This window comes from Eschscholzia californica, unplaced genomic scaffold (genome assembly GCF_041429995.1).
Source record: "Eschscholzia californica isolate CP2 unplaced genomic scaffold, dmEscCali1.0.p SCAF_4, whole genome shotgun sequence".
Classification (NCBI taxonomy): Eukaryota; Viridiplantae; Streptophyta; class Magnoliopsida; order Ranunculales; family Papaveraceae; genus Eschscholzia; species Eschscholzia californica.
The window spans coordinates 22,798,618-22,870,706 of record NW_028238461.1 but is presented as its reverse complement, the minus strand read 5'-3'; the positions used below and the strand labels follow the sequence as shown (position 1 = coordinate 22,870,706).

Sequence of the window (72,089 nt, the reverse complement as noted above, 5' to 3'; positions counted from 1 at the left end):
TTAAAGCTCAAGTTGTCGGTGGCCCACCAATCGACGATCTATTAATTGTGTGATTTTCTACCGTCCACAACTAGGTCTTTAGTTTTGCTTGTACTTTTTGGTCTTTTGGTGTATGATCTTTTTCTCCCTTCATATCTCCTTGTCCTTTTCTTTTTCTCTGATGTCGACTTTTTCATTTTATCCTTAGAATTTTTTCAGTCAGGTTAAGTTTAGTTTCCCATTCTTAGTGTTATAGATTTTCAACCTCTTTGCTCTTTTATGGTTAGTTGTTTTATTGTCGTTTTCGTTACTGTTATCTTGGTTCTTTGTTTCTCTACTCTTGTTGGTTTATTTCTGTTTGTTTCTCTTCAGCTTTTAGTTTACTAGTCCTGTTTGGGTTCTTGGTGTTATCTGGGGCACTTCTTTAATTTGATGTCTTCCATAAATCCCATACCCAATGATATCTCCATTCTTGTTTAGATAGTCAGAGGGTGTGGCAACTTCATAAACAGGAAGCACCTTTGGACTCTTAGCAATGAGCACAAACCCGACATTATATTCCTATCTGAGACCAAATGTATTAATACCAATCTTCGAAAATTGCTCAACCTCCATGACAATTACAACCATTTCACGGTAGAGCCTTTAAACAAGGCTGGCGAGCTGGCAATTTTCCGGATTCAGGCTTGTTCACTTGAGAATTTGCATGCAGATACTAACATGATTCATGCTAAAGGAACTTAGCCTCATAATAATCACCAGTCCATGATTACGGGCTTCTATGGTTGCTCATAATACATCGTGGGTGCTTATAGGAAACCTGAACAGTATCCTACACCCCCACAGACAAAATGGGGGGAAGCGAAGCCCTCCCGACCCATTCGATGAAGATTCATAATGCTATTAATGAGTTGGGCCTTCACAATATAGGTTATAATGGGCCTCCTTACATCTGGTCTAACAAGCAATTCAGTGGTAATCTCATCCAAGAGTAACTTGACCGAGTATTGACTAACCATCAATGACTCATGGACATCTCGACTTCTCTTCTCACCCATCTGCGGGGTATTGGGTCAGATAACAAACCCATCCTTCTCACCACCAAAACTAAATCCAACCTTAGCCACAAGCCTTTCAAATTCATCAGAACTTGGATGTCCCATCCCGACTGTGGTCGTAACATCAAACCAACTGGCTCAACACTCCCACCCCTATACAAAGCAAACTCAACTCTTTAGCCATCGGATTCTCCAATGGAATAAATATGTCTTCGGGCACCTCAAGACGAAAATCAAACTTCTTACCAAAACCATTCAGGAGGTTAAAGATCATACCACTTATCATAAACTCTTCTCCTAATTAGAGGAGCTCTTTCATCAGCAAGAGAGTCTCTAAAAAGAGAAATCTCGAAATGTTTCCATCACTTTAGGTGATCGCAACACCAAATACTTCCATTCTAAAGCGATCATCCGAAATAGGTAAAACCAAATCAACTCCATCAAGATAGAAGATACCACTTGGTCTAATGACACAGTTGAAATTTCCAACATCTTCTTCTCTCATCTCATCAACATCTCGTTCTCTGAAGACACCACCATCTCGGAAGTTCTCCTTAATCTTTTTAACACCCAGATCAACCATTCCCAGAACATTATCCTCACTGCAAACCCCCTAATTAGGAGATCAAAACCGCAGTCTCTTCCCTTAAACCAGAAGCGGCGCCCGGTCCTGAAGGGTACCCCCTTTATTCTACCAATTTAACTGGGATACAGTCAAAGAAAATATCTTCAATATGATCAACAACTTCTTCCAGACCACCAAACTCCCTACCCTCTCTAATCATACCCACATTTGTCTGATCCCCATAACCAAAACTTCGCAAACCCCGACCGACTTCAGACCTATCAGTCTGCTCAACACCACTTACAAGATAATCACAAAAATTCTGGCTAACCGTCTAAAAAGGCTACTTCCAGACCTCATCTCCCCCTTTCAAGCAGCATACAACCCAGGCAGACAAATCACTGACAACATCATCATTAGCCACGAGCTGGTTCACTCTTTCAAGAAACTTCGGATCCAAAAGCTATTTCGGTCCTAAACTTGATATGTCCAAAGGTTTTGATTGCATCGAGTGGGAATTCCTTGAAAGTATCATGACCAGGATGGGCTTCTCTAACCATTGTCTACGACTTATTCACTCTTGCCTCACTTCCTCCTCGATGGCAGTTTTATCAATGGTCGCCCTGCCACTTTCAATGTTAGCAGAGGCATAAGACAAGGAGATCCTCTATCTCATTTCTTATTCACAATCTCCATGGAAGGTCTGAGTAGACTCCTTGAAAACAATGATCACCCAAACCATTTCGTGAGTTTCTCCATTTCAAACTCCAACATCATCATTAAACACCTTCTCTTCGCAGACGATTGCATCATCTTTTGCCAGAACAAACCAGAAAACATTTACTACCTTAAACAAATCCTTAAAACCTTTAGTGAGGCCTCTAGCCAAATGATTAACTATGCTAAATCCACTATCTTTTTCTCCAAAAAAATTCACCCTAAATTCAAGCGGATGATCATCCACAATCTTAAAGTTCAACAATCTTCTTCTTTTGACAAATATCTTGGTACCAACCTTTTCATTGGGGCTAACAAAAAACAAACTTTTTGCTCCCTCATATCCCAGATTCAGAATAGACTTTCCAAGTGGCATACTAATGTCCTATCCCAAGCTAGTCGTTCAGTGGTTATCTCCACAATTGCAGCGGCCGTTCTCCGATACCAAATGTAGTGTTTTGCCCTTCCCAAAGGAATAAATAACCACATCGAGACTCTTCAAAGGTCTTTATGGTGGGGAAAATCCAAAACCATCCATACCATTAACTGGTCCTCCATTTTCCTTCCTCGTAACTTGGGGGGAGTAGGTTTCCGCCTTCCTCATCTTGATAACCAAGCTTTTCTCGGCAAATTGGATTGGCGCATGATTAAGAACCCTCAGGCCCTTTGGGCGAAACTGCTTACAGCCAAATACGTCCCAAAAGAACCCAAACCCTTCTTTCCAAACTTAATCACTCATGGATTTGGAAATCCATTTGTAAACACTTCAACCAAGTTTTCGGCCTACTCTTTTGGGATGTCAATCAGGGCACGCATATTGATATCTGGCATGATTATTGGATCCCTGATCATCCCCCTCCTATTCCTAACATTAGGAATGTCAACCTCAATTGGGTGGCCCAACTCAAACATAGTAACACGTGGAACATAAATTTAATTAATCAGTGTTTTACTAATGATATTGCTAATGCCATTCTAAGTATTCACCTGCAGGAACATAAAGAGGATACGGTAAGATGGCCGCTAACGAAATCAGGTAACTACACTATAAGTTCGATGTACCATAATTCTAAGAATGACAGGATCATATACACACCAAAATGAGGGTGTGAACTAGAACTTTATCTTGAATATCAACACGACTCCTAAAATAAATCTCTTCCTATGGAAATGTTGCACGAACAGTCTACCCGTTAGAGACAAGATTGGGTAATTTATTGGTAATTATTATACGCGTCCGTATTGCAACCAGAACAAAACTATTAATCATATCTTACTACATTGTAATTATGCCAGACCGATTTGGTTTTACTTCTAAATACTAATAGATAATATCGCAAATGTCAAGGGTTGGATTGTCAACTAGAAGGATCTCGAGGATGATTTAATTAACCTTTGTGCTAAAATCTTATAATTTATTTTGAAGGTGAGATGTGAATAATGCTTCTCTTCAACAAAAAAAAAACACACTCTTTCCTCGTCACACCAGATTCTAAACTGCTATAATACCAAGTGTCAAAACAAACTTTATCAATAATAAGGTGAAATGAATTACATGAGTACATTGTATAAATTGATTTCGATACTTAATAAAGTATATATAGAATGTTGGATTTTCATTTCCTTTGAATATATTTTTTTTTAGAAATCGACTACGTTCTACGTTAGTCGTTACAAGGCATTGATACATCACGAAGATGTGATAAGCTCGATAACTGCCTAAGTTAAACTAAAAAAAAGGAAAAAGAGGCCTAAAGCCCAACAAGATGAAAGATTCCTAAAGCCCGGCAAATTTATTACATAATATATACCCCGTATTTATAATAACCCAAGTTCAGCATTCCTGGATTTACACTTCCACTAGATCGAACCTGGGACTCTTCGTTGCAGAAAAATGCACTAACCAACTGGGCTACCAGTTGTTGGCTCCTTTGAAAATTACTCCTACTACATTATTTCCGAACATGTAGAGTACATGCATTCCCTTTCAAAAAAAAAAAAAGATTACATGAGAAGGCCTTATTGGTACAAATAGTCCATTCATCTCCCAAAATGAATCAAAAGTCCAAAAACAAACTATAAACTCACATCAATCCAAAAACGGATCCCAATGCACTAAATCCTATCTCTAGGGATTTTGTTTTTCTTTCTTCCAACTTTACCCCTCTATACATATAATTCTGTACACATTTTTCTGAATTGTGGTACATTATTTAGATAGTGTGGTACATTATTCAGATAGTTTGTACATTTTTTGAAATGTATGTTCTAATTGTCTAATGATTTACAATATGTACATTTTTAAGAATGTGTAAGGAATGATAATACAATGTATTTTTTTTAAGCTTCTTTTATATTTTAACCATTATTGTCGCATTGTATTAGTTGTACCATACATTACATACAATGTATACTTCATTTGTATTTTATAATTCAACCATTACTCTAACATTGTCGAACTTGTACCTTACATTGCTCATCATGTTTTTCAAGCATTACTTATGATTCTCCATGCATTTTTCAGAATTATTGTACATTATTCACATAGTTTGTACAATTCACCAGATACAATTACACACTTAAAGATGCATTGTACAAACTACCAGATACAATATACCAACATTGAATAAAATGCATTGTACAAACTACCAGATACAATTATTGTACATCTAAGACTCATACAAAGTCAAGTTCGTAACCTAATTTTTCAGATGCTAAGAACCTATAATCATAGACTAAAATGGTTTACATATTTAAAAATGCATTGTACAAACTGTCAGATGCAATATACAAACTACCAGATGCATTAAACAAGCTACCGGATGCATTGCACAAACTACCAGATGTATAAAATCTGTTTACTGAGCGTATTTTGGCATTTTAGACAAAGGACTAAAAACCTATAGATCTTTAAGGGTGGATCTTGGACCGAATTTTTCCTAACTTTTGGACTTTCAACCCATGGCCCCTATTCAATATTGTATAGATAAGGAGAACTTCCAATATCCCAACAAGAAATTTCTTCATTTGATACTCAAAATTGTGTATTCATTTTTCCTAACTTGGAATCCCCAACCCCATCAAACCCTCAATAGATCCTCCAATCTCCATCTTCACATTCATCATCACTAACCACCAAATTGTTAGCTAACCCATCTCTCGCTCCCTCTCTCACTAGACTCGGGTTTCTCCAATTTCGTCTCAGAGAAGTGAGATCAAGTAAGTTTTGTTGGGTATTCATTATTTTCTTTTCTTTTATGCTTTCAGATATAGCTGATTTTGGGTTAGTCTTTGTTTTGTTGGATTTGGATTCATACCTCCAAATTTGGGAATTTTGAATGTTAAAATTGAAACTCACTCTCAACTTGTTTGGGACACCCCAAATGTTCGATTAAATGCCTAGTCTAAATAATTTATTTTTTGTTGAAGAAAAGTGAAATATTGTACTAGAGCTCGAATGGTAACTGCCGGTATCGAATATCAAATTTATCCAAAAAGTCGGCCTTGTTTATCATCAGTAGTGTCCATATTGGGCATTCGGTGTAATAATATTCGACAATTTTAAGCTGTAATTGGTATGTGATTAGGCGATCTAATGAGAATTAACACTAATTCTTGTTTGACGGTGGATTTGAGAACCAGTCTGGATGATGCATTTGGAGCATTAGAATGTTCTATAGATGGAGGAGACATCATGAGGTGTGAGGGTGATTCAGTTCTTGAACCATACGAGGGTATGAAATTTGAGTCTGAAGATGCAGCTAAAGCATTTTATGATGATTACGTAAGGTGGGTGGGATTTATAATGGGTGTCATGTCATGCCGTGGCTCGGGGGTTGATTGGAAAATTCTTTCTCGCGGACTTGGACGCAATAAAGAAGGATATTGTGTAAGTATTAGAGGGAAACATGGTGTAGTTAGGAAGCAGCACGCACGAAGGTTGTAAGGCGATGATTTTGTAAAGATAGACAAGTCTGGGAAATGGGTTGTTACGAGATCTCTTAAGGATCATAACCATCCGTAGAGGTTTCTGCCCGTGAATGTCGTCATACAATGGTGAGTTCTTTTCATTTACTAAAATAAATATTTTTTTCCAGTTTTTCATTGCCTTTAACCAGTCTTCCTTTATACATTGTTCGGGCTCACCAAATTTCAAATTGTCTGTACCATCAATTATAGATTTATACGAAACAATAAGGCCTTATTGTCCTAGAATGCACGTGAAGTCACCTAAATATGGACATCTACATGAGTTTTCGGTATCCAGCACCTTTAAATCCTGTTATCCAACACCAAATCACCAAGATGAGTTTAGGTCCGTACGACATGGACACAAGGTTTCGCTATCCAACACTCTGTACACCTGATGCAGCGCGTAGTAGGCAAAAGATTAAAGTATAGAGATCGCTCCTCTATGATTGATTAAATCAAACGAAATTTTATTTAATAAACTAAGCTCCCTTAAAAATGAACATAAAAGGCCTATTTATAGGCTACAAACCCTAAAATAATAGAAGTCTAAAATTACTAAAACTTTAAAATAACTAAATCTAGAAAACTGCTAAAAACTAGGAAACAACCAAAATTGAAAAACTGCTAAAAACTAGAAAATTTTCTCTAAGGCAACTTAAACTCCGAAACTACTAAACCTAAAATATATAAAATTTGGAAACTACTAAAAATAGAAAATCTTCCTCTAGGTCATCCAATCCCTGACTTGTCACAATCCCACTTCGTATAAAACCCTAATGCTATTTTCTTAGTTGCATCATCCTCCTCGGGTTTGACAGAGTTCAACCTCGAATTTGAATCGTCCTCGTCTGAATCATCTCCAGAATATGGTAATAAGTGTTTGACATTAAAAACAATTGAGGAGTGCACATGGCTTGGCAATTTCAGACGATAAGCATTTTGATTAATCTTCTCAAGTATCTCCAATGGTCTGATTTTCTTTGATGATAACATGTTATGTTCGCCCACTGGAAATCTATCTTTGGTTAAAACGATCCAAACATACTTGCCCTTCTCATACTCCACTTGTTCCTCTGGGCTCATCAGTGGCACGCATATATTTCTTCATCTTCTCTCACGAAGTTACTTTTGATTTCCCTGTTCTGGACCGCACCAACTTATGTTGCTGCCACCATGCAGTAGCCCTGTCACGAAGTCTAGTAGCCACAAGAGAATCCTGTCTATCCTGAGGTATCCCCTTAAACCTCTAAAATATCGTCACCGCAGTTAGAAAGTCGAGGAATTCTTCATGTTGACAACGTTCTCTGAATTCTGGGATATCAATCCTCAATCCCGCTTCCCATCTTCGAGAAACGTGATTGGTTTGATTCCTTCTTCCCTGAACATCCCCAGCAAAAGGATTAACAAAATCATCTTCAGTAGATTCATCATCCCTTATCGAATGACGATTTGGTGAAGTCGGTCCCCAACAACAAGGCATCTAACCGATGCGTCAATCTTTCCATCATTCGAGTCATCTATTGCCACCATTCGTCAACACTGTCTAATCCAATGTTGTTAAACTTGTAAGATTTAAGATTCAAATCGTAAGATCCAAATCGGATCTTTGCAAAATCGATTTGAATCGTTCATTAAATCGTTTTGATGATGAATCCTAAGATTTTTAATGTAAATCGTTTAGAAAATCGTGAATCGTGTGATTCAATTTGAATCCCACGATTTGTAATTGTTCTTCCAATTTGACAAAAACTGTATCGATGGATGAATAATTTAGGGATAGTTCTTCCAGAATAAGTAGAAGGAAAAAAGAGAAGATTACAAAACACAAATCAGCATTCACAGAGCTAATCTCTTAGGTCGCTAAGTTTATTCTTTGGTTCTTCCATTTCCTTCTTCTTCTAGTTTTTTTTCTGTTCATGGTTTGTATTTTGATTTCTGACGTTACACAAAGAAAGATCAAGGTCGTTATAGCATGTCTTTCAATATTCTAGAGTGAGAAAGATGAAACTTACAGCTGGATCCCAAGTTTATTTTTACTTTTATGCATAAAAAGAACGCTAGCCTCTAGTTAAAATATTTAAATGAAGTAACTTGTTTAATTTTATTATTGTGTTTAAACAAGAAAAAGTGACATTCATATTGTGAATAATTATCGCTATGTACATATATATTGTATGTAATTATGTATATTTTATTAGAAATAAAAAAATCTTACAATTTCCGATTTGAATCTACGATTCGATTTATTAAGTCAAAAAACGATGCGTGATACGATTTAACAACATTGGTCTAATCGTTGTTTCACAACTTGAATTAATGTTCTTTTATTAACAATATCCATAGGATTCTCCCTACCTACAACAGGTTGTCTTCTCGGTGACATTGTTAAAGATCGACGCAAGCTGTGATACCAACTGATGCATCGCGCAGTAGGCCAAAGATTAAAGTATAGATATCGCTCCTCTATGATTGATTAAGTCAAACGAAGTTTTATCCAATAAACTAAGCTCCCTTAACAATGAACATAAAAGGCCTATTTATAGGCTAGAAACTCTAAAATAATAGAAGTCTAAAATTACTAAAACTTTAAAATAATTAGAATCTATGAAACTGCTGAAAACTAGGAAAACAACCAAAATTAAGAAACTGCTAAAAACTAGAAAATCTTCCCTAAAACAACTAAAACTCTGAAACTAATAAACCTAGAATATATAGAATTCAGAAACTACTAAAAATAGAAAATCTTCCTCTAGGTCATCCAATCCCTGACTTGTCTTGGTCCCACTTCGCATAAAACCTTAATGCTATTTTGTTAGTTGCATCAACACTAGTATGAAGTATTGAACAAGGCAACCTACTAACCCGATATTTTTATTGACAATGAATACTATATAACAAATTAGCTAGGTATTTTGTCATCTCATAACTTGCAATTATAAATCTCATCCACCAAGTATCTATCGTTAAGTTTTCACCACCGGATGTACTTCCACTAGTTTAACAACTTCTCAAGATAACTTCCCACTTATTTGGTTAACCAACTTCTAAAAATAATTACACCTCTATTTTCTCCTTAAATCTCTCAATATTAGGTGTTTTCTGTGTGAGAGAAAGCTAGAGAAAGAATAGAGTCTCTATTTCGGGTTCAAATCTTCTTCTTCTCCATTTTCTTCATTTTGTCTCTACTCTATCTTTCTAAAACAGAAGTCAGTTTTTCTTTGATGTTCATAGCTATTTTATAGTACAAGGAAAGATTCTGTAATTTCTACTGGTCATGTTAATTTTGAAGCAATTTTATAGTGTGATATTTTTTAATGAATGTACATGCATGCGAGGCAAGTTTGGGAGAATTTGAGATGATGTCTTTGTTGCACGATGCTAGTGTGTGTTCATTTGTGTAACGTGATCAAGAAATAATGCCGTGCCAGAGGTACGGGCTATACCCTAGTTATACGCAGACGTGATCATATACAAGACTACATGTACAATGTGCAAACGCGAAATCTCATCAAATCACTGAACTGAATAAGATTATCCAACTAGATACCAAGTGTAGATGAATATATCAATTTCAGGATATTAGGATATGTAGAAACCAAAATGATATAGTCCAATCTCAACAAATAAACGAAAATTACTACATATACTTCCCACTGAATTTATTTAGGTTCTTTCATAAACTTGTGCTTTTCGTTGAATTAAATCCTCTTTTGAAAGGTAAACTTCTCAGAGTAAGGGTTACATCGCTTGTCCGAAAGAAAACCCGGTTGATCAGAGTTGGACGACTATGATGAACTTGGAGTCCATTAAAAACCATGATCTCTGTTTTCAGATATCCCTTCTTTTGGTCACTGAACTGTTTTAGTTTATAAACAAAGTATTCTTCCAACTTTATTGGAATCTATGGAATGTTGGTGTCAATTTATAATTATTGTCATACATTTATAATGGTTGTCGATACTAACGTTCTGCTCAAAAATAATATCATCATCATTTTCCATTCTTAGAATGATTTCATTTTCTATTTGTTTATGCTTCTAGGACAAGAAAATACAAGAACTAACAATAGAGCTTCGGCGCAAGAACCGCCTATGTGCAGCATATCGAGAACAGATACATGCAATTATCAAAGACATTGAGGAACACAATGAAAAATTATCAACAAAAGTTCAGATTATAGTTAACAATATGAGAGAAGTCGAATCAGAAGATCAAGAACCTTCATAACAGAATGAGCCCCAATCGTCAATAGTGTATATCTGAACTTTCTTCTTCAATGCGTCTAATCAATTCAAGTATGAAGCTCTTTCAACAAAAAAAAAAGTAGGTATGAAGTTTCGGGTTTTTTTTTTTGCTTTAGATGCTCCTAACGAAAAATATTATAAGATTGTGAAATGAAGCTTAACAAAATTTTCTTCAAATAGATACACCGAAGAGAACAATATAATACAATTATCTATTATCACCATGAAATCAAACCTCAACAGAGACATTATTAATTAAAAGAAGTGATTTCCTTTCAAGTGTTTCACTAAGATTTTCACATACAGATTACAGATAGTTTGAGTAGTGTAGATCTATATTAGGGGAAGAATGTATTTGGCAACTACACTAAGCCAAACAGACAAGTTACAGTTAAATGAAGTTACTTGTTCTCAATTATGTGTTCTACGAGGAGATTCTCCTTTTTATTTGGCAATTGGACCTGATCGTACCATATTATCCTTGCAAATAAGTTACAAATTCTCAAGAAGCCACAACCTCTACTATTTGGCACAACAGATTGGGTCATTCATCTGATTTCATTTTGCATTTACTTATGAGAGATAAGCTCACAACTTTCACTTTCAAGCCTCAAAAGGGTATTTGTCACTTTTCTCAATTAGCAAAGAGCAAAATGTCTACCATACTCAACCTCAGAGAGTTACACAGAAGCACTTAAAATGTGATGAAGAAAAGTATATCTCATTACAAATCTCTTAGAGGTATTTATAGGATTACAAAGGATAACATAATATATTCTAATAATCCCTAATATGTTGCTAATTCCTTGATATCATACAATTCTTATTTTATCTCAAATATTTGATCTTGATATCTTGATCTTTTGCCAACTATTATTATTCACAAGATTAAATCCAATATTCCATAATATATTATCATGCCAACACTCCCCCTCAAGGTGGAGCATAAACATCATGCATGCCCAGCTTGACAAGTGAGCTACTGAAGGCTTGACTTGAAACAGCTTTAGTTAGAATATCCGCCAATTGGTCTGAGGTTTTCACATATGGAACTTCGATGATTTTGTCTTCAAATTTTTCATATATGAAATTACGATCTATCTCCACATGTTTAGTACGGTCATGTTGAATAGGATTCTCTGCAATCTTAATAGCTGATTGATTGTCACAATGTAACTTCATAGGTTCCGTAGAAGGAAAACCTAACTCTTCCATAAGCCTTTTCAGCCACAATAGTTCTTGAATTCCTTTGACCATTGCTCGGTATTCAGCTTCCGCGCTGGATAACGAGACAACCTTTTGTTTTTTACTCTTCCAACAAACTAGATTACCACCAACGAATGTGAAGTATCCGCTAGTTGAACGTCGTTTATCTCCTTTTGCACCCCAATCAGAATCACAATAACCTGTAATTGTGGTATTATAGTTCTTGGAGAACATTATACCTTTTCCTGGTGTGGACTTTAAATATCGTAAGATCCTAATGACGGTGTTCATATGAGCCTCACTTGGATTATGCATAAATCGACTTACCACACTAACTGCGTATGCGATATCTGGTCGCGTATGTGATAAGTAAATTAAGCGACCAACAAGTCTTTGATATCTTCCTTTGTTAGTGGGAACTTGATCAGGAAGTTCCTCTAACCCATGATTTTGCTCAATCGGTGTATTGATGGGTTGACAACTTAACATACCAGCCTCCTTCAACAGATCGAGAATATATTTGCGTTGTGATAAAAAAATTCCTTGCTTGGATCTGATAACTTCAATACCCAAAAAATACTTTAATCCTCCAAGGTCTTTCATGTCGAATTCAAATGACAAACAAGTCTTCAACTTAGTCATTTCATCTATATCATCACCTGTAACAATCATATCATCTACATAGATGATAAGTGCAGTTAACTTACCATTTTGTCTCTTCAAAAATAAGGTGTGGTCTGCATTGCTTTGAGTATAATCATATTTCTTCATTGCTAGTCGGAATCTCCCAAACCATGCCCTGGGTGATTGTTTTAAACCATATAATGCTTTCTTCAACCTGCACACTGAATTTGTATTATCGGAAGTATTGTAACCAGGAGGTATATTCATATAAATTTCTTCTGATAAATCTCCATGTAAAAATGCATTTTTTACATCATATTGTTGTAATGGCCAATCAAGGTTAGCAGCAATAGACAATAAAACTCGAATGGTATTTAACTTTGCAACAGGCGCAAAAGTCTCTTGATAGTCAACACCATATGTTTGTGTGAAGCCACGAGCCACTAACCTTGCTTTGTACCGATCAATCGAACCATCTGGCTTATGTTTTATTGAAAATACTCATTTACATCCAACTGGTTTCTTGCCTTCTGGTAAAGTTATGATGTCCCAAGTTTTATTTCTTTCTAGAGCCTGTATCTCCTCAGCCATGGATTTTGCCCACTTAGGGTCATTTAACGCTTCTTCCGCTCTTGTAGGAATTATGACATTTGTCATTTTGTTAACAAACCCTTGAATACTATCAGGTAAATGTTTACTAGAAACATAATGAGCAATTGGATACCTGATGACTTTTGAGTTGTCAGGTGAATATCTCTCTGGTGGCTTTCCTCGGTTACTCCGAGAAGGTAATTGATACCTGTCATTATCACTAGGAAACACTGGAACATCATCATTAATCAAATTACTAATATTAATATTATCCTCAAAATTAGTATATACCTCAGGATCCACATCAGAAGAAGAATTATTGGTGGGTACTGTCGAAGAAGGGGGTTCTTCAATATTTCGTTGCATCACTTGATTAGGACTATGATCTATGTTAGGTCCTTCATCTACCATATCCTGTATTGAGAATGTCGGATCACTATTATCTGTTGAGGCTAAATCAGTTAACAAACATCCCAAATCATTATTGTCAGGTAGTAAACTTGTCCACCTTTTCTCTTCACTCATATTCTCCCCTTGAAGATTAGAGGAGGACGTTGGAGAAAAATACAAATCTGCCTCAGAAAAAGTGACATCCATAGTAATGTATAACTTCTTGGTAGGAGGGTGATAACATTTATACCCCTTTTTATGAGGAGAATACCCAATAAATACACACTTTAATGCACATGGATCAAGTTTATTACGTTGATGTTTAGGGATATGAATAAATACTATACATCCAAATATTTGAGGCTCTAGATTTAAATGTGATGGAATGCTACAATTGCTAGAAAGTTTTTCGAAAGGAGTCTTGAAGTCTAGGACACTGCTAGGTACACGATTGATAAGATAAACAGCGTAGGTAATAGCATCTCCCCAAGAAACAGGTTGCATATTGGCACCAATTAAGCATGCACGTGTGACTTCTAAAATATGGCGATTTTTCCTTTCTGCCACGCCGTTTTGTTGTGGGGTAAAGGAACATGTTGTTTCATGAATTATCCCATTATCTTGAAGATAAGACTTCAAGACTTGATTAATAAATTCACCACCATTATCGGACCTAAGAACTTTCATTGTAGTAGAGAACTGTGTTTGTATCATCTTATGAAATAAGCGGAAGCATTCTGAAACATCACTTTTATTCTTCATTAGATAAAGCCAAGTCATACGACTACAATCATCAATAAAAATCACAAACCAACAAAAACAGACAAAGTAGGAACAGGAGCAGGACCCCACACATTTGAATGAATCAAAGCAAATGGTTCTGTCGCCTTACTGGTGCTCAAAAGGATAATTAATACGATGACTTTTAGCTAATACGCAGATATCACAATGAAAATCAGAAAGTTTGCAATCTAAAAATAGGGTCGGAAATAAGTGTTTGATGTAACCAAAAGAAGCATGGCCAAGTCTTCGATGCCACATCCAAATTTTACTTTGTTTAACTGACGAAGAACCTTGATTCATTAAGACAATTCCTGGACATACATCATCAACATAATATAGCCCCCCTCTCTTAGTACCACGCCCAATAATCTCCTTGCTGTTGAGGTCCTGAAAAAGACAAAATTGAGGATACATTAACACTAGACAATTTAATTGTTCAGTTACTTGAGACACGGATAGAAGATTATTAGATAGTGAGGGAACATATAATGTATGCTCAAGAGATAATGAAGGTGTTAACACCACTGTCCCTGCACCGGTGACAGGGGATGATACTCCATTGGCGTTAGATACATGTGTTCGACGCGGTGTATTCGAACTTTGTAAAAGTGACCGGTCAAAGGTCATGTGATCGGTAGCTCCTGAATCAATGACCCATCCGGTGTCTTTGGTTGAGTCTGTGTTTATAAAAACATATCCAATATTACCTGTTGAATGACTTGATATATCAGAGTCACCAAGTTCAGTTGATACTGATGAAAAAACTTCAACATTTGATGGTAGATCACAGGTACTAGATGATACCAGAACTGCAGCTTTCCCATCTACCTTGTCACCTTCTTTTTTACTACGTCGTTCACGAGTTTTTTTTTCATTAAAACCATCCCACCAATCTGGGTAACCGTGTAACTTAAAACAATTTTCTACAGTATGCTTAGAATTTCCACAATGAGTACACCCTTTTTCACTTACATTTCGAGTTTTTAAGTGATTATTTCGATGTTGATTAATAGTAGTTTTAGCTGCCATGGCCATACTGGATTCTACATTATTATTTAACATGGTATTTCTTCGTTGTTCTTCACTACGAACCATAGCAAATGCAGATTCTGGATTTGGAAAAGGATTTGTGCGAAGAATATCACTTCGCACTCGATCATAGATATCATCAAGACCAGCCAAGAAAATATAAACACGTTCTTCTTCAATTTCTTTTTGACGAGTAAGTATAACATCAGGTTGCGTGAATGTGATTGGCTTGCGATGATCTAGTTCCTGCCATATTTTGCGTAAATCAGCAAAATATGTAGACACAGATTTACCGTCTTGTTTCATACGCATAGCCTGACAAGACAGATCATATATTACTGATCTATCTGCTCCTTCGTAATAAGTTTGAGATAAAGCATCCCAAATCTGTTTTGCAGTGGGAAGTCGAACAAATAATATCATTACATCGGGTTCCATGGCACCGACAAGCCAACCTTTCACTATAGCATTCTCTATACATCATTTCTCGTACAAAGCATCATCAATAGAGGGTTCTTCTATTTTTCCTGTTAGATATCCCAATTTTCCTCGACCTGCAACAAAAGTTTCAACAACTTGGGACCAAAGATAGTAATTTGTACCATTAAGTTTCACCCCGTAAGGAATGGTCACTGGTTCAGGTACAAGATTTGAGGTTCTAGATAAGTCACTCATATTTGATAAAAAAAACATAAAGAAACAAATTGCAGTACTCTACTAATCAATCAAAATAACAAGGAATAAATCGAAACTCTTTCGTTCTCTTTTGTTTTCAAAAAAGAAAAACAAAAAAACAATAATAATATTGAACCGCTCTGTATACCAACTTAAAATGTGATGAAGAAAAGTATATCTCATTACAAACCTCTTAGAGGTATTTATAGGATTACAAAGGATAACATAATATATTCTAATAATCCCTAATATGTTGCTAATTCCTTGATATCATACAATTCTTATTTTATCTCAAATATTTGATCTTGATATCTTGATCTTTTGCCAACTATAATTATTCACAAGATTAAATCCAATATTCCATAATATATTATCATGCCAACAGAAGCACCTCTTTATCTTATACACTCAGATATTTGTGGGTCATCTCCTATCAAAACAAAACATGGTGATAGGTATTATATACTCTTTCTTGATGATTATTGCAGACACTTATGGATTTATCCTTTAAAAGTAAGGTCAGATAGTTTGATTTGGTTTAAGAAATTTAAGGCTGCTTCTGAGAACCTATTCAGCACCACCATCAAATATTTTCAGATTATGGTGCTCCTGAGCTATCTAAAGGGGAGTTCAAAGAATTTTTAGATGATTGTGGCTTTTTTTCAGAAGCTCTTGTCCATATACACCTCAATATAATGGGAGAGGTGAAAGGAGAAATAAACAAATCACTGAAGTTGGTAATATATTTTTCTTTCCATCTCATTTACCAAAAGAATATTGGTTTGAAGCATACTCTACTAATGTTTTTCTTATAAATAGACTTCCCACAAAATTACTTACTGGAGACACAGACAGAACAAACTTAGTCTGAAGTCCACTCTGTATGCTTTCTTGGGGTATAACATTCATCACAAGGGTTACAAATGTCTTGATGTTGAAACAGAGAAGCTTTTTGTCTCTAGAAATGTTCTCTTTGATGAAGACATCTTTCCTTTCTCCACCAAAGAGACAGTTGTTGCTTCTACATCTGTTGTTTCTAAGCAGTTAACTCTCTCACATCATATTGAATTTGGCTGTATTCCAAATCAAAATGTATCTACTGTTGAAACCATAACATCAAGTGTATTACCAACACCTATAGCAGTTCTTCCTACTGTGTCTGTTCATCCTATGAGAACAAGATTAAGAGCTGGTATCACTAAACCTCAGAGGCTGCCTGATGAATATGCACTTTATAGGAGTTATCATCCTCTTCCAAGTGCTTTTCTCACTCTATTACAACAACTTCCTGAGCCAACAACTTATAAACAAGCAGCAACTGATCCAAATTGGTGTAATGCAATGCTGGAAGAATACCAAGCCTTGTTACAAAATAAAACATGGTCTCTAGTACCATCATCTTCATCAATGAACATTCTTGGCTGCAAATGGGTATTCAGGGTCAAGTACAAGGCAGATGGTTCAGTGGAGAGATACAAGGCAAGGATAGTTGCCAAAGGTTTTAATCAGAAAGATGGCCTAGACTATTCGGAGACTTTTAGTCCGGTTCTTAAAGCCGCTACCATCAGAATTATGCTTAACTTGGTTGTCTCTCATGGATGGGATCTTTTTCAGCTTAATGTTTCAAATGCTTTTCTTCACAGGATTTTGGAAGAAGAGGTATTTATGACTCAACCCCCTGATTTTATTGATACTTCTTATCCTTCATATGTGTGTAAGTTGCACAAGAGCCTTTATGGTTTAAAACAGTCTCCTAGAGCTTGGTTCAATCGATTTGGCTCATTCTTACTTACACTTGGCTTTAAGAAAAGTGCAAATGATCATTCAATGTTCATCAACAGAGTGGGTTCTTCTCTACAAATCCTATTACTTTATGTTGATGATATCATTCTCACTGGAAGCAACTCTCATGATTTGGCTGGTCTACTACTTTGAAATCTGAGTTTGCAATGAAAGAACTTGGCTCATTACACTTCTTTCTGGGGATTTAGGTTTCTAGGAGTTCTTCAAATGATTTTCTCTTGACTCAAAAGAAGTATGCTTTGTAGTTACTGAACAAAGCTTCTTTGTTGGATTCTAAGCTAAGCAGTACACCAGTTTCAGGGGGCACCAGGGCGGCCGAGGCCCAAAGCAACCAAAGCGGCTGCTTTGGGCCTCATTTTTACAAGGGCCCCAAAACTCTAGTTAATTAAAGGCACTTCCCACAAAAAACAACTCAGCAAAACCTGTTGGATCGTGGCCCATAACTTTATGATACCAGCGTACCTATTCCGAAAGATCACAATCAAAAGTGTGGGCCCACCATAAATATTACTCCTAAATAGGGGTGTTCATTTAGTATCCGAACCGACCAATCCAATCCGATCCAAACGGATTTGAACGGTTTGGATACCGATCCAATAGTATTTCGGATTGGTTCGGATGTTAAAATGGCAAAACCGAGTGTTTTGGATCGGTTTATGGATTTGGTTGACGGATAACCGACGAAACCGAACCAAACCGTCTATTGTTGTTTTTATATATTATATATAAATATATATGATGGGAATGATGAAAGGCTGAGATTTAATAGTTAAGTTAGTTCCATGTTTGTTGATATTATAGCTTAATGCATGTGTAACAGAAAGTAAATGACGTGGAGAATTGTACCTTAATTCAATAGTTAAGCTAGTTCCACGTTTTTAAGTCGAAAATGCGAAATTTTATATATAGTAGAATGTCACAGGTGGTTCGGTTATCCAACCGATCCAAACCGTCCATACATAGTTCGGATCGGTAACCGAGCCAAACCATGAACGGATTGGTTCGGATTTAGATTTGGAAAAACCGAACCCTTCGGTTTGGACATTGGATTGGCCCAAAAAGTCGGTTATCCAACCGATGTTCACCCCTACTCCTAAAAGTTCTTATTGTTTCTCCTCTTTCTCCTGTAGGACCGTGGGCTTATACAATTAAAGAAAACCTAGTTTTCTTGTCTAACCTAAGTTTTTAATTGTATAGGCCTAAACGTTTTTCAAACCCTGTTATCTTTTCTTTTCTCTTTCTAAGTTACTAAATATTTCTCTCTGAAATTTTTTTGGTTTTCCTTCCCTTTGATTGTGTTGAAGATCAAGTCTCTAACAATTCTCCCCTAACTATTCTCCCTCTATATTCTACAGAGGTAATAGTTCTTTGTTTTTGACTTTTTCTTCCATTATTTTTATGAATTCTTTTCTTCTCTAGTTTTTCTAATTTATTATATTAGATGTTCTCTTTTTAAAAAGAAATAAATTAATTTCTATCTTGTTGGTGAAGAATAAGTGTTAATTTATTATATTAGATAGTATCAATTAAACGAGATGTGAACGGCAAAAATAGAGTATGAACGCACAATTAGTAGCTTTGCATCTCAAAAGACAAGAAGAATGTTTTCGAAACATAATTAGCTCATCTCTATATGTAAATTGGATTTTCTTACACATTATATAGTTCAGGTTTATGATTTTTAGTTATGTTTTTCATACTATTTATCTGTTACAACAAAAAAAATTATAGCTACGGTAAAAATGGGCCCCAAGTTTTCTTCGCTTTAGGCCTCCCAACTACTTGGGCCGACCCTGGGGGCACCAGGCTCTTCAAGTTGGATGGGGATTTGATTTCTGATCCCACCTCTTATAGATTTCTGGTTGGGGGACTTCAGTTCTTACCATGACAAGACCTGATTTGGCCTTTCTTGTGAACTATGCAACTCAGTTTATGCAAGAACCACAGTATATCCATCTTCAACTGGTGAAGAAAATCCTGAGATATGTCAAAGGTTCAAGTGAGTGTGGCATAACTATAACAAAGGGTGATCTTTCCAAGTTAATAGGCTACTCTAACTCTGGTTGGGCTGGGTGTCCGGACTTCTGGAGTTTTCAACCACTGGCTATTGCCTTGTCTTCGGCAATTCTCTGGTTTGTTGGTGCTCTAAAAAGCAGCCAACGATAGATAAGTATTGAGGCTTTCTTATGTCTTCCAAGAACTGAATCATATTGTTTCTTCACCAATTGTGCTCTATTGTGATACTTTGGGAGCTAAAAACATAGCAGCAAATCCAGTATGTCACTCCAGAACCAGACACATTGAAGTCGACTATCGCTTCATTCGTGATTTGGTTACTAGTTGTCGATTTACAAATCAGGCATATTCCAACAGATCAACAACCTGCTAATATTCTCACAAAGGGACTCTCCAAAACATCATTCCTTCCTCTTCGCAACAAGATGTTGCTTTCAACTTCATCTTCTTGAGGGGGCAAGTTAGTAAGAGTAGTTAACTATGGTATTACCCAAGCGTTAGCAGAATAAATAACAGAGAATATTCTTAACTAACTTTCTCTCACTAAGATCAGTGATATAAAAGGAGTTTTTTTTAGTTAAACCAGAATTTCGTTCATACGTAGGAACTAAATCCAATATAGTTTACATAGTTTTGAGAGTTTTGACTCCTTTGAGTACAACATGAGACTTACGAAAGTAAATTACAACATGAAGCTTAAAAGGGTACAACATTGCAACAACAAGATGAAAAGACCCTGAAAGTCACAAAATGAAAAGATCCTAAAGATCACAAATGAGAAGACCCCAAAGGTCACAAAGTAAGGAGCTTTATGTTGGAATACATGTAGGAATTGTTATCCAAAATAGGATTAAAAACCAGTAAAAACACATGAAAATAAAATCGAGCAATGAATAGTAAAGTGAATAAGCAACTTATATTTTTCTAGTGCTTTGTTATAAACCAGTAATAGAACCATCTGAGATAATGAACCTGCAATAGATGAAGAAACGGTGATGGTGGAATGAAGACACGAGTTTGACTCACTGTCTTGGAGACTTAAAACGCTCCTGCTAATTGCTACAAGAGAAAATAACTGCATATAGTTTCCACTTAAATTATTTAGGTTCTTTCATAAACTTGTGTTGTTAGTGGAATTAACTATTTTTTTTAAGGTAAGATTCTCAGAGTAAGGGTTAGATCGCTTTTTCGAAAGAAAACGGGGTTGATCAGAGTCGGATGACTATGATGAACTTGGAGTCGAGCTGTGATCTCTGTTTTCAGATATCTCTTGTTTTGGTCAGTGAACCGTTTTAGTTATACACGAGTACTTCAAAGTATTCTTTCAACTTAATTGAAATTAATAAAATGTGGATGTCGATTTATAGTTGTTGAAATTCATCCTTTTATCCTTGTTGCAGATACTAACTTTCTGATTTTTGCATATAACGAATATTATGATCATCATTTTCCATTCTTAAGAATGATTTTGTTTTCTATTTGTTTATGCTTCTAGGATGAGAAGGAAAAGAAAATACAGGAACTAACAGTAGAGCTTCGACGCAAGAAACGACTATGTGCAGCATATCGAAAACAACTATGTGCATTTATGAAAGAAGTTGGGGAACACAATGAACATTATCTACAAAAGTTCAGATCATAGTTAACAATATGAGAGAAATCGAATCAGAAGATCGATTAACCTTCATAACCCAATTAGCCCCACAAGTAAATAGTACATATAGGATTTTTCTTGTTCAATGTATCTAATCAATTGATGCCGGTATAAATATTTTTTTTTGTTTAGATGTTCAGGAAATTATAGGACTCTAAAATGGAGCTTAACAGAGTTTTCTGCAAATAGAAGACGCAGAAAATGAGAAAATAATACAGTTGTTATCTAATCGCCATGAAAGCAAACCTCAACAAAGACATTTTCAATCAGGAAATGTGATTTTCGACCAGGTTCTTCGCTAAGTGTTTCACATACAGGATACCGATAGTTTGAGTAGTGTAGATATATATTAGTGAAAGAATGTATTTGGCAACTGGAGTAAGCAAAAAAGATTTCACAAGTTACAATTAAATGATGTTACAAATGGTTGTTCTCAAATATGAGTCCTGGTGTAAAATGTATTACACAAAGTAATCTCTTCATTATTTTCGAACCGTAAAGGTTGAAAGTGTTTGATGAGAAGCCCACTTTTTAATTGATGATTGGACCCGACCATACCGTATTGAAAGAATGCATAAAAAGCCCAAAATCTGTACCCTAAGAGACAAAATAACCCATCAAAAAATAATAATGTGAAAAAAATTAAATTTTAACTCTTTTTAAACTTATCATCGAAAAAAATCTCTTTTCAAACTATTGACAAGATATATAATACGTTGTTAACAACACAGTCTTTTTTTCGTAATACCATTTTTACCCTTTGCTGGAGATGTTATAGAGAGAGAGCAGAGAAAGAAGTAGAAAGAGAACAAAAAGAAAGAAGGAAGCAGAAGAAAAAAGGGGAGGAGACGGAGAAGGAGGAGAAGGAGGAGGAGAAGAAGGAGGAGAATAAGGAGGAGGGGAAGAAGAAGAAGGAGGAGAAGAAGAAGAAGAAGAAGAAGGAGAAGAAGAAGAAGAAGAATAAGAAGAAGGAGGAGGAAGAAGAAGTGGAAAAAAAAACCGCCGGACGGAAATCACCGGCCAACGATTGTATGCCTCAAGAAGAGAAAAAGAGTGGGTGATAGACACCATCAAATTAGGCATTGCCTCTAAGGCTTTATACCTGTCAACTTCTTTTGACCAAGGTATAGGCGGAAAATACGCTGCCTTTAACAAGCTTGTGCATTTGCCTATAAAATTTCCCACACACATATATATTGGTTTAATCCATAGGGGAATTTGGCCAAATCTCCCTAAGAAATTATGATTTTGGTTAAAAAATATTCATCAAAGTTTTTTTAGACTTCACCTCCCTGATGGCAATTATGTAATTTTCAATTTCAGTAAAAAGACCAACCTAACCCTAGTCTAGGAAAATACCTTACAAACACTTCCTGATGGCAATTATGTAATTTTCAATTTCAGTAAAAAGACCAATCAAAATTATGATTTTGGTTAAAAAAGATTCATCAAAGTTTTTTTAGACTTCACCTCCCTGATGGCAATTATGTAATTTTCAATTTCAGTAAAAAGACCAACCTAACCCTAGTCTAGGAAAATACCTTAAAAACAACTTACACTGCCTTGCAAATACTTTGCACTGCTTTGCAAAGCCTTGCAAACACCTTGCAGAGCCTTGCAAACACCTTGCATGGTTTTTACAAACACCTTGGATAGCCTTGCAAACAAATTGCAGAGCCTTGCAAAAACTTTGCAGAGCCTTGCGAACACCTTGCATGACTTTTGCAAATACCTTGCGAACACCTTGCAGAGCCTTGCAAAGCTTTGCAGATACCTTGCAGAGCCTTGCAAACACCTTGCAGAACCTTGTAAAGCCTTGCAAACACCTTGCAGAGCCTTGCAAACACCTTGTAATGCCATGCAAATGGTTTGCAAATTAGTTTTTGAATTGATTTAACATGAAATTTGTTACAAGTTATTATATTTTGTCTAATAGAATGTTGTATCGAAAAACTAGTTAAAACCCCTACAAATTCATAATAGTCATTTTATAAGCTCTAGCACCATCATTTTACTTTTCTTCGAAAAATTTCCAAAGCTTTCATGAAATTCTCAATTTGAACATAAATACCAATCATAATTGTCCAAGAAAAAAATATTTCTCACAGGCATTTCATCTAACAACTTTATAGCTAATTCAACCAACCTACGTCTTGTATAACCAACTAACATTGCATTTCAAGCAACAACATCTCTTTCAAGCATTTTATCAAACACATTGTTTGCATCAACTATACTTTCACAACTTCCATATAAATCCAACAAATAAGTTTGAACATAAACATCAAAACTAACAAATTGTCATCCATCATTCATAACTCAATGAAAATAAAGCAATGAAGAAGTTGGATTATACCTTGAAACACTATCAAATTCTCCTTCCATTGAAAGTATATAAAACTTTCTCTCTATAGAATTTAGAACAAAAAACTAAATCAAACCCCTTAAAAGCCTCTTCAAACAACAAGCAAATAGATTTAATCACCAAAACCTAAAAACATCAACCTATCTTATAGCCAAAATCGATTCAAACCCCAGAAATTTTAATCGGCGTCGATAATCCAACTCGGTTCGTTCATGAGAAAAACTCAAGTTCCTGATTTATTAGTTAGATTATTACTAGGTATTTCTAATTGAATGAAGGGTATTTTTGACTCTTAAAAAGTTGGTGCCTTTAAAAATGTTCTTCAAACCTATTTTTATAACTTACTTGGGGACTAGTTAGTTAAAAAGATGGGTTGTCTTTCTATCAAAAAAATACAAGAAATTGGGCCTCCGGCCCAATTTCCTGTAATCCATATTTTAGGAAATCCAAACGCATTTCTTATGGTAATTTGATTCTCACTTATACGATATATAATGTGTTTATATAATTTTTAACTGTACTAATTTCAATATTTCCAAATGAAACTCAATCACTAAAAATTAAGAGTGTCAATCGGATTTAAAATTTTTTTTTCTTAAAAATCCATCTTAGATGGAAGACTCTATTTGAACCTGCCTTAGGGAGTTAGTTATTTTAGAAATTACCAAGAGAACGCAAATTTGAATTCAAAACTTTTCTTCCTGACATTTTAAAAACTAAAATTTTCCTATCAAATAGTTGAGCAAACTACAGACCAATTACTTCTACATACTTCCATTGGAAATGTAACAAAATTAAATTTGATTTTACAATGACTCTTTGTGATGGAATACATTTATTTATTAATAATATGATACATTTACTTGTTTGATGGGTGGAAATCAGGCGGGCCCGGTCAGACAACTCCTTCACAGATTCGGGTCGGTCAGGCTCGAAGTTTGGTTGTCTGTTAAGATCTAGCGGGCACTTCGGGCCTAATTAATTTGACACTCAGAGTGCTCGTGGCTCATTACCGCCCACAACCCCCTCGGATTTTAGCAGACGCGGGTGGTCGCTTTGTGGGCTACAAGAAAAGAAAATTTAAATTAAAAATATAAAATGAGGACACAAATTACAAAAAGAAAAACACAAAAAACAAATATTTGCATTAAAAAATACATATAAAACGTCTTAGTATGAAAATTAATTTACATCCTACATCTTAGATATGTAAAGATAAAAGATACACCAAAAAGAATGTAGGTAATAAATCAAAATTTTTCTACAGACTAAAACTCTGACTCTTGGAGTGTCACATATGATTTTTTGGAGTTTTTGTTAAAACATCTTATTCAACAAGAGACTTTATTACACTCTACTATGAGGTGGATGCACTTATTATAAATAGTCTCAATAGAAACACTCCAAAATTAGAGTTTCTTCTTAAGTTTTCTAAATGTCACCTACTCAGACTCTACAATTTTAAACTAATTTAAATTCTTGCTTTTTAACTACTTTTCCCTATTGAATTTAAGAAGTATGTTGAAAATCTCTATTGGAAACAAAAAAGGTTTAGAGTGTCTCTAACTCTATATTGACACCTAGAAAGAGAATCTTCATTGGAGACAAGTAGGACTTTTAGAGTTTTTGTTAGACTGTCACATCAGAGATGTTCTTAGATAACTTACCTATGATTTTTAGATATCTAAAGATTCATTTCCAAAGAGATACATCAAAAATTCAAAAGATACACCAAAAAGATAACTTATATAAGAATTACATAATAGATCTAGATATCCAAAGAACAAAACTAATCAAAATTATGTACAGAAAGATCTTAATATCAAAGATAACTTACATCCTAATGGAGTACAGGACAAAATAGAAAAGAAAAAAGAGGTGAAACTACAACAAAACACGTTTCAACAAAAAAAAAAAAAATACAACAGAACACTGCTTTTCTGATCTTATTTGATTAGCACAATGCACCTCTCAATAGAACACTGTTTCTTTGATATTCTCTAATCTTCTTTATCTTTCTCTAAAATTCTAAAACCACATAAATCCATTTATATTCCCAACCCTAAATTTGATGGGTTAGACTGAGGGGCACTAAAAAAAGTGAGAGGGGTGACACATAATATGGGCTGTCTCTAGGGCTATGGTTGCGTGCTTTTATTTTCCGAATTTTTCGGGCCAGCCGTCAAGTGGAGAGTTCTGCTCGTGTCTCGCCTACTAAAAAACATGCCTTTACGAGTCGGGTAAGCCCCGACTCGGGGTTTTTCAGTCTGCTAGATCTTCATGATCCGCGCGGTCAGACTCGGATCACGGATTTCCTGACTTTTTCCCAATCCTAGGTATGAGTACTTGGTATGGTTCCAATCACCCATGTATCCACTAACTTTAGGTGGAATGGTTGGAAGTGTAACTTATTTTGTTTTGCTTACGTATCACCACCACCATTTAGTTTTCTCCAATCTCTTATTGATTAAAAATTGTTAATCAAATTAAGTTAAATATTTGATTCACATCGAGGTTAAGGAAATTTGAAGTTTTTAGGGCCACCCTAAAGTGTAGGGTAGTTTCAACAATGCAATATAAGACTTTAGCTATTGAAGACAAAGAGTTCACAGATAAAACGAAAGAAGGTATTTTTAGGTAGATTACGACTCTCTATTTATATGATATGCAGGATACAGTGGACGTATTAAGATTATTTGCATAAACATCTAACTATTAAAGAAAAATTTAGAAGGCTCATCCTTAGATCAAGGTGGTTTCTAGAGGTCTCTAGGCTATTTCGTAGTATTTGTGAACAACACAAAATTTTGCATGTCTCACGAAATGTGTATGACAGTCCGCCAACCATTCCAACCACTTCTTCAGCTTCCCCTGTAATTTCTACGTGATCCTGAAGACTTTTCGACTGGGTTGGGCCGGTTGGGCTCATCCCAGTAAGGAGCTCTACGTAGCAAACATTTGTCTAGTCAATTTCTTGACATTAGGGTCCAAAGGCAATTTCTGATTTATAACATATCAGTGTTTTAAATTTAAAACTTAATAATAAGACCTCATTGTTAAGTTGGTCTGAGCTAATTTCAACAACAAAAAAAGTTGGTGCGAGTTAAACGAATAGTCCACATCTCTTTTACTTTTAAAACCATATTTGCGTTAATCAGATTTAGCAATCATATTATTATTTATTTTTTTTATACGGATATCAAAAGTTTTCCCTCTCGGTCTTCTCTTTTTCTAACCTGTTAGAATGAGAGGACCGCATTGTCGATGAATTTTAACAATTTTCCTCCTTCCTCCTCTCTTATCAATAAAATTATCATTTATTTGTGATCCAGTCATAATTAACATTTAATTTTTATTATTCTTCCTCATTACCTACACGGGAAAAGAATCTCACAAACAAAATAACTGTACAAGAAGAATAATATAAAAAAAGAAGGGAGATTTTATAGGCCCCCTCATTTTCGTTAAAAGGCCTCCCCTTAGTGATAATTTAGCAAGTAAAATGGTTAATGGAGAGGCCTTTTAACAAAATTGGGGAGGCCTTATAAAATTTCTCAAAAAAAAAGACTGAGAAAAGATGTGGCCTTCCCCTCATACTAGTTATTACTTTTTTATTCGGATAGGTAGAAAAATTTAGATGCCTTTGGATTTCATCCAAATACAGTAGTATACAAATAAGTTGGAGTATTTCTAATTAAACAAAGTTGAAGACTTAAGAAATTTTTCCTACATATTATGATAATTCGAGAATTGTTGATTGGACTATGATCTGAAGAGGAAAAAAACGGAACAATCATTTTATGGTCAAAATCTCATTTATTTCGTTACGCCGCCGATGCCACCACAACGTCTGGATTCTATCTCTCTTTTCCTCCCTCTGTGTGGAAATCCTTGAAATTTTTTTGAAGAGATCACTAAAATCCCATGGAATTTTAATTCGAACAAATCTATTTAAAGAAAATCCCATGGAGGGTGGGTTTCGTTCAAAGATGGAACAAAAGAAAGTAGACAATTTTAACAGTATCAATAATCCGTAACAATGAATAGGATCGAATATACAACACCCAACGGTTTCTGACAATTCATCTCGGCAAGAAACAAGAGGAAGAAGAGAAAGAGTGAAAGAATTTTGAAATAGGAATAGGGAAAGAAACGAAAATTCGACTTACAGACAAAAATATGGTCTCGGGCAATGTGCCCCAAATTTTACTGTTGGTCATAAATTAGAGTTAATCCCCTTCTTCTGTTTAGGTAAAGTGGAATCATCCAGTGTTGTCCATGGATTTATAACACACAGACATCTTGGCGTGGGTGCATGGACGTTCACGACTCATTGGGCACTTATAATAAGCCAAAGAAGGAAGGAGACGCATCCGAATGTCCAAAAGCAACCTATATGTGCACAGTATCAATAGTAATGTTGAGAGAGGGCATTCACAAAGAAAAATTCAAAAAATAACATATTTAATAGGGTTAATTCCATTTTGGCCCCCTAGAGATGACCAACTCACCAAAGTAGCCCCCTAAAGATGACCAACTTCTAAATTAGCCCCCTAATCCATTTTTTTGTCAGGTTTCTTCCTGAGGTGTAATTTTAGTTCCAAATTTACCCTTCTCTTTTTTTTGTCTTCATTTGTCAGATTGAAAATTTTGTCAAAATGGAAAAGAATGAAATATATTTGTCAGAACAAAAAAAAATTATTAGAGAGGGAAAGGGGGAGACCTGACCGAACATTCATCAAATTTCCTCACCGTCGAGAAGATCAGTTCTTCCACTATCGATCTTCATTGTCATCACATTTTCATCATCAGCTTCATCGTCATCATCATTTTCTTCCTATTCTCGTCTTCATCTCTTCATCTCATCATCTTCATCTCGCCATCTTAATAATAATAATGATAATGATCAGCATCTTCTTCTTCTTTTGTATTTTCAGAAGTAAATCAAGATTTATTTCTCTCTCTACATAGATAGATCTGCTCGTCTAATTTAACCAATGAATTTTTAATTCAGAAACATGTTGGATCTTCAAGTGCAAAATGTTGTGGTTTCCACTTCTGTATGATTTGCATCAATAATGGAATGTAATAACAAATGACCTAATACCAATTGAGTTATGTACTTAATTGATTGTGATTAATTTAAGGGTTATTTCCCTAATGGCCCCCTACTTTGTGACCAGCTTCCTGCCTAGCCCCCTACTTTACGAGAAATGCCCATATGGCCCCCTCCCGTTATAACACCGTTACTCTCTCTCTTCCATTTCTTTTCTCTCTCTTCCAACATGTTTTCTCTCTCTGCCACCTCGTTAAAACCTGCCAACTCATCATCTTCTCCGGGAAGGTCGCCGGCCGACCAATTTCCGGTCGGCGACCTTTAAACCTAAAAAAAAAAAAAAAAATTTTTTCATCTCTCCTCTCTCTCTCTCTAGAAAAAAAAAAAAAAATTTCACCTCCCTCTCTCTCTCTCTAAACTCCGGCGAAGGGTTACCCCCTTCGCCGGAGTTTAGAGAGAGAGAGGGAGGTGAAAAAAAAATTAATTTTTTTTTTTTTTGTAGAGAGAGAGAGGAGAGATGAAAATTTTTTTTTTTTTTAGGTTTATAGGTCGCCGGCCGGAAAATTGGTCGGCCGGCGACCTTCCCGGAGAAGATGATGAGTTGGCAGGTTTTAACGAGGTGGTAGAGAGAGAAAACATGTTGGAGGAGAGAGAAAAGAAATGGAAGAGAGAGAGTAACGGTGTTATAACGGAAGGGGGCCATATGGGCATTTCCCGTAAAGTAGGGGGCTAGGCAGGAAGCTGGTCACAAAGTAGGGGGCCATTAGGGAAATAACCCTTAATTTAATTTGATGCTTATTAGTGAGTTCCTGTTCTTGGTAACAGGAAATGATGATGAAGATGATGATGACGAATATGATGATGATGATGACGAATATGATGATGATGATGATGATGATGATGAAGAAATGAAGATGAAGTTTAGTTGTGGAAGATCCTCTCATCGTCGCTGGAGTTCGATGATTATCGGGGTCAGGTCTCTCTCTTTCTCTCTCTAATAATTTTTTTATAAGTATATTTTCTTCTTTCATTATTTGACAAAATATCCAATCTGACAAAAGAAGATAAAAAAAAGAGAGAGGGCAAAGTTGGAAGTGAAATTACATGTCATTAAAAAATATGACAAAAAAGTGGTTTAGGGGGTCATTTTAGAAGCTGGTCATCTTTAGGGGGTCATTTTGGTGAGTTGGTAATCTTTAGGGGGTCAAAATGGAATTAACCCTATTTAATACTATACTTCAGTCAGTGATTTTATACCTCAAGTTCGTTGAGTTCCAAAACAAATTCACAAAAATACCTGCATCACGTAACGAAAAATAAAAGCTTCATTATAAAATCTAAGAGAATTTACAAAATCTACAAAATTAGTTATAATGAGAAGATGAATTAGAGTTATAAAGAGTCATTTTGGGATATAAGTTCAATAGTTGTAGTTATGAGAAGAGATTAAAATCGAAAGAGTTACAGAGAGTCACTTTGGATGAAAGTTCAATATTTGTAGTTATGAGAGGGATGAAAGTTCAATAGTTGTAGTTATGAGAAGATTAAAACCAAAAGGCTAGAATGTGAAAATGAAGAATAGATGGTCGAGATTTATGATTTAGTTTGTCTCAGTCATGTCTGTGTGGTTGTCCTACTCACTCTCTAGGAGTATTTGTTTTGTCCCAGTCAGCCTCATTAATTTTCTCCTAGTCAACAACCCAAATTGTGTTTTGTTATATAGATATTCTAATTACGTCATTTGACTTTCGCACTTGGTAAAACTTTCTTAATTTATAATTAAAATATATTTTAATAGCAAATCTTACAACAGTTGTGAGTATATAATAACAAAATTTGTTGTATGTTACGAAATGACGTGGACCAACCTTCTGGCCTGCTGGTGATACTGCCTGCTTCCGCACTTTTGGTCCCCACGGTTTTAAAAGGCCTCATTGGGGAAGGGTGTTTAAAAGGAGCCTCACACTCCGTCTCACCACTATGTGGTGATTGATGACAACACATCCTCCTAAGATCACATCATAGTAGAGCGAATCGTGTTGATAACGTGTTATAGGATGACGCGAAACAATCGGTTGGTTGTGATACTATTCGCTTTGGCACTTCAGAGCCTTGCAGTTTTATAAGGTCTCACTAGGGAAGGGTTATTAACTTTCTAAGAGGATCCCCACACTCCGTCTCACCACACTCTGTGTATGTGGGATTAACTAAAGCTTACCTTCCAAGACCACATCGAATCTTGCGGTTAACGTGTTATAGTACGATGCAGTGACTGCTAGTGACACTGTCCGCTTTGACACTTCTGGACCTCACGATTTAAAAAGGGGTCAGTAGAGAAGTGTGCTTAACTTCCTAAGAGGAGCACCACACTCAGTTTACCACCCATGTGACAACATTGAGAATAATATAACATGTCCTACATGTTTATAACAGTCACATACCCGAACAGGACCTGCTCCTAGTCCATTCCTCTTCTTCTCAGCCGAAAGGTTAGTGACTAGGTTTCTTCAAGAGGTCGGGGACATTCAAAGTTTGAGCAGTTCTCCTTCGACTGCCAATATATGGACAATTCATTATATTATGTGGACAACAATTTTATGCGGACGACTTGAAAAATTAGAAATTTTATACAAACCATCTATTATATTAAAACAGGTTAGTCGGTTATCCAAGGGATAAGTCTGACCGTCCATTTTATTTTAGAGATTTGGTTGGGAACTCATCCGACGAATAATATAAAATCTTTTTATGTTAATACACTAAAAAAGAAGGATATTAATGTCAACAATCAAATCAGTAGAAATCTCCCTAAAGTATCTCCCTTTTTTTTCTCCCATTAATAATATCCAACCGTTCTCCTCACGATTAAATTTTTGTTTTCTGAAACTTACCCTAACTACCTATGTAACTACCAAAGTAATCGAGTATAGACATTTACACATATACACCTCCAATACGGGAGAAGATCGTGGGTTAAGAGATGGGAATATTTTTCAACTGTTTTATTGATTTTTTCTGTTTCTGTGTTATGGTATCCTTTTCAAAGTATATATATATATATATATATATATATATATATATATATATATATATATATATATATATATATATACTAGGTTCCCACCGCGCCCTACGGGCGTGGTAGATCCCTCTTGGCTAACGTCGTTGTGGTTTATTACGTCCCGATTTTACGACAAAAGTGCTTTCGAGCATTCTCCGAGTATGCGTGTAACGTGGAATCTATTTTGTGAGTTCACATCAAGCTGAGTGGAGCTTACCCAAGAAGTGGATGCACATGCTGCCAATTTTCACACTTTTTGGTGTCATGCGTTTACCTGTCATCCGAAATCAGTACGTGATTTCATTCGAAATCAGTACATGATTTGGATGAGAGCTACTCGCTGACCCCACATTGTGTGAAAATGGGCAGCATGTGCATCCACTTCTTGGGTAAGCTCCACTCAACTTGATGTGAACTCACAAAATAGATTCCACGTTACACGCATACTCGGAGAATGCTCGAAAGCACTTTTGTCGTAAAATCGGGACGTAATAAACCACAACGGCGTTAGCCAAGAGGGATCTACCGCGCCCGTAGGGCGCGGTGGGAACCTAGTTTTCATTTTTGTTCGCGGTGAAAATTTAATTTTCAGGTATTTATCGTAAAAATATAATAATTAAAGTTATAGTGAAATTGAAAGGGGGAACTAAAGTAGTACCTACCAACCATAACAAAATAGATAATCTTTTTTTAATTTCGTAAAAAAAACAAAATGTTAATTTTTTATATTTATAATCGATAATATAACAACCTCATTTTTCCGTAAAAAAAAAAAGACTTACTGAAACACTGTACCGAAAAAAATTATTGAAGAGACAAATTTTACAAAGTTAGTAGCGTGAGAAACTCGTTGAAGAATTCTATGAGTACATATTTTATGAGTAGTAAATATACGAACACTTAGATGATCAACATAATACACCAGAGAGAAACTTACACAAAAATAAAAACATACATAGTAAAAAAAGAACAATACTCATACAAAAAATATAACAGCTACACAAATCCAATTCAAGAATACTAATTCGTCTTCTTGTCCGACTTCATCTTCATCAAATGGTTGGCAGCATCAGGCAACAACCACCCAATTCATGGAGACATCACTCTGTCCTTATTATTCAACAACTCACAATGTAATTTATAACAATGTAACTTATAACAATAAAATCAAAGAATACAAAAAACAATTAAACACAAAAAAAATTATCTAACAGAAAGTTAGAAGAAAGAAGAGGAGATTTCAGCTTTATTATGGTAAAATACTCCAAGAATGTTGTGTTTTGACAATTACAGAGTAAACTCAAATAGGTAGACCAAAAACGACAATTTAAAAGAAAAATAAAATGGAAAATGATTCTCGCTCCTTTCTAAAACCAACATTTCTTCGTCACTCCATGCTCTCCACTTTCTGTCCCTCGCTTTCCCAGAAAAAAAAAAAAAAAAAAACTCTTCACTTAGGAAGGCGGTTATTTTAACCATTAGATAAATATAACTGCACACATAAATATAACTGCACACATTTTTTTCATAGTAACCCACCATTTTCTTCATCTCCCATGATAAATTGTAGTACCTATAAAAGTAAATGAAAATGAATAAACTTTAATAATGTCGAACATTAAAGAAAAATGAATCTACCAAAATATAAAAGTTAAGCCCCAAATACCCCAGATCTTCAAATTTCTAAACTCTTTTGTATCCAACTATAAGCTTTTCATTGAGAAGAAATGAAACTAAAACTTTCACACCAATATTCGAAATAAATTTTCATAGTAACCTATAAAAGTAGAGAAAAATTATGTATTTCCATGGAGAAAAACAAAAAGTAAACATACCAATGCAATTTGAAGAAGTTCGGATGAACTTACAAATAGGTTTTTGATGTATTTTTGTTTTCCTTCTCCATAAATTAAGACAAACATGAAGAAAAAGTGGAAACAAATAGAGAGAAAGGAAGGAGAAGTAACCAATAAAAAAGCAGAATCACCATGACAATACATTAAATCTGGAAAGAAAAAATACAAATAAAAAAACTTCAAGCAGTAGAAGAACTAACGAAGAGATACATAATGTTGGAAAAATTAGCGTTTAAGTTGGAATGGAAGGTCGAAGAAAATCGATGAATAATATAATGTTGATCACTAGACTTCAAAGCTCGATAAATCGATTCTTTTAGACAGTAATTCGCCCCCTTCTGGTATGAAACCACGAGTACACAACGGGTCAGGAATTATGCCTTCAGGATACGATGAAGCCCTTCAACAACTGCTTGGTTCAAAGTATGTACGCTTTGACCAAGACCAAGAACACTCTGTATTAATAAACTGATAATGCCGAAAAAGAATGCGAAAAAATTCACCAAAACTTGATAGAAATTTCAAGAACACTTTGTCTGTTGGTATGACTTTGAAAATGAGAGCAAGAGAAAGAGGGAGAGAGAAATTTCGTTAGATGCAGGATGGATAGATTGGCAACTTATTTATAAGTATTTAAGTGATGCCAAATTGCCAATGGATGGGGGTATATCCCTTCACATGGGAGATGCCTCATCACATTTCAAATTAAATGGGTACACCCATTCAATCCTATATTGTTCACGTCCAGTGCATGAAAGATTCTTCCTTTCATTTAAATGGCCACTTCCCGCCAATACTCTCTCCATCTATAAATTTTTTGAAAAAATTCCAACATTCCCCCACCATTTTCGAAAAATTTGAAAGTTACACTCAACGAAAACAAAACATAAAATACAAAATAAAACAAAACAAATAATTTTGGAATAAAAGACGATTTTGGCATTATCGTAGAAACTTGTACATAAATGATAGGTATCTTATGGATTTGAACCTTCACTTAGTGCAAACAACTCAAAGCTTCATCAGAATGCTATGGTGAACGTATCTTGAACCAAGAATCCTTAAATGATAAAACCGGAGTCATCGCACATACTCGTTTCGGAGGACAGAGTGTTCATACTCCGCACGTTAATGGCCATGTGCAATATCCCTTTCATGAGTCTTCTTTAGAAAACGGTCTTATTTTCTTAGGAAACGGCCTGATTTCCACACTCACTTAGGTAAGTCCACATAGGGTGTTTCCGCGAGGCACCACTTAAAAAATTTTGGACTTATTAAGAATTTTCATTCATCCTTTGTCTTGCAGAAAAAACCAATACTAGCTTAGAAATGGGAGAATATAAAACGCTAGTATTCCATAATCGCGAAAGCTTTAACTTGTTAGTACCCGTTGAACTTTGTCTATCTATTTCAAGACATAAGTTGGGTTCCCGTTAAAGGCGATCAACCTTCATTCACAGACCTTAGCCCATTTCTTTTTCTTTAGAGATAAGTTCTCTAGATAACTCCGAAAACATTAGAGAATATTTGTCTAGATGACAACAACATTAGAAAATATTTCTCTAGATACAAAATTGACTTAATACAGTCAACCATAACTTTACATGAACAACAATTGACGGCATCCGTTTTGGCCAAAACATTTTATGAGCATTAGTTTCTCAACCGTCTACTATTTGTCTCATGTAGCTTACTCAAAATAACTCATCACTGAGCTTCTTTCTAGTGCACATTACTAGAGAAAACAAATAAGTCAATTTCAGTGAAACTAAATCACCACTTGTTTCTTGGTTGCCCAAGACAACAACATCTCACAACATGAGGATGGACCCAAGATGAATCCACCAACTTGTGTAATTGTATTCTCTTAATACAATGGGATATTCTTTTAAACCAAAAATATCATGTCGCTTGAAAATAAATAGTCCAAAAGAACCATAATTGTATTCTTACTCAATACAATTTCCATTTGTTATATTCTTCACTCAAGAATATGATTATTCATTTCTTAGAGTTTTAATTCTAAGATCACCATTAGCTTTTTCATCATGTCAAACACTCAAAGTTAGAATGTACCATTATGTCTTCCACGAAAGTGAATTATAGTTTGACGAGCATTATTAACCACTTGTTAAATATCTTATGCTACAAAATAATGTTCGTTATTCCGTAAACATGAATTTCTCAAACGCATATCGTCTTCTAAAATCTCAATTAGAAGGTTTCACATGTTCAAAGATAACAAAATGATGTACTCATAACATGAAGTAAAATACTTTTGTCTTCCGAAATTGAGCAAATATAACTCACACATGAGATGTACCTCGTGCGCTAAAAGATCATATTTCACTCTCTCGTAGATGGATCAAGTGCACTTCCATCCAACACAAAGAACAATGTGACTAAAATCATTTTTTTTTTCAAGGCTCGTAAATACCTCTTCAAGTGGGTAACCACTTGGATTTCAAAACCAAACAATTCTCACGAACAAATATTAACATAGCATGATTAATAAAAGATATCAAATCTACTTCATTTTATCACATAAAATCATGCATCAAATTTAACAGAAATACTTACAGGTGTTCCACTTATTTTTCTCACTCCGTTCGCCTTATCATATGGAGAGATGTTACTGAAATAACTTCCATTTCAACTACAGAATTACTGTCTAAAAATTGTTGGAAAAATTAGCGTTTAAGTTGGAATGGAAGGTCGAAGAAAATCGATGAATAATATAATGTTGATCACTAGACTTCAAAGCTCGATAAATCGATTCTTTTAGACAGTAATTCGCCCCCTTCTGGTATGAAACCACGAGTACACAACGGGTCAGGAATTATGCCTTCAGGATACGATGAAGCCCTTCAACAACTGCTTGGTTCAAAGTATGTACGCTTTGACCAAGACCAAGAACACTCTGTATTAATAAACTGATAATGCCGAAAAAGAATGCGAAAAAATTCACCAAAACTTGATAGAAATTTCAAGAACACTTTGTCTGTTGGTATGACTTTGAAAATGAGAGCAAGAGAAAGAGGGAGAGAGAAATTTCGTTAGATGCAGGATGGATAGATTGGCAACTTATTTATAAGTATTTAAGTGATGCCAAATTGCCAATGGATGGGGGTATATCCCTTCACATGGGAGATGCCTCATCACATTTCAAATTAAATGGGTACACCCATTCAATCCTATATTGTTCACGTCCAGTGCATGAAAGATTCTTCCTTTCATTTAAATGGCCACTTCCCGCCAATACTCTCTCCATCTATAAATTTTTTGAAAAAATTCCAACACATAATACCATAAAGAAGATAAAAAAAATTCACCGATACAGACCAAAAGAAATAAATTGGAACATAAAAGGAAGGAGAATATAATAGGGTGGGTGGTTAGAAAAAAGTTTCTTCCCCACTAATTTCTCTCACTTCCACGATCTACTTCCATATTCTATGGTATTTCGTGTAAATGTCCACATTGACCTTTCAGTTAATTTTATAAAACTTAACTCAGTCAGTAATTTTTGACACAATAAGGGTATTAAAATACAAAGGTATTTTTATAAGGTACAAATTCAAATTTCAACTTATTCGAAAAGAGAATATCTAACCTTGGGAAAATTATGGACTGTGGGAGCAAGAAATAGTGAGAGTAGAATATTGATGTTTATTCCTCTGAGCTACCTGCAAAAGGAAAATAAAACTAATTAGTAAAAATAAAATGTAGAAGAGAGTAAACATATGAAAGAATGAAACTAAAATTTAAAGAAAAAAGAAGAAAATAAAATAGATTTTGAGTATACAAATTTAAACAAAGATTTGACAACCAAAATTATAAGAAAAGTAAGTAAGAAGATATCCTACCATCTTCTTCTCTCTACTGTATTGTTGAAATTCTTCAATCTCAATAGTGAAGAAATCTATTTAAATTTTCGACTAACAAATGGTGGTAATAACTAATAAGTAGAGAAGAAGAGGGCGAAAAATCATGTAAGTTACCATTTAAAGAGATACAATCCAACCATATTTAACCGAGGGATATAATAAGGGGTAGTTTGATTTCCTCACCACTAATCTCTCTACCTCCCACGATCTCCTCCCATTATTATGGGGTGTCAAGTAAATGTCAATAACAACCCTGCAGTTAATTGATTAGAAGTTAACATATGTGGTAATTCTTAACATAAAATGAGGGTACAAAAGTCTCAGGCTAGTTTCAAAAAGTTATGGAGTTAATAAGAGTAACCGAAATTAAATATGTGGCAACATCTCCACCTTCAGATTACAAGATCTAGCAAGACAATCCGAAGGCTACGAATATCCAAGAGATAAATCAACGGCTCACCTCAAAAAACACCATTGCGTTTTATATAATAGATAGATATATATATTTCTTTTTATACCAACAAAGTTATGGTATCCTTTTCAAAGAATTATATCTGCTCTCGCAGTCAACTTTATTTAATGAAGGAATGGTTACAAGAACACAAAAGGATTAGTGAAGTAGAGAAAAAAATGTGGAAATATGAATCTTCAGTATTGATATTCTTTTTTGTTTTGGTTTACATTCAGTTGTCATCTACTTCTCTGGAGAAGTGAATAGTAGTTTTTGATTTTTTTTTTTTTAATTTAACTTTTTTTCCTTTATTGATTTTTTCTGTTTCTGTGTTTATCCACATATCTAGATGAAATCATTCGTTCAAGATTATGAACATCTCAATGTGGGAGAAAATCGGAAATGGCCGAAAGTTCATTTTTCTTTTTGTATTCCCGACTAATTATGTTAGTAGGTTAAATTGATTTATTTTATCATAACAAAGCTGAAATTTTTGTATTGTCATCATGGATTTTGTTGCTTAAAATTGATCCATTATCTCCTCTACTTAGCAGGAGCAACTTTTAATTTGTTATGAGCCCAAACGATTGATTCAATAAGTTCTTGTATCTCTTTATACGATTAAATCAAACTTTTCCACTTATTAACTAACTCCCCATATTTATCTTTTTATTTTGGTTCATGTTCTTATAGTTTTTATATCACATTCTTTTTCGGGTTTGTAACTAATGTTTAATTTCTTTATGTTTATGTTATTGTCAGGAGGATGACACAATCAATTGAATACCAGGTAAGAAGAAACAGAAGATCATGAAGAAAAATAAGAATTAAGAAGATCTGATTTTCTTTTCGTTTTCTTTTTATTTTCTTTTTACAAATTAGTGTTCTAGATTTGTTCCTCTGAACTTTGTAATGTCCTTATTTCTTCAATATATGTTTGTCTTCATTTTGTATTCTTATTCTCAAATAAATTTGAACTTCTCTTTATAGGTCCAAAGCTTCTTCTTCTCACTATCTCTTACAAATATTGGACTCCACTTAATTGCGTTCGGTTTAAGTTTATATTTTAATTTCTAGATAATGAAAAAACTTTAAAAGATTAAGGAAGTGAGAATGGATATGTGTATTAAAATGTTCACAATTTTTATATGCCGAGCATACATTCCGGATTTTGTCCAACATACATCTACAAGTGGCAGCAATGTGCATGCACTTCTTGGGTAAGCTCGACCCAACGTGATGTGAACTCACAAATTAGATCCCGCGGTACACGCATACTCAGAGAATGCTCGAAAGCACTTTAGTCGTAAAATCGGGGCGTAATAAACCACAATGGCGTTAGCCAAGAGGGATCTACCGCGCCCTACGGGCGCGGTGGGAACCTAGTAATTTTAAAAGGACACACTTCGAATTTTCAACTCATGTCTTCTGAGAATTATAGCTTTTATTTTAAGTCCTCCCTCTTTTCATCCATAAAACTTATGTATTCTTCTTCTTCATCATCAACAAAATTTGTAAGGAAGGAAACCTTTGAGAGATTGTTGATCATGAGACACCCAAAAAATCAAATGAAATTGATGAAGAATCTTCTTAAATATGAGTTGGCGAACAAAACTAAACCAATACATGACAGATCCGGTCTTCATGATGAACCCTATAACCCATTCGAATTGAAAAAAAAAATAAAACCCTAGAAAAGTTGATTTTTGGTTCCAAATATTTTCCTCTTTGTTGATCCCTTATTTGATTTGATTAAGATCGCTTACTAATTTAGTTTTTCACACTAGAAAAATGGTGTCTCCCCCGTTTTTTCGACTTCATAATCAATCAATTTGTGGGTATTAACTGTTCCTTTGAACTTCGATTGGTGTAATTAATTATGCACTGTTTTTCGTCACAACTTGAAAATTTTGGAGCTAGTTCAGAAAGTGCAGAAGTTGTTTATCGTTGAAATCTCTATTGAAGGATATGTGAAGAATTTTCTTTGTGAACCATGTGCTTGCAGCTTATTAATTTAGTTAGACTAGATTTGTTGTTTCCGCCACTTTCTAACTTCGTAGTGGATCAATTTTTGCGTATGAACAATGTTTATGTAATTAGTGGTGCATGTGTATTTCAACTTTTAATCTGAACTGGCAAGTTGTTGAGCTAGTTTAGTGGTGAAGATTGCTTGATGTAATTAGTTGGGGTTGGAGAGATTGCTTTTAGTCAGAAGATGATGATGAAAAGAACCCCGACACTAGACAGTTAAGTTTTTCATTTCTTAATCTATTGCATTTGTTTATGGTCCTCAAATTAATTAGTGTTTTAATATTTAAGGTCATATAAAATTGTCTATTTATAAAATCATAGTCAATAAAGTGAACCATAATTGAGTTAGGGTCCCAATATAGTTGTCCGCGTAAGATATTTGGTTATCCATATATAGGCCACCTTCTCCCCTTCATCTTCAAGTTCGAGTTCAGGTACTAGTTTCTCTTTCTTCTTTTCTATGGTCTTGGGAGGCCATACTCGAACTTTTTTCTTCGTCTTGCTCTTCCTCTCACCTCTCCATCTGCCTCTTTTAATCTCTCTGTTTTTTTTCCTTCTTTTGTTTTTCTCTTCTTCTTCACATCTTTTTCAGTTATTCACAGGAGCGGACTCATGTGTAGACCAGCCTTGGCAATGGCCCAGGTTGGATTTCTCGAATTTCTAAGTGCGTCTGGAGAATTATAACAATAAAGCATTGCTAGCTTGGTGGTTAGGTATGTGCCTCCAGCATTAAAGGTCACAAGTTCGAATCCGTGCAATGAAATTTATGCCTTCTTTTTGGTCGTTTTCCTTTTTCTTTTACCTCTAGTTACAATCAATTCACAAAATGACTCCTAAATTTTGCCAACTTCTAAAATAGCCCCTTAAAATTACATTTTCCTTTATTTTTTCCTTTCTTTTGATAGTGATTATACACTATTTTAATACCAAATTTACCTTTATTATTTTGTTTTATGAAAGATAAAGAGTTGTTATGATGGAGAACAAAAGACGTGGTATTTTATCATCTCTCTCTCTCTTTCTCTCTGAAGTCATTATTTTTTATTTTTATTTTTTCCTTGAAGAAGATGAGATTCGCTTGTAGTCAGAGGCTAGTTTTAGTTTCGTTCTGCCTTTTCCTCTCTCCTTCATTTTTCATAACAACGGCCTACTTTATTTCAGGCTGTGTACACACATATATACATATAATAGTTTGTGAAATTCGTACGCATACATAATATCTATTTTTTTTATTTAGAGTACTTTAAGCTTGCCCAGGCTAGATGAAAATCCTGGTTCCGCCCCTAGTTCTTCGCAATTTTCAAAAAATAATACATTTCAAAACTCATTTGCTTATGCAGTTTATTTTTTAGTTCATTGAATTCTTGTCTGATTTTACGTTTTATTTTATTGATTATGCTCTGATAATGAGTGCATTAATACAAGAATTTTCCAGCTTAGGGTTACAGGAACGAGTTGGCTACTGGGGTCGTTTCTGCACTAGAAAACAGAAGAAGAATCAGGGGATTTATTCGTCTCTATGAAGGGTTCTTTTTCTTTTGGTGAGTTATCTTATATTTAGGTATTCTATTGATTTTTATCTAATACATACATAACTATTGTGTTAAGAATATACTGACATAGGGACCATTTTTGAATTTTGACCCGCTCCCTTAGTTACAGTGAGAAGAAACCATGGCAGATGAAAACCAAGTGGATGAAGATTTTCCTTTGTTCTCCACAATGTGTACTCCAAAACCTTCCAAGAAAACTTCTTTAATCCTTGAAAAATCTCAAACCCTTATAATTGGAAAAGTCATCCACTCCTTTTTTTTTGAGAAATCGACTACGATCTACGTTAGTCGTTACAAGGCATTGATACATCACTAAGATGTGATGAGCATGATAACCGCCTAGTTTAAACCATAACGAGAGGCCTAAAGCCAGACAAATTTATTACAATATTTACTTAATTTATATATTGCCTAAATTACAGGGGACAAATCTTGATGGCAAACTGCTTCTACCGAGACTCGATCCCACGACCTCGTGGGCTTAAGAGGGGTGTCCAACTGTTACACCAAAGGGTGGTGGACAAATCATCCACTCCTGTGTTAGAGAAGATGAAGAAGATACAGTGGTGTATTTGGAGTGTCACTATATGTTTGTATTTCTGTTATTTCTGTTAAAGTGTCCATAGGCACTCCTGGACTAAGGTCCAATGTCAGTCAAAGTTTGTTATGACTTTCATAGTCATAACGACTTTGATTCCTCTATCTTTCTCGTTCTAGAAACTCTATAAATAGAGATAAGATGTAATACTTTGATCTTAATGAGAATAATACAATTCATTACTACTGAAAACCTAATTCCATAATTTAGGTTTTTCACATGGTATCAGAGCTTAGGCTCAAGTTTGAATCCGATCTATACAATTACAGGAAGCTTTCATGGAGTCTTCACCATCAAATTTCGCATCATCTTCTTCCTTAATGAATCAATCGCATCATCATATACTCAATATTACAAATTATATCTCAGAGAAGTTAGATGAATCTAATTTTCTAGTGTGGAAAGATCAAATTGAAACAATATTCAATAGTAATGATTTGTTAGGTTATGTTGATGGATTGATTAAGCAACCTGAGATGTTCATTATTGAAGAAGGAGAAGAGATCATGAATCCAGCATATCAGATTTGGAGAAAACAAGATAATTTTGTGAAATCATGTCTAAAAGCAACTTTTCTCGATCTGTTTAGGCTGATGTTTTAGGTTTACAAACAGCTAGTCAGATCTGAAGTTATCTCAATCTGATCTATGCTGATGAATTTGAAGCCAAACAGGATCTTCTTCGGCGAGAATTACAAAATACTCGAAGAGGATCTGCAACAATTTCTGAATACTTGCGTAAGATCAAATCTCTCTCTGATTCTTTAACAGTAGTTAATGATAAAGTTTCAGATAAAGAAATGATTAGAATCATACTATTAGGATTAGGAAAGAATATAGTCAATTTGTGATAGCAATTGATAGTCGAACTACAAGAATTAACTTTCCTGAGCTTCGATCTAGATTACTTCATCATGAACAGTGGCTATCATCACAAGAAAGATTTGAAGAACAATCAGCTTATTTTGTTAAGCCAAACAAAGCTAATACTTCATCCCAGAAACAAATATATACAAGACAATCACATCATAACAAGTCAAATTATAACCAACATAACAGATCTCATATAACACAGTCTCAGCCAAATTATAACTAATATAACAGATCTCATACAACACAATTTCAGCCTAAACAAGGTGATCAAGTGGCTTTAAAGCCTCATAATTCTCAGAATTCCACTCATTTACAACAAAATCAACATCATTTTTCTCATCAAAAGGCTGTGAATTTTGATTTCACATCAATACCTTGTGGTATTTGCCACAAATGGGGTCATCAGGCCAGCAAGTGCAGATTCAGGTATGAACCATCTAGAAATTCAGTTTCTCATGAATTTGCTGGTTTACACTTAACCAATTCGGACATAGATTCAATACATAACAGTGATACACTTAATACACAAGAGGAATGTAATTTTGCTACACATAATCAGTGTTTTTCCACAAATTCCTCACACACAGCTACATCCCAGAAGTGGTTAGCTAATACTGGGGCTTCTAGCCATATGACCAATGATATGAATGTGACTACTTCACCTAAACCTATTTGTAATGGAGAATCTATTATGGTAGGAAGTGGTAATATTTTCCTATTCTAGGCAGTGGAAATACTAAAGTTGAGACCTCAGATGTTGCCTTCGATCTTAACAACGTTCTTCTAGTACCTTAGTTGAGGAAGAACTTACTATCTATCTCCAAATTTACTCAAGACAATAATTGTTCTGTTGAGTTCTATCCCTGGGGTTATAGTATCAAAGATTTGTTGCCTAATATTATTCTCACTCATGGACCTATGGTTAATAACCTTTATCCTATAGAGTTTGAAACAGTAAGTACACCAAAAGTTGAGGCTATGTCTGCCAATATAGTGGTCTCACCTACTCGTTGGCATAAGAGGTTGGGCCATACAGCTAAAGGTGTTCTTGATGAACTTAAAAAGGCACATCTTATTGATTATGACACAGAGGATGTACTTCCATTTTGTGAGTCTTGTCTACTTGGAAAGAGTACAAACTTACCATTTGATCTTTCTACAACTCTCACACCTACTTCATTGCATCTTATTCATTGTGACATATGGGGTCCTGCTCCTGTGTCTACTGCTACTGGTGTGAGGTATTTTATTCTCTTTGTGGATGATTTCACTCGATTTTTTTTATATATCCTATGAAACTCAGAAGTGAAGCTTTGTCTTGCTTTAAGAAGTTTAAATTCGCCTATGAGAATCTATTAGAAACCTCTATCAAGTTGTTTCAGTGTGATGGAGCACCTGAACTGTGTAAAGGTGATTTTTATCAGTTTCTTGTTGCTTTTGGTATTCTGTTAAGGGTTTCATGTCCCTATACTCCTCAGAAAAATGGTAAGGCTGAAAGGAAGAACGGGCAGATTACAGAGATGGGTAATACTTTGAGGTTTCAGGCATCTATGCCTAAGAGGTTTTGGTTTGACTCTTTTCCTGCTGTTAGTCACATTATCAATAGACTTCCAACCAAACTTCATCATGGTATTTCTCCATTTGAAATGTTGTTCAAGAAAGCTCCTGATTATACTTCTATGAAAGTATTTGGCTCAGCTTGTTTTCCTCATCTTGCTACTGTGAGAGAGGATAAATTGAGTCCCAAATCTTCTAAATGTGTCTATTTGGGTATTACTCATTGCATAAACGCTTCAAATGCTTTGATATCAAGACTAAGAAGGTCCACATTTCTAGACATGTAATGTTTGATGAAGATTGCTTTCCCTTTCAAGAAATTATTGATTCTCCTGCTACAAATACATCTTCAACTTCTACTCGCGTTATCTTGGAGTTTCAGACTGATATTCCTTCTGTTCCTACTTTGGTTCCTTCAGCTGCTACTCCAGTTGTAACCCCTACCTTACCACAGTTACCTGCACCTGGTGTTACTCTTACTAATGCTACTCAATTGGTACAAGATACTACTGCTATTTCAGCACATCCCATGATCACTCGAGCTAAGGCAGGTAGGTATTCACAGACCTAAGTATCTACCTGATTTTGTTGCCAATTACTTAGTGTGTCATCCTATTCCTAAGGCTTATTTGACCTTGTCGGCACACTCTCCTAAGCCTACATCATTTACTCAGGCTTTTAAGGTTCCTAAATGGTGTCAGGCTATGTCTGAAGAAATTTGTGCATTAGAACAGAATGGTACATGGGAACTAGTACCAGCTACATCTTCTATGAACATTCTTTGCTGCAAATGGGTGTTTAAGACTAAACTCAAGGCTGGTGGGACTGTTGAGAGGTACAAGGCCAGACTTGTGACTAAAGGATTTCACCAGCTAGATGGCTTGGACTATTTTGAAACTTTTAGTCCTGTGGCAAAGCCTACAACCATCAGCTATGTTCTCACAGTGGTTGCTACTCAAGGCTGGCACATCAAACATCTAGATGTGTCTAATGCGTTTCTCCATGGAGATCTTGAAGAAGATGTTTTCATGAAGCGGCCTCCTGGTTTTGTGAATGCATCTAAGAAGAATTATGTTTGTCACTTGAAGAAATCCTTAATATGGTCTTAACCAGGCTCCCAGAGCATGGTTCACCAAGTTTGCTAATTTCTTTTGACTTATGGATTTCAGAAAAGCTCCACTGATCATTCCTTATTTGTTTATATAATGGGTTCTGATACTTTGGTGTTGCTTCTTTATGTTGATGATATAATCTTGGTTGGGTCCTCTTCAATCATGATGGAACATCTTATCAATGCTATGAGCTTGGATTTTAAAATGAAGGACTTGGATGCGCTTCATTATTTTCTAGGTATTGAGGTAACTCCTATTGCCTCTTCTCATGGTTTATCACTCACTCAAAAGAAGTACACTCTAGAACTTCTTCAGAAGGCAGATATGCTAGACTGTAAGCCAATTTTTATCACATTCCCTTTGGTAAGAGATTATCAACTCAGGAAGGTGATTTGCTTGAGGATCCACTTCTATTACGAAGTTTGGTGGGTGGCTTACAGTATTTGACCATGACCAGGCCTGATATTTGTTTTGGAGTCAACTATGTTGCTCAGTTCATGTCTGCTCCTAGGACTTCTCATCTTCAATTGGTTAAGAGAATTTTGAGGTATCTTAAGGGGACATTGGGGTCTGGTATCTCTATCTTACCTGGTGATATATCTCAATTAACTGCCTTTAGTGACTCGGACTGGGCAGGTTGTCCTGATTTGAGAAGATCCACTAGTGGTTTTGCTATTTTTCTTGGTTCGACTTTAGTTGCTTGGTCTTCCAAGAAACAACCTACTGTGGCTCGTTCGAGCATAGAGGCTGAGTACAAATCCATGGTTGTGGCTACATCTGAGATGCTTTGGATTTCGTATGTTCTTGAGGAATTGGGTCTTCCCTTATCTCTTCCTGTGAGTTTGAAGTGTGATAATATGGGAGCTAAACATTTGGCCTTAAATCATGTTTTTCATGCTCGCACCAAGCATGTGGAAATCGATTATCACATTGTGAAGGAGTTGGTGGCTAATGGTGTAGTTCGTGTGGGCTTCATTCCTTCTTCTTCTCAATTAGCTGATGTTTTTATAAAGGGTCTCTCTGATCCTCTTTATTCTCATTTCCTCTCCAATCTGATGCTTCGACACTCTGCTTCAGCTTGAGGGGGACTGTTATAGAAGATGAAGAAGATACAGTGGTGTATTTGGAGTGTCACTATATGTTTATATTTTTGTTATTTCTGTTAAAGTGTCTATAGGCACTCCTGGACTAAGGTCAATGTCAGTCAAAGTTTGTTATGACTTTCATAGTCATAACGACTTTGATTCCTCTATCTTTCTCTCTCTAGAAACTCTATAAATAGAGATGAGATGTAATACTTTGATCTTAATGAGAATAATACAATTCATTACTACTGAAAACCTAATTCCATAATTTAGGTTTTCACATCTTGAATGTTATTCTCTTAGTTTTTCCAATCTCGGCCTTTCTGACTGGGCAGTTCAGATTTCAGGCTTGCAAGGAGCTTGGAATGAAGAAATCCACTCCAATTCAACATCACTGTATTCCTAGAATTCTATCTGGCGAAGATGTTTTTGGGTTAGCTCAGACAGGTAGTAGCAAAACAACTAGTTTTGAATTAGCTATTTTGCGTCGCCTTGCTGAAGATCGTACGGTGTGTTCTCTTTGGCACTAACTCCTACTAGAGAGCTGGCGTACCAGTTGGCAGTGGCGCGGAGCAGTTCAGAGCACTAGGATCATGCTTGAACATATGATGCGTTGTTGTTGTTGGAGGGATGCATAAGATTACTCAAGCACAAGCTCTGATGTAGCGACCTCACGTTGTGATCCCGACACCAGGAAGGGTAAAGGTCCTCATCGAAGAGAATCCAAATATTCTTGTTGTCTTTTCCAAGACCAAGGTAATGCTTTTATCTTGTTCAATTTCTATTAGTACACTTATAAGTTATAACATAGTCTTCAAAATGTCATAGCAACCCAATTGCTTCTTATTTAACTTTTTTTGTGAAGTGATTTTTTGTTTATTTGATTGATTGGTCAAACCTTTGCAGTTTCTGGTTTTGGATGCAGGGGCAGCCCAGGCCCAAAGCAGCCAAAGCGGCCGCTTTGGACCCCAACGTGGCAGAGGGACTAATAGTTTGGATTTTTATATGAGTTTGTCAAATAATACTAAAATTTTAAAACATTTTAGAATATATCTTGAGTTGTAGCTCAATGGTTAAGGCTTTGGATTATGTGTAAGAAGTCAAGGGTTTGATGTCACTCGTAAGCATTTTTTTTACGAAATTTTTTTTAAGCGTATAGAACCCCAATTTTTAACGCCGCTTGGGGCCCCCAAAATGTTTGGGCCGGCCCTGTTTGGATGAGGCTGATAGGGTTTTGGATATTGGTTTTGAGGAGGATTTAAGGGTTATACTTCAATGCTTGACTAAGAAACACCAGACTCTTTTATTTTCTGCAACAATGACAGACAACCTAAAAACCATGCTTGAGCTTTCCGCAAACAATGCATACTTTTATGAAGCATATGAGAACAGTTGAATCTCTCAAACAACGGTATGTTTTTGTTCCGAAAAATGTGAAAGATGTTTATCTCGCACACATATTACAAAAAAATGGAGGATAACAGTACCCGCTCTGCCATCATAATTTGTCTCTACATGCAGGTAAATTCTTATGGTGTGTTTGGACGACCGAATCATGAATCCGCGAAAAGATCCACACTCGTAATTCTTATGGTATGTTTTTCTTATGTCATAATAAAACTAAATGAGGGTAATTTTGGTAAAAATGGTGATGGCAAACTCGTAATTTTGAGATAGATAGGAAACTCTAAACGGATGGTGGCCAATACGTAGACAACTGTTTTTTTTTATATGGACAACTATTTTCGGGCCCGGTGCGAGTCAGTTATGCTTGACTTAGTTCAAAATTGAAAACCTAAGTTGTCTTCTTCTTCATCATCTTCTTCTTCTTCCTTCTTCTTAGTCTTATTCTTATTCTTTTACTGCTACTAAAAGTAAATTATAGTTTCTACCATTTCCTTTTGTTTTTTTTTTTATCAAACTCTAGATGTATGAAGAAGGTAAAACTCATCAATCTCCACTTCCCTTGTTTTTTTAGTAAACCATAGTTTATACCACTTCTCTTTGTTTTTAGTGAACTATAGTTTCTACTACTTCCCTTTGTTTTTTATCAAACCCTAGATGGGTTTTAATCAAACCCTACATTGATGAGGTAAAACTCTAACTTTTTTTTATTTTATTTTGTATTTTCGTTTGGGTAGGTTGAAAGAATACAAAACGATTTCAAAGCAAAAAATTCGAAGTGAAGAAGAAATTCCCAGAATTTTGTGGCAAATCCACGAAAATATGCTAGATTTTCGTGACAAGTTTCCTTCTGTCTTGCCAAATTTTCGTGGGAAATCTACGAAATTGGCAAGTCAGATTTTTTTTTTTTTTTTTTTACAAAAAGTCAGAAGTTAGGATCTCTCGTGTTTTGTCGATTTTCCACGAAGCACGAGCAACTCTAATTGTTTGTAAAAAAAATCTTGGGTTTTGAAATTTTTGATTTCTAGGCTTAAAAGTTTAATGGGTTTTAAGGTTTTTAGATCTGATCTTTCTGGATAGGAATGTCCTTCAACAATTCCCTTCACTTTGTTTGATGTTATAATCTTCTCCAAAAACATTCTCTCTCTAGAATTTTGGGGTGATGATGAAGATGAAGTAGTAGAAGAAGACTAAACTTACTTAGGGTTTATGGAGAAAAGAGAAAGGTGTTAAAATAATACATTTAATTCTAAGAAGACTTGAGTGAAATAATAGAGAGTTGTCCCCTTAGAAACTGGTGTCTATATAAAAAAAATTATTATTTTAGTTGTCCACATAAGATAGTTGTCCATATAAGAAAAACGGTTGGCCACGTATAGGCCACCAAACTGATAGTGGCGCTTCTTCTTTTCACTCTTTCACATAAGACATTGGGGTTGTGGGTCGTTTTCTGAATCAGAAAACAGAGGAAGAAGAAGTAAGGGAATTCCTTCAAAACCCTAAAGAGTTCATTTGGTTTGGTCAGTTTTCTTATAACTTGGGGTGTAATTGTAGATGTAATTTCTTATATTTATAATGAAAGTTTTGAAATTTATCAGTTTTGATTGGATAGATTGCTGAATTTAGACTGGTAAAGTTCTTCCATGAATTGTTTAAGTTAGACATTCATGTTTTTGAAAATGCACGGAATGTGTTTGCTCTTTGTTCTCATAGACTAAAATTCTAACAAAATTTCATGTTTTTTGTTTATGTTTGAATTTGGTTTGTGATTCTACTCTTATAATGGTCTCAGGAAGCATGGAAATTGAAAATCTTCTAAATGTAGCATAATTGGGTTCTTCAAGGAAAAGGGTTTCGACGATAAAAGTATTGACGACATTTTCAACAAAGGGGGTCCAAACAGCAAATCTCCCTTCAACAAATGCAAGCGTTTAGAATGTGCTGAAAGAGAACGAGCATCCGAGAACTGGGATTACTTGAAAAGCATTGGTATTCAAGAGAGGAAGCTTCCTACTGTTGTTTCCAAGTGCCCGAAGATTCTTACTTTAGGTCTGAATGAGAAACTTGTGCCTATGGTCCAGTGTCTATCGACCTTAGGAACAAAACCAAGTGAGGTTACTTTGGCTATAACAAAATTCCCTCACATACTCCCTCACAACATTGAGGAGAAGCTTTGCCCATTACTAGGTTTTTTTTAATCCTTGGGGGTCCGAGAAAAACAGTTGGGTAAGTTGTTGTTGCTTAACCCAAGGCTTGTCAGCTACAACATCGAGACAAAACTGAAGAGTGTCGTGGATTTCCTTGCTAGTTGCTAGTCTTGGCCTGAGCAAAGAGGAGATGATTAGAAAAGTGTGTAAACATGGGCTATGTTCATGCAAGGCCCATTCGCCAATTTTCATGAACAAGGCTCATTAGTATGTCCCATACAATAAGACCATGTATAGACTTGTTGGGCTAAAGGTTTGTTGGGCTCATAAAACTCATTCATGTATTGAATCTATGGACACTAACTATGTGTTGACAACAAGGCCCATCTATAAGCATGAGGTGTATAGACTAATGAGGTGTGTTGTCTTGTCTTGTGTCTTGACACTTAATGGTCTAGTTGCTTGACACATAAGGGACACTTGTCTTGTGTCTTGACACCTAATGGTCTTGTGGCTTGACACATAAGGGACACTTGTCTTGTTTCATGACACCTAATGACACCTAATGGACTTGTTGCTTGGCACATAAGGGGACACATGACACCCATGTAGTAACTTGTACAAACTCTATGATGGATTAGAGACTTGTATAAATAAAGATGGAGAATAAGATGGAGAATAAGATGGAAAGCTATGCTCTTGCTCATTAACTCAAGCTAGTATCTCCATCACTAGTGCTTGAAGAATAGAAGAGAAAAGAGTATACAAGTTCATCTTCTAGTAAGTAGAGAATTAAGGAGTTAATCTTATTCAAGAAAGAAGCTTATATTGGTTCAAGTTATTTCTAATCTCTACAATGGAGAAAGGTATGTAATTATTTCATGTTAATAATTACCTAATGTTCATATTTCCATATTGATTTTGTGACAAACATGAGTCCCTAGATTCTTGTGTGTTCATGAGAAGATTTTTGAATTGCTAACGTGTCTCATGAACACTACTTATAGATTGTATAACATGTGGTATCAGAGCTATGGGTGTGGACTTCATGTTTGTTCAAAATCGTTTTAGCATATTATTGAATTTTAATCTATGTTTTGTTGCCATATTGGAAATATATTTTTAGAAGCTATATGAGTTGATTTTGAAACTTAAAATCTTTTGTATTAAGGAACTCATGTAGTTTCATAAAAGTTCTTTTAATTGAGTTAAAAGTTATTAAAAACCACTAATGAATTTTGGTTTTGATTTAAGAGAACCTTTCTTTATGTGTTTTATCGCCTTATGAATTTTCGATAAAAACTAGCAAAAGGTTAATTTTATAACTTGTAAGAAGACAATATTAAAGTTCATTTTATTGGCTAATTAAAGTTTTGTTATAGTCAAATAACTGAAGTATATGAAAATTGTCTTTTATAAAAGTTTTAAATGAAAATTTGACATAAGAATAAAAGTTTAACCATGATATGTATAATTAGTGAAAAGGTTGCCAAAGTGACTTTTGAACTAATCTTACATATCTAAGAAGGTTAATTAACGTTCAAACTTATGTCGAGTAATTTGCATTAAACTACTTCGATAACGTGTAATTTTTCCAAAGAAGAATTATAAGTTGATTGAATATTATTGTTAATGCTTTGTACCATCTAATCAACTTGGTTCTATTGCCCAAAGGTGATGAACCCTTTTGTGGTTAGACGATACACTAATGGACTCATTTATGTATGGTATTTAAATGATGAATTGTATGGTATATATCTTAATTTAGACCCAAAGGATAAATTTTGATATAGTTAACTTGCTTATAGTATATTGTCTAAATGTTTGCAGTATCTGCGCTGATATCCCTACATTCGCAAGTTGCGTCTGTTCCCTTGCTTACTGGCTCAAATTTTTCAGAATGGAGCGAACATGTCAAGTTCACTTTAGGTGTTCTTGATATGGATCGAGCCCTTATGTCTGATAGACCTGCTACTCTAAATGTATCAAGTAGCACTGATGAGAAAAATTTGTTTGACGCTTGGGAAAAATCAAACAGACTAAGCATGATGTTTATGCGAATGACTATTGCAAGCAATATAAAGTCATCCCTTCCTCAAACTGATAATGCTAAAGACTTCATTAATGCAGTTGAGGAGAGATTCCGTGCAGCCGATAAGTCTCTAGCTGGCACGCTAATGGCTCAACTCACTACCATAAAGTATGACGGTGTGAGAGGTATGCAAGAGCACTTAATTGAAATGACTAACATTGCGGCGAGACTTAATGGACTTGGTATGAATGTAGAGGAGCCTTTTCTTGTTCGTTTTATTATGAATTCCTTGCCTCCTCAGTATGGACCATTCCAGATGAATTACAATTCACTTAAGGAACAATGGAATGTGAATGAACTATCTAGTATGTTAGTTCAAGAGGAGACAAGGTTAAGACAACAAGAAAGTTTCTCTACTAATCTTGTTACTCAAGAAGTGAAAAGAAAGAATTGGAAGCCCAAGAAAGGTAAGAAAGTTGTCGCACCAAAGAACCATGAACCTGCTTTAGCTCCCCAAGTTCATATTAAGAAGAAGGAATTCAGATGCCATTTTTGTAGAAAGATTGGACACTTTCAGGCAGATTGTCCAAAGCGTAAGGCTTGGTTCGAAAAGAAAGGTGAGCAGTTAGCTCTTGTATGTTTCAAATCAAATCTTGTTGAAATTCCTTCTAATACTTGGTGGCTCGACACGGGCGCTAATGTTCATGTTTCTAAAACGATGCAGGGCTTTGTTTCAAGCCGAAACCCAAGTCAGACTGAACGTTTCATTTTTATGGCAAACCAGATTTCCTCTGAAGTTTTATCTGTTGGAACCTATCGTTTAAAACTTGATACTGGTTGTTTTTTGAATTTGTATAATACTCTTTTTGTTCCAACCTTATCTCGTAATCTAGTTTTTATGTTTCAACTAGATCTTTTGGGTTATAAACTGTCTTTAGGAAATCAACGTTTTGACTTGTATAAAAATAAATGTGTTATAGGTTCTGGCGTTTTATATGATAAACATTATAAAATCAGTCTTGATAATCAGTTTGCTGAATCTATTTTAAGCCTGCATCCTAATGTAAGTTTTGGAATTGAGCATAAAATAAATGAGAACTCTAGCAATGTGTGGCATAAAAGATTGGGGCATGTCTCCAAAGAAAGAATGATGAGATTAGCGAAGGATGGGATTTTGTCAAACCTAGACTTCACCGATTTTGGGATGTGTGTCGATTGTATAAAAGGAAAGACAACAACACACACCAAGAAAGGAGCCACAAGGAGCAGAGAACTTCTTGAGATCATCCATACTAATATTTGTGGACCTCTCTCCATTGCATGTATTGGTGGAGAGAAATATTTCATCACATTTATAGATGATTTTTCACGTTATGGGTATATCTATTTGTTACATGATAAATCTCAGGCAGTAACTGTTGTTGAGATTTTTATCACTGAGGTTGAAAGACAATTAGATAAAAAGGTGAAAATCATCAGGTCAGACAGAGGTGGTGAATATTATGGAAGGTATGACGAATCAGGACAACATCCTGGTCCATTTGCTAAACTCCTAGAAAAGCTTGGCATTTGTGCACAATATACAATGCCAGGAACGCCTCAGCAGAACGGTGTTGCTGAAAGGCGTAATAGAACTCTAATGGATATGGTTAGGAGCATGATGAGCAACTCTACTTTACCCATTATGTTATGGGGTGAAGCTCTTAAAATTGCTGCATATGTCTTAAAACGAGTTCCTAGTAAGTCAGTTCCTAAAACTTCTTTTGAGTTATGGACTGGTAGGAAACCCAGTTTAAGGCACTTTCGTGTTTGGGGTTGCGCAGCAGAAGCTAGAATCTATAACCCACAAGAAAAGAAATTGGACTCAAGAACTATCAGTGGGTTCTTTATTGGATACCCTGATAAATCCAAAGGGTATAGATTTTATTGTCCTAACCATACCACTAGAATTGTTGAGACTGGCAATGCAAGATTCCTTGAGAATCATGAGAATAGTGGGAGTCCTGAACCACGAAATGTGGTTATTAAAGAAGTAAGGGTAACTGTTCCCATACCCTTACCTATTGAAAATATTGTTGTTCCTCATGAAAACTATCCAACTGTTGATAGTGAACCACAATTGATGGACCCACAATCTCATGATCCAGTAGAGTTACGCAGATCTCAGAGAATAAGGAAGTCTGCGATCTCTTCTGATTATGTAGTATATCTTCAGGAATCTGAATATGACATTGGGACAAGTAAGGAAGATCCAGTTTCATTTTCACAAGCAGTAAATAGCAATAATTCTTCTAAATAGATTGATGCAATGAATGAAGAGTTGAAATCTATGAAACAGAACAAAGTCTGGGATCTGGTTCAATTGCCTGAAGGGTGTAAGAAAATCGGGTGTAAATGGGTCTTCAAGACCAAATTCGACTCTAAAGGCAAAGTTGAACGATATAAAGCCAGACTTGTTGCAAAAGGTTTCACTCAGAAAGAAGGCATTGATTATCATGATACATTTTCGCCTGTATCAAGAAAAGACTCATTTAGAATCATTATGGCTTTGGTGGCTCATTATGATCTAGAGCTTCACCAAATGGATGTGAAAACAGCTTTTCTAAATGGGAGTTTAGAGGAAGATGTCTACATGGAACAACCAGAAGGTTACTCAGAAATGAGTATGGAACATATGGTGTGTAAATTGAATAAGTCAATATATGGACTTAAGCAAGCCTCCAGACAATGGTTCCTTAAGTTTAATGATACCATTGTGACCTTCGGATTTAAAGAAAACATTGTTGATCAATGTATATATCAGAAGGTCAGTGGGAGTAAGTTCATATTTTTGATCTTATATGTGGATGACATACTCCTAGCCACTAATGATCTTGGTCTACTGTATGAAACCAAGAAATTTCTCTCTAAGAACTTTGAAATGAAAGATATGAATGAGGCAAAATTTGTGATCGGGATCGAAATTTTTCGAGATCGAAAACAAGGTCCACTTGGTTTGTCTCAGAAGAGCTATATCGAAAAAGTTTTAGAGAGATTTGGCATGAAGGATTGTGCACCGACTGATACACCAATACAGAAAGGAGATAAGTTAAGTCTCATGCAATGTCCTAAGAATGACTTTGAAAGAAAAGGAATGGAAAGTATTCCTTATGCTTCTGCAGTAGGAAGTCTTATGTATGCACAAGTTTGTACCCGTCCAGACATTAGCTTCGCAGTAGGAATACTTGGTCGTTACCAAAGTAACCGAGGGATGACTCACTGAAAAGCAGCAAAAAAGGTGATGCGGTACTTACAAGGAACGAAAAACTATAAGCTTACTTTCAGAAGAAAAGATAACCTGGAAGTAATAGGTTACTCAGACTCCGACTTTGCTGGATGTACTGATAGTAGAAAATCCACTTCTGGATATGTGTTCCTATTAGCTGGAGGAACGATATCATGGAGAAGCATTAAGCAAAGTATTTATGCATCTTGCACAATGGAGGCTGCGTTTGTGGCATGTTATGAAGCCACAATTCATGCTTTATGGCTGCGGAATTTTATCTCAGGACTTGGACTTGTCGACTCTATTGCCAAGGCGCTGAGAATTTATTGTGATAATACTGCCGCAGTATACTTCTCTAAAAATGATAAGTATTCGAACTCACGAGGAAGCAAACACCTTGAGCTCAAATATCTTATTGTAAAAGAGGAGGTTCGGAAACATACAGTAATTGTAGAACATATTAGTACCATGTGTATGGTAGCTGATCCACTAACCAAGGGTTTGGTATCTAAGCCCTTTAAGGAACATGTTGCAACGATGGGTCTTAGTAATCCTTGTATCGTAGTGGATTGATATGTATGTAAGTTTCTACAAATACTAATTGAGATCTCATAAATGTTATGTTTCCAAATTCTTGTTTACTCATATGTGCATAATTGAAATGAGTGAAAGTAACAAGAATAGTCTTGATTAGACAGGAATAGTCTTAATCAGACATAGCTGAATTGAAACAAAACCACTTGTGTACTTGATTTTGTATCTAATCTCCAATGAATGGTAATGTTAGGAAGTTGCTAATATCGTGGTACATGGAAGGAAATATGTCGCTTTCAGACATGTAACCGCTATGACTCGCATTAGTAACCTACCTGTTAATGAGATTGTGTTCACTAGATATGAATGGAGTTAATTTTAAAATGCGCGCATATATGTTTTTTGAGCCTCAGCCTTAACCAATACATTTACTAAAAGTTTTAAATGATCTTTGAAAACCTAGAATTTTGTTTTCAATTGTATGGTCCAAGTGGGAGAATGTAAACATGGGCTATGTTCATGCAAGGCCCATTCGCCAATTTTCATGAACAAGGCTCATTAGTATGTCCCATACAATAAGATCATGTATAGACTTGTTGGGCTAAAGGTTTGTTGGGCTCATAAAACTCATTCATGTATTGAATCTATGGACACTAACTATGTGTTGACAACAAGGCCCATCTATAAGCATGAGGTGTATAGACTAATGAGGTGTGTTGTCTTGTCTTGTGTCTTGACACTTAATAGTCTAGTTGCTTGACACATAAGGGACACTTGTCTTGTGTCTTGACACCTAATGGTCTTGTGGCTTGACACATAAGGGACACTTGTCTTGTTTCATGACACCTAATGACACCTAATGGACTTGTTGCTTGACACATAAGGGAACACATGACACCCATGTAGTAACTTGTACAAACTCTATGATGGATTAGAGACTTGTATAAATAGAGATGGAGAATAAGATGGAAAGCTATGCTCTTGCTCATTAACTCAAGCTAGTATCTCCATCACTAGTGCTTGAAGAATAGAAGAGAAAAGAGTATACAAGTTCATCTTCTAGTAAGTAGAGAATTAAGGAGTTAATCTTATTCAAGAAAGAAGCTTATATTGGTTCAAGTTATTTCTAATCTCTACAATGGAGAAAGGTATGTAATTATTTCATGTTAATAATTACCTAATGTTCATATTTCCATATCGATTTTGTGACAAACATGAGTCCCTAGATTCTTGTGTGTTCATGAGAAGATTTTTGAATTGCTAACTTGTCTCATGAACACTACTTATAGATTGTATAACAAAGTGCTAGTAAAGAATCCATTTATAATGGGTTATAGTGTAGAGAAAAGGCTCTATCCTACTTGTGAGTTTCTAAAGTCAGTTGGTCTGACACAACTGGATCTCCAAAGGGTTGCGATTAATTTCCCTGAAGTTTTATGTAAAGACGTTGAAAAGATCTTGAGACCCAATCTCTCTTTTCTCAAGAAAAGCGGATTTGGAGATGGACAGATAGTTGTTCTAATTACTGGGTATCCTCCTGTTTTGATTAAAAGTGTCAAGAATTCTTTGCAACCGAGAATCAAGTTCTTGGTGCAAGTGATGGGAAGAAAAATCGATGAAGTAGTAGATTATCCAGATTTCTTTCGGCATGGTCTGAAGAAAACATTGGAGATGAGGCAGAGGTTTCTGACAAAGAGCAATATAGAACGTACCCCAAGTGAAATGAAATGCTCGAATGCAATGGAAACAAGTTCATCCTCAAGTATGGCGGGACTAACAACGCAAACACATGATGTAATCTTGTAATGTATTGTCCATTTTGCGATATTTCATTTTGTCTGAACTCATTATCGCAGCTAGGTAGATTGTTCGTTTCTTTGTACAGTAAACTGGAGCTTAATGTATGTTTTCTGGATTTGTTAATCGACTTGAGTCATATAGCCATACCTTCACAACAGAAAACTCTCCATAATGCTTTCAATTAAATTAAGCACTTTGTTTTTATCGTTGTCTTTGACTAGTTGAAAGCTTAATCCAACTCCCTGCCGGCCAGCTGGCCTGGCAGGATCGATCGGCTATGGCGGCGGGTTAACTTCCAGAACCGCCACCTCATTAAGACAGGGCCCCCTTAGGAAACGGGCCGTGGAGTAGTATATTATAGTCTTAGCAGTTAGCATAATTATGTTAGAAATTTAGAATAATATAAGATGATAAGATGTACATACAAATCTCACATTCTCATTGAAGTGGCCGCTAGTATCCGACAAGAGTCTTCGACTATCCCACACTGAGTATCCAGACGGCGAAGAACAACAAAAGTGATTATCCATATTATATATAGTTCAAAAAAGAAATCCATGGAATAATTTAGACAGGAAATTGGGCCGGAGGCCCAATTTCTAGTATTTTTTTGTTAAAAAGACAATCCATCTTTTTAACTAGCTAGGCCCCAAGTAAGTTATAAAAATAGGCTTGAAGGACATTTTTAAAGGCACCAACTTTTTAAGAGTCAAAAATACCCTTCATTCAATTAGAAATGCCTAGTAATAATCTAACTAATAAATCAAAAATTTGAGTTTTTCTCATGACCGAACCGAGTTGGATTGTCGACGCCGATTAGAATTTTTGGGGTTTGAATTGATTTTGGCTATAAGATAGGTTGATGTTTTTAGGTTTTGGTGATTTAATCTATTTGCTTGTTGTTTGAAGAGGCTTTTAAGGGGTTTGATTTAGTTTTTGGTTCTAAATTCTAGAGAGAGAAAGTTTTATATACTTTCAATGGAAGGAGACATTGATAGTGTTTCATGGTATAATTCAACTTCTTCATTGCTTTATTTTCATTGAGTTATGAATGATGGATGACAATTTGTTAGTTTTGATCTTTATGTTCAAACTTATTTGTTGGATTTATATGGAAGTTGTGAAAGTATAGTTGATGCAAGCAATGTGTTTGATAAAATGCTTGAAAGAGATGTTGTTGCTTGGAATGCAACATTAGTTGGTTATACAAGATTTAGATTGGTTGAAATAGCTATAAAGTTGTTAGATGAAATGCCTATGAGAAATATTTTTTCTTGGACAATCATAATTGGTATTTATGTTCAAATTGTGAATTTCATGAAAGCTTTGGAAGTTTTTCGAAGAAATGTAAAATGATGGTGCTAGAGCTTATAAAATGACTATTATGAATTTGTAGGGGTTTTAGCTAGTTTTTCGATACAACATTCTATTAGACAAAATATAATAATTTGTAACAAATTTCATGTTAAATTAATTCAAAAACTAATTTGCAAACCATTTGCATGGCACTGCAAGGTGTTTGCAAGGCTCTGCAAGGTGTTTGCAAGGCTCTGCAAGGTGTTTGCAAGGCTCTGCAAAGTATTTGCAAAGCTTTGCAAGGCTCTGCAAGGTAATTGCAAAGCTTTGCAAGGCTCTGCAAGGTGTTCGCAAGGTTGTGCAAGGTATTTGCAAAAGTCATGCAAGGTGTTCGCAAGGCCCTGCAAAGTTTTTGCAAGGCTCTGCAAGGTGTTCGCAAGGCTTTGCAATTTGTTTGCAAGGCTATCCAAGGTGTTTGCAAAAATCATGTAAGGTGTTTGCAAGGCTTTGCAAGGCAGTGCAAGGTGTTTGCAAGGCAGTGCAAGGTGTTTGCAAGGCAGTGCAAAGTGTTTGCAAGGTATTTTCTTAGACTAGGGTTAGGTTGGTCATTTTACTGAAATTGAAAATTACATAATTGCCATTAGGGAGGTGAAGCCTAAAATACTTTGATGAATCCTTTTTAACCAAAGTCATAATTTCTTAGGGAGTTTTGGCCAAATTCCCCTAATTTAGACCTTGCCGTTTCTCTGCCTAAATTTCTAATGCCAGTGTTCCATTTGACTATGGTCATTGATGTTCTTGTTATGTTGCTTCTACATGGCATATTCTCTTCTAATTTTGCATTACTTATTAGAGCTCTTCTAATATAGCTCACTGGTAGATTATTAAGTTCACTTTGTAGTCGGATGAAGCTGGAAATGTTACAAACTAATCGAAACAATCCCAAAAAAATTTCCTGAGCTCGTGACAAGATCTTTGATTTTGTTTTTTTTTTAGTAAACTTCTCTCCCTTTTCTCCAAGGGGCTTTTCCCCCTCGTAACGGGTATCTGTTGCTAGTTATTCCTTTCAGAAAAAGTTGCTTTCTATTTTGTTTTCTGTTACATTTCCTTAGAAATACGGTTGAATTAGTAGAATGACTGCTAGGTTAGAAAGAACATGACCGAACCAGTAGAAAGACGGCTAAACTAAAGAATATAATAAAATCTGTATAAAGAGTGTGAATCAAATTTTCCTTTCTGTTTGGGTCACTAAATGATGGAACAATTATATTTTGATAACTTTACTTTTAACTAATCAGACCAATTTAAGAACAATCCAAAAAATGAAGTAGACTTTTGTGACAAAGATGTCAAATTGTAAAATAAAGTTATGAAATCATTGGATCACTTTCTAATTATTTTCTTTAGAAAAATATGGTACCAAATCGAAAACACTTGGGACTATTTTCCTACCTGCCAGTTAGAGTAGAGTTACGCCTTTGGTAAATTTTAAATTGAGGTAACCCTCTCTTTGTCTAGGATTTCGTTAAGAATGACCATAGTAGAAGTTCAGTTGGTTTTTAGTTGGTGTATTTCTCTTAAAAATGACAATGCGAGTCGGGATCAAAGTGGATCTTTTTTCATCTAGGTTTACTTTCATTAGCTATGAGTAGTGTATTTTGGTTGGGTGGTGAGTGACACATGAGTTTCTCTACTACAAATAGTAGGACTCAAACATTTTCCATGGAAAGAAAGAACATAGAAAAAAATGTATTAGAAAGTGATTCATGAACCTAGTTTTAAATTTTTGGGTTGGATAAAGTATGATATTTAGAAAGAGAAAGTAAGAAACTTTCTTGAGAAAAAAGAGGGAAAACAGAAAAAGAAGTGGTGTGGTGCTCAATGCCAGAGCTTGTATGTATAGGGGGTAGTAAAGATTTAAAAAAGAAAAAATGAAAATTGGTTGGCATATGTGCAGAAGCAGAAATCCAGGGTCTCTAGTCCATCCAAGACAAAGATCAAAAAGCATTTATTTCTCATTTACAGTCTTCCACCTACACTCTTGTCCATTTTTAGGAACTCCACTTCAATGCCATTTATTACTCTCTCTCTATCTTATTCATCATCACCATTAACTAGATCTCCAATCTATCTTCACTAAAATTCCTCTATTCATAGTCTCTTTAAGCTACCCTTTAGTCAAATCTAGCTGAAGAAAACAACAGGAAAATATAATGGACAACAAACTTGGGAGTAGTGAAAGTTTTGAAAATTGGAGTTAAGTTTTTAGAACAGCACAGAAAATGTAATCTTGGGTTGAGGTAATTCCATTTTATATCTTCTACTTCTTGGTTTCTAAATGAAGCCCACTTTATTACTATCCAAAACAATAGGAGGAGAGAAATGAAGGCTTACAAAGCTGAATTTCTTGTTCAAATTTGAAAAATTTCATCTGGGTCTGAAGATAAATGTAATGAAGATTTCATTACAGTTTTTAGCAAGGTTTGGGTGTTTACTGATAACCATTATTCTTATTTAAATATTGGTTTTAGTTAGTAAAGAGTAGTAATTTTCATATTTTACTCATTTGGGTTGGTGTTCTTGAAGATGCTTATTGAAAAGCTTACACTTTTCTGAATCAAACTGTAGGTTTTTTATATTAGGGATTTGGTGATCTGGGTCATCCAAATGAAGACCTGGAGAGTTGGATTTTTTCACCAAGTTATGATCTTGGTGTTTTTTCATTTAGATTCATGGTGGCATGTTCTAGGCTTAGGTTCCATGTCTTCCATTGCTGTTTCTTATGGAGAAAATGGTCCAGTTTTTTGTGGTTTAAAATCAGATGGGTCTCATCTTGTAACCTGTTATGGATCAGATTCAGCTGTAGTTTATGGAACTCCTGCTAGATTCCCATTTTCTGGTTTAACAGCTGGAGATGGTTTTGTTTGTGGTCTTCTATTAGAATCTAGTAAACCTTACTGTTGGGGAAATAGCATTTACATTCAAATGGGTGTTCCTCAACCCATGGCTGAAGGAGCTACTTACTCGGAAATCAGTGCTGGAGATAACCATTTATGTGGTCTAAGAAAACCCGATAATCGTAGATTGAATCGAAACACTTCTTTTATTGATTGTTGGGGTTATAATATGACAGCTAATTATGTGTTTGATGGTATGTTCAAGTCTATCACGGCTGGTTCAGTTTTCAACTGTGGGTTGTTTTCCGAAAACAGCACAGTGTTTTGTTGGGGAGACCAGACAGGAAGTGACATTATCGGTTTAATTCCAGGCAATAAAGGGTTCGAGAAGATATCAGCGGGAGGTTATCATGTTTGTGGACTTATAGAAGGTTATTTTACGGTTTTTTGTTGGGGAAGGAGTATGAATTCAGAGAAAGAAATCTCAATTGCTGCTAATTTAGTTCAAACAAATGTCGATTTAGTTCCTCCTGATCCTATGATTGTTGTTGTAGGAGGTAGATTTCATGCCTGTGGGATCAAATTGTCTGACCATGGTGTTATTTGTTGGGGTTTTCGGACCGAGAAAAGTACTCCGACTCCTAACGGGGTTAAGTTTTATCAGATTGCTGCAGGAGATTATTTTACATGCGGTGTTCTTGAGATATCTCTACAACCCGTATGTTGGGGCCTTGGTTTTCCTTCTTCTCTCCCTACGGCAGTTTCACCAGGACCCTGTGTTTTAAATCCTTGTAGTGAAGGTTTTTATGAATTTAGCCATGGAGAACAAACTTGTAAGAACCCAAACTCCAGAGTTTGCTTGCCTTGTAGTAATGGCTGCCCTTCTGAAATGTATGAAACCAATCACTGCACGACAAAATCTGATCGACAATGTGAATACAACTGTTCTAGTTGTTTCTCTCACGAGTGCTTGTCAAATTGTTCTTCTTCTTCTTCTTCTCATGTTGGGAAGGAATTGAAAAAGAATCGGAAGTTCTGGTCCCTTCAGATGCCAATCTTTGTTGCTGGACTAATCTTCGCGGTGTTTTTGGTAAGTGCAGTGACTTTAACTTCTTGTTACTATGTACGATACAAACTGCAAAACTGTCAGTGTTCAGCAAGAAACTCGAAAAGCATAGAGAGCAGTAGAAACTCTCCGACAAGAAACAATGACAAAAATAAAGTCCGGCCTGATCTAGATGACCTCAAAATGAGGAGGGCTAAAGTGTTCAGTTACGAGGAGCTCGAGAGAGCCACTGGTGGGTTTAAAGAAGAATCTCAAGTAGGAAAAGGAAGCTTTTCTTGTGTGTTTAAAGGCGTATTAAAGGATGGATCTGTTGTTGCTGTCAAAAGAGCGGTAATGTCGACTGATTTACAAAAGAATTCTAAGGAATTCCATACTGAACTTGATTTGCTCTCTAGATTAAACCATGCTCACTTGCTTAATCTATTGGGTTATTGTGAAGAAGGGAGAGAAAGGCTTCTGGTTTATGAGTTCATGGCTCATGGATCACTACACCAACATTTACACGGGAAGAACAGAAATCTCAAGGAGCAATTAGACTGGATCAAAAGAGTCACAATTGTTGTTCAAGCAGCTAGAGGAATCGAATACTTACACGGGTATGCTTGCCCACCTGTGATTCACCGTGACATTAAATCTTCAAACATACTCATTGATCAAGAACATAATGCTCGTGTTGCCGATTTTGGTCTTTCTTTGTTGGGTCCTGCAGATAGTAGCTCACCTTTAGCTGAACTACCAGCTGGAACCTTAGGCTATCTCGACCCCGAATACTATAGACTTCATTATCTCACAACCAAGTCTGATGTTTACAGTTTTGGTGTCTTGCTCTTGGAAATCCTAAGTGGTAGAAAAGCCATTGAAGAACAGTTCGAAGATGATGGGAATATAGTTGAATGGGCGGTTCCACAAATTAGAAATGGTGATATATCTGCAATTTTAGACCCAGTATTGAAACCTCCTCCAGATATTGAAGCTCTTATTAGGATCGCGAATATCGCTTGTAAATGTGTTCGAATGAGAGGAAAAGAACGACCATCGATGGATAAGGTAACGACGGCTTTAGAACAAGCTCTTGCTCTTTTAATGGGAAGTCCATGTAATGAACAACCAATATTACCTACTGAAGTTATACTAGGAAGTAGTAGGATGAACAAGAAAACCTCACAGATGTCTTCGAATAGATCAGGCTCGGAAACTGATACTGTTGAAGGTGAAGATCAAAGATTTGAATTCAGAGCTCCGTCATGGATTACGTTTCCCAGTGTGGCTTCGTCTCAGAGAAGAAAATCTTCGGTGTCAGAATCGGATGCAGATGGAAAGAATCTAGAACCTAAAAATGCAGGAAATGTAGGAGGTGGAGTTGGTGATGGATTAAGGTCCTTGGAGGAAGAGATTAGACCTGCATCTCCTCGACAGAATTTGTTTCTGCAACACAACTTCTGAAAAATCTAAGAGATGGGTATTGTTCACTTTTCAGAATCGGATATCTTTGTGCGTTACGAGATCTTGTTGAGTTCTTATATTTTTTTAGTATCTTCTCAACTAAACCTGTTCTTGGAAAATAACTTCTAGAATTCCAAAATAGCAACACCATTGTTGTTTATCTCAAAATCTAAGACATGGGTTTTCCTCACATCTATGAAATCTTGATGGGTTTTCAGATTTAGGTTTTAAGTTGAGAAAAAAATGTAAAAATGACAGTGAAAATGGAAGTTGTAAATTTTTTCTAAAATTTAGTATTATTCCTCTTATGTGTTAGGAATGTAACTTTTGTTAGTTTTATGTGTAATTGAATGACTTTTGGCATTCTCATTCTACTTTCCAGTTTTTCTTTTATTTGTTGAAACTACAGGGAAGATGGGTTTTCTTTTTCGAAATTGTTATCCTCAATCAAGATGATTCCTAATAGTTCGTGAACGGTAGTCGTATAGTGCGCTGAAAACAACTTCTGTAATGATTTTTTGTCACAAAATGGAAGAAAAGCAACCAAAAAACAGTTCCAACTAACAACTGGTATCTATTGTGGATCTTTTCCTATCATTTTACATGCCTAAATGCACAACTAATCCATTGACCAGAAAACGCTGAACAACGCTGCCATGTTGGTTGTGTATCTACTAATGTAATTCAAGTTAGAGGTGAAATATATCATTTAATGACTTGTGTCAAAAAGCATAAATAAAGTAAAAGTAGAAATAGTCTTACATGTCATATGATGGTCTTAAGAGCTTTTACATGGTCTTTAGAGCTCAAAATGTCTTTAATGATGGCAGTAAACGGATTTATTTAATTTAAATATTTATGCATGATGTATCCTTACTGATGATGTCTAAAAATGATTTTAAGGTATCACTCAGATAATGAAGAATCAACAAACCAAACAATGAACTTTTCCTTGAAATTAAAAAAAATATAATTTCCAAAAAAATTTAGAAATCTCTCCGACTTTCAAGTCAGTACGGTGATTTTGTAGTTAAAGAATTGAATTCAAAGTTTGAATTTAGAAGTTGAATCTTCGATAATTGATTAGAGCAAACTTGGTATGTTTATATAGGTTCAGATGACCGACTACGATGATCGTGAGATGATGCGGTGATGAAGCACTGGTTTAAATGACATCACGCTTTGGTAGTCGTCAAAAATATAATTTGCCATGTCTGTCTATCTTTCAGATTTGATCGATCTTCCTTGGCGATTTACAGATCGTATAAAAAAGTTGGTTTTGACATGTTTTAGTCTTTCATGGTTATTTTGTAGCTGGGTCACAGCGAAGTGCCACATTAAGCGAAGGAGTCGCATTATTTGTGTAGTTTTAGTCAGAAACTAACTCGAATTTAATTAGACATAAACTATATTTGATGTTGTTAAATTAATTCAATCCTATTCAAACTAACTTTTTTTTTGTTGAAAGAAACAAGAAGGAAAGGAACTAAACACCAGGATCAGTTTGAAACTCATGAAGGGAGTGCCACGAGCGCTGATAAAGATTTTTCTTTCCCCACTTTGCGAGTTTGTCCGCCATCCTGTTTTGATTCCTCGAGATGTAGGAGAATTTGATCTCTTCGAAGCAGGTCTTAAGATTCCCAATGTTCTCCATGAATTTCTCTGATTGGCAGTCTATCGTCGAACCGTCTATGTTCAGTTATCGGATGAGGTTTTGATTGTCGCTCCCAATATGAAGGTGAGTGATCTTTAGATGTGTTGCCCACTTCATTGCGTGAAAAATGGTTTGACATTCGCATTCTTCTGCTGTTTGTCCTCTGATAGTGTCAGCCATTACAATAATGAAGTCCGCCTGCTCATAGTGAATGATGCAACCGATGCCCGCTGGGTCTAAGAGAGACAAGAAGGACGCATCTACATTACATTTGAGAAATGGCTTTTCGGGAGGTGTCCACAATGTGTCGTTGTTTTTCTCTTTTTGTTTACGAGTTAGAATGGTTGCTACTCTCTGGATACTCGTGATTACCTGCATAGGGGTTTGCTCTTTGGAGGAGAAGCATTGTCACATCTAGCTATCCAAATATACTATATAATTTTGGCATAAAGTGCTGTATGATCAGGACTATTCAAACTAACTTAACACTGTGAGAGTTAAGTTAACTTCTTTACCATATTAACATTGATTGTTTCACATTTCTTGCTTTCTTGGATGAAATTGCTAAAAGTTTATATTTATCATTCACAAATGATGTCTACAATAATTTTATTTCTATTTTTACTAACTTATGATATCTACAATAATTTCTTCAAAAAAGAGGTAATTTACAATAATTTTATGGGTAGTTTTAAAGGCGCCTCCCTCAAGGCAAATTGAGAGGGCGTCTGCCTATAACGTCCCAAATCCAAACTCCAGTACGAAACCCTAATTTCAACTCTATAAAAACTCCAATCTCAACAAAAAAAAAAAAGGAAAAAAAGAAACTCTATAAAAACTCAGCTTCTCTGTGTAACGTTTTTATCCCAAAACCTATTTTCTTCTTGTTTGAGCGTCGGTTTACTTTCTTCATAAATTGTTCAAATTTCTCATGTATAAACTATGATGATTTGGAATCAGCAAGTCAGCTTCTTGATTGAATAATATTTAACGATTCAAACAATTATACCTCTTTGTAGGAACTTGCAAAATCAATTTCCAGTATCACTCGCCTGATTTTTAGTTTCTTCTCTGATTTTTCAGGCCCTTTAAATACTTGTACACTTCTTTATCGACTTAATTTTATTTCCATCTCCCAAAAATCTCCAAGGGTCTTTTTGGGTTTAAACCCGATTTGGATAATCAAAATTAGGTTTTATCAGATTTGATAGGGTTTCGTCCATTGAAATGCAATTTGATATAATCTATATAAGGGTTTTAGGGTTGTAACAAATACTGCAAACGCACTCTGTCCCAAAACCGATATAAAAATTTTACATTTTTATTCGAATGTTTCGAGGCAATTTCTTCGTTTGCAATACAAGTTGGGATTTTGATCTCATTTTCCGTTCTTGTTGTATACCAATGCGATTTCTTTCGGTCTTATTGATTACAAGATGGAAAACATTTTTGATTTTACTATTTTTGGGAAGGGAATGAGTTTAACGGGAGTCATAGTAATTGATTAGGGTTTCGGTTTCAGTTCTCTTTAAATATTATTCTTAATAAAGATTTTCTTTAAATACTAGGTAATCCAAGAAAATTTGGGTGTACGTTGTTTCTACTTTTCTACTAAGTCGATCAGTAAAATAAAGGGATGATCAATAGTTCGGATTTTAAATTTGGGAAGGAATGTAAGAACATCTTCAATGCAAAACTCAAAAAATTTTCTCTTAGTCGAGTTCCAATTGAGATTCTCACTCATAAGTGGCAAAAATAGAGATCCTCAATTCTTGTATGTCTCCAATGCAAAACTCTAAACTTTTTTATTTTACTTGTGTGGCATGGCTATTTTTGTGAAAAAGTAATTAGTTATTTTGGAAATATACGAAGATATCTCAAGAGGACACTCTATTTCTGGAGTGCCCTCTTAAGACAGTGTCCTCTTGAGATATCTCTATTCCATCCTTGACACATCATTTTTGAGTTCTTAGTTGAGTTTTGCGTTGGAGATGGTAGACTCTATGTAAAGTCTTTTGAATCTCTTGGTTTTTTAGAGGTGAAAGAGGCTGGACATCTACGTTGCCTTATATAGCAATTCTCAAGAAAACCTAAGTTCGGCTGCAATGAGGCCATCCAAAAATAAATCATAGCTTAGGTGGATCAATGAATAAATCATAGCTTAGGTGGATCAATGAAAAAATTAACAACACCTTACGAACTTGTAGAGAGAATCTTGATCAAGCCAAAACTAAGAAAATCAAAGGGTATTATCATTTCAATATAAGTACCAACTTATTTTTGAGATTTTTATCATTTTGTTAGTGTTTTGTTTGATTTTTGAGACATTGTTTGTTGAATAAAACCAAGCCACTTCATGGCAGGTCTAGTTGTGTTTATGAACTCTAAAACCCATAAAAATTAAATAACCATAGCCCTTTAGTTGTGAGGTTGAAATCACAGATCAATAAGTTAATAAAATTAGGTCGTTGATTGGAAGTCAGATCTTTAACTTGTAATGAAGTCTCAGATGGTTAAGTAGGTAAACTTGTATGAAAGTAACAAACACGTGACTGTTGTCTTGTGAAGGTTGTTGAATGATGTTCTGGAATGTTACTGTGAAGAGGGGTAGTCGGAGTATGACGCGACTCGTACAGTGGTTGGGGGTCGACCTCTACGGGCTAGACTGACATGTCTGGAGAGAGAATATGACCGAGCATTTTTAGGACAAAAATATTACCACTTGTGAAGGTTTTTTTTAATGTGTAGAGTAAGGCAACCATTGTGACGTCTGTTAGTGGGGATAAAGTGGAAGGTCTGTCTTATCAAAGCGGTCAACCTTGTATGTACGAGGATAATGAACAACCGTCATATGGTTCAAAAGGAAATCACGTTGGTGATAAAGAAATAATACGATAATTGTTTATAGCAGTGACAGTCGTTCCTTGGAAGTTTGATCTTTTGTATGGGAGAGATAATATAGGTCTGACCTATGATAGGTATCAGAGATAAAGTAAGGTGTAGGAAGTAAGACAATAATGGTGATTTTCTAGACGAGTATTGGGTGTCAAAAGTAAGACCGTAGAAGTTTCTTCCCTAGGATTTGATGATCCACATATTTCTTTCCTCCGTCATTTTATAGTGTCACAAAAATATCCCATTTGAGTCGTTTAACTTAAGCTACTTAGGTCATTTCATTTCTAAATCCAGTTTATAGTTTCTTTTATTACTCCTACCCTAATTTGTTTTCTAATTTCTTTCTCATCGATCTTTCTATTTTTTTGTTATCTTCTCACAATTTCATCCCTTCAACTGTTTTATCAAGAATATCTTCCGCAATTTAAATAGTTCATTATATTGATATTTGATTAAATCTAAAATTCAACCTTCTTTTATTAATTTGATTTTGAAAATGATAAAATAATAACAAACTAAAGAGGAAGGGGAAATATGAGAAAAGATGTATGATTTTAGAATCCACCCTATTAATTCAGTTTCTAACATATGCAATTAATCAACTAAACTTCTTTCGTTAAACCCGAAAATCAATATAATAAACTATTTAAATTCCGGAAGATATTATTTATGAAACTATTGTATTTGGAAAGAGAATTAATAGACATTAAAGTCTAATCAAAACATTTCTCAAAAAGATCTAAAATAGGTTTCATCTACAACCCTAGATGAAATAATCTACTCATTGAATTTAGAGACATATTTATTGATAGAACAAGATACATGGAAATACAAGAGACAAAGGAAGAGAAGTCATCAAAGAAATCTAAAATCTTTGCTCCGAATATGCTCCAAATAGGCTCCAAAAAACCTCCAAATTATGCTCCAAATCTAAGTGATAGCCTCATTGAGAAGATGAGATTTAGAAGAGAAATGAGAAAAGAAAAGATTTTAGAGAAAAATTTATGGAGAAATTAGAAGTTTAGATAAAGAAATTGAGAGAAGAATACATGAAATTTGGAGCTAGAAGAGAAGAAATAAGAGAGAATGAGAGTTTTCTCAAGAATGTTGGAGAAGAAATGAGAGGGTTTAGAAAAGATTGGTAAGAAGAAATGGGAAAGATAAGAATGAGAAGGATTTTTGTCTTAGTATTGATAGTCAATAAAAAAGAAAATTTATTTATATGGGTTGGCTGGGGTTTAGGGAGAAAAGTGAAATTTTGGGTTGCTTTTGAACAAGAAAAGACACTTGTTGGCTATAGAATCATTAAGGGACCAAATAGGGGCAATTACGTAATTGTAGGGTTTAAAAAGTATAAAATCCTGAAATTGAAGAATTAAAGACATCTGGCTGCTGAAGCATTAAATCGCGGGCTAATGTGTACCCGGTTCAAGGCTGGAATGAGGGGTGGGAATCGGTCCGGCTCGCACGCACGCCCACATGCAATTTTCCGTCAAACTTGGATGGATCGGGCTCGTATATCTTAGGCCCACTAGACTTTCAGGCTAATTGGGGCGGTTTTTTTCCACATTCAGGTGCTCGCGACCCGTTAGTGCCTGCAAGCCCGATCAGGTTTGGGCGGATGCAGGCCGATCGAGCTCCGGGTTACCTGTGAAGTCCTAGGGGTTGAACTTGAGTCAAGAAGAGTGAAAAAATTCCAAGTTTTTTTTAAACTGATTTAATGGAGATGAACAAATTTATAGATCTTAACTTTTACAGACCAATTAAAAGATGAACAAGTCTGTAGACGAACAATACTAGTTTTCTTTAATTGAATTAATCTATACATACCAAATTTGCTATGTAGATGAAATGAACAGATCTATTAATGATATAATAAGATCCGTTCATGATTTCAAGAGATTTATTGGTTCAGAATATATGATCTAGAGATGAAGAAATAGAAAAGTAACAGAGAGAGAAAACAAATCCGTTGGTTTATAATATTTTTACTTTTTGAATACTTTGATTGAATATAAAAGAAAATGGGACAAAATATACAAGCCCGTAGGGGCTACCAAAATAAAACGAAAAATTACATGTTGGTTTATAATATCTAATAACGTCTTTTACAGAAAGAAAATACAGAGAGAAATAAAAAACATAGACAACAACCCACTGCAAGAGAAAAGATAGAGACCAACAAGGGGTAGTTTTGTTCTTCATCTAGACCATCCCTATACGGCTATACCATCTTTTGTCCATCTATCTCTCTCTTCTAAACTCCTTCTTTTGATCCTCATCTAAATAGAGGAAGCAAGGGTAGTGATCTTCTTCCTCTTTTGATTTCGCTCTAGAATACTCTCTCCACTCTCTTTCTTTCTACAATATTCTCTTTCTGTGTAAAGAACTCTCTCTCTTAAACACTAGAAACCCTAGGACTAATGTAGATTTAGGTAAAAAGTAGCTTGTAAGTCTAATCCTAAATCTGTGGGTAATCAAAATTTCGAGCGAGCTCTCGAGCTTTTATTTATGAGATTTTCGGGTCGGACATCGGTGGAGAGCTCTCTGCCCGTGTCCCGCCTACTAGAACCCGAAGTTAGGGGTCGGATAAGCCCTAGCCGGACTTCTTTTGGTCAACGAATCTTCATGGCCCGGACGGTTAGAGCTGGGTCTCGGGTTCCCTGACCGTTTTCCCAACCCTAGTTATAACACGAATAAAACCATCGGATCTCGATAGTACGGAAACTTGGTTGTAACGCGCTACACTAAATTGGGTCTATGAAAAGCGGGATATGTTGGAGCCTAGTTTAGCAAAACTAAATCTCATCCTCCTCCGATATGCACCACGTGTCCCACTTTATCATAAGGATCCCAAACTTGTCTC

At 35.4% G+C, this 72,089-nt stretch overlaps 1 protein-coding gene, 1 long non-coding RNA gene and 3 pseudogenes across 3 annotated transcripts; 4 read left to right on the top strand and 1 right to left on the bottom strand.

Moving 5' to 3' along the window:
- The first annotated feature begins 5,914 nt into the window (after nt 1-5,914).
- On the top strand, nt 5,915-10,524 carry LOC147543713 (protein FAR1-RELATED SEQUENCE 2-like; annotated as a pseudogene).
- Nucleotides 10,525-33,032: 22,508 nt separating this feature from the next.
- Nucleotides 33,033-37,624, bottom strand: LOC147543712 (uncharacterized). The gene is made up of 3 exons (XR_015224187.1): nt 37,511-37,624; nt 37,258-37,330; nt 33,033-33,361 (listed from the first exon to the last, which is right to left on the bottom strand). It is a non-coding gene; the product is annotated as an uncharacterized LOC147543712 (long non-coding RNA).
- Nucleotides 37,625-47,155: 9,531 nt separating this feature from the next.
- LOC147543711 (DEAD-box ATP-dependent RNA helicase 36 pseudogene) lies at nt 47,156-48,315 on the top strand (annotated as a pseudogene).
- A 1,687-nt stretch (nt 48,316-50,002) lies between these two features.
- On the top strand, nt 50,003-50,509 carry LOC147543710 (transcription termination factor MTERF6, chloroplastic/mitochondrial-like; annotated as a pseudogene).
- Nucleotides 50,510-60,792: 10,283 nt separating this feature from the next.
- Nucleotides 60,793-65,037, top strand: LOC147543709 (serine/threonine-protein kinase-like protein CR4). Of its 2 annotated transcripts, none has more exons than XM_086632777.1 (2): nt 60,793-61,568; nt 61,897-65,037. In XM_086632777.1, the coding sequence occupies exon 2, from the start codon at nt 61,936-61,938 to the stop codon at nt 64,672-64,674; it is 2,739 nt and encodes a 912-aa protein (XP_086488903.1). In that variant the 5' UTR covers nt 60,793-61,568; nt 61,897-61,935; the 3' UTR covers nt 64,675-65,037. The 2 variants fall into 2 exon arrangements, with proteins under 2 accessions (XP_086488903.1, XP_086488902.1); XM_086632776.1 differs by having other exon boundaries at nt 61,077-61,749.
- Nucleotides 65,038-72,089: the final 7,052 nt, after the last annotated feature.

Bases quoted from the DNA above. Each gene is read 5' to 3' on its own strand.
- LOC147543709 (XM_086632777.1), top strand. From the start codon at position 61,936: ATGAAGACCTGGAGAGTTGGATTTTTTCACCAAGTTATGATCTTGGTG.